Here is a 55,344-nt window from a genome sequence, read left to right on the forward strand (position 1 = left end):
AAAAATCGATTAAAACTTAGGAGAAAAAAACTATCACACCGCTTGAATCCAGATTCGGCTCTGATATGCATGGCCCTGTTCTTTTCTCCAACAAAAGTTAGATTAACTTTTGGATACTCGTGTCACGCTTTTCAAACCGTTAAACGGTGTGTTTCGTACGAAAACTTTCTATATGAAAGTTGTTATAAAATATCAAATTAATCTATTTTTTAAGTTTGTAATAATTAAAACTCAATTAATTACATGTTATTACAACCTCGTTTTGCATTAAAACACTTAATTTTCATCTTCATCTTCAGAAGATTCAAACACCAATAATAATAGTTTTTCCTTATTGTACAAGCTGACCACGAACTCCAACTCGAACCGGACAGTTTTTCCTTTTTTAAAAAAAGCTCGAACCTGACCACATCTTGGACCAAACTCAAACCCGACCCCGGCCCCGACGAGTCGGAACTCGAAGCATCTCGCCTCGCCGCCGCCGCCGCTCGCCGCCGCCGCGCGCCCGACGGAAGCGAGCGCCTCTCTCTCTCTCTCTCACCGGCGACGGGATCGACGGCGGCGGGGGCGGGGATGGTGGGCTGGCTGAAGGCGCTGTGCTACGGCGCGGGGGGCATGGCGGTGGTGGGGCTCGCGGCGCTCGTGGCGCTGCAGGAGCGCCTCGTCTACGTGCCCGTGCTCCCGGGGATCGCGCGGGCGTACCCCATCACCCCCGACCGCCTCCGCCTCATCTACGAGGACGTCTGGCTCCGCGCCGCCGACGGCGTCCGCCTCCACTCCTGGTTCATCCGCCACTCCCCCACCTGCCGAGGCAAGCACCTCCACATACCTCCTCTCGACCTCTCCTAGATTTTGTGCAGTTCGTGGTTTGCTCCCTGGTGTGTTAGTACTTAGGTTAGCCTTTGTTTTTGGGTCTCGGTTGGTGGATCTCTGTCTGCGAGGCTTGGTTGGGAAGGCCCGCGTTTTGATCCGATTCGCGTGCGTGGCTTCATCTCTTAGCTTCCTCGATCGCGATTGGATTGGCGGATCTCGGTAGGAAATTAGGAATTGGGGTTTCACTAGAAAAAAAAGGGGGCTTAATGGTGATGAAATTTGTAGCGGGATGATTTAGTTATCTCCCATGCTCGCGAAGATTCTTTTGTCAATTTCTAGGGTTTCTGTGTAATTTGGTTACATAGGTCTGTCTTGTCTGGAGTATGAACTGATTGACTGATGTTATGATGTAGTTTAGTGGGAATTGAGTTAACAAGTTCCCTTTTTTTGGGGGTGATTTTGTAGTTGATACTCTTTGTTGTATGCGATGCGATGTGTTGGTGCTTAGTATTAGGATTTCTCTATTGTTCTATCGTTTATATGCCCTGTAGTGCAAGCCCCATAAATGTTCAATGTACGATAGGTTTAAACTTTTATATTGTGATGAAGAATTGATCGTGCTTCATTGCTTCCTTCCCATTCACTTGTTCTACAGTCATTAGCCAATCACATTGCACCATATGGTTTAGTTTATGAACTTAGTTTTGGAAGACATGCAGTTTAGAAAGTACTATACTGCTTTCCGACGATAGATAACAGCATGCGTGGCTACCAAAATAGTTCATGTGAGCAGAGTTGATTGAAGCAGGCGGAGGTTGGAAATTATACTGGCGGTAATTTGTCGATGAGAAAAATGTGGAAAATGCTACATATACATCCAAAATACACATCAGCATCCTTGGCTCTTGGTCCCAAGAAACGTGCCACACAACTGAAGCTATCTTCTGATTAGCTGACCTCAGTTGTTGACTCCTTAGGCCCACACCACAACCAAAACAGCTAGCTTTAAAATTAATGTTTACACATATGCATGCTATAATTATTCAAGGCATCAATGCTAGTTGTTAGTGTCATTGCTATAATCTAGCTAGTGATATACTAGATTATACTGCTAAATGTATACCATGAACCAGCTATTGTTGTCTATGCATAAGTTCGCGTTCTTCTATTTTGTTGGTTGAACGCATCATGTGCTGGTGTTTTGAGTTGTCATGCTAGGTTAGAAGAGATTTGATTATGTTCTTTGTTTCTAATTAGATTTCATAATGCTTAATTGTATGAGATTGCAATAATTTTAACCTTTAGGAGAGCATTTGAATAATTGTTTTGATTTTTATCCTCTTGCGCAACTGTCCTCCCAATCCAGCATTCCTATGATGACATGAACCTTATACTGTGTATAACTGTATATTCTTACACATTATTCTGCTCATTCTTCAGTACTCCACAAATTTTACATCATCTTTTTATGGCTTGCTTATGTGTTTTCCTTATGCAGGTCCAACTATTCTGTTCTTCCAAGAAAATGCTGGCAGTATCCTGAAATTTTCTATATAGACACTGAAAGTTATACCACATTTTACAGGCTTATAGACGATGGGATTATATTCTTTTGAATTCCTTTACTCTTAATAGATATTGCACATCGTTTGGACTTTGTTCGACTAATGATGCAACGACTACAGTGCAATGTATTTATGCTTTCTTACAGAGGGTATGGTTCTCAACAGTATAAACTAGTTCTGTTATCTTTGTTGCACCCTTTTTGCTCAAAGCTCTCCATATGTTGTGGGTCCAAACATGCTTCTTCCTCCATTCACTAGTGCATCTAAACCTTGAATTATATTTGTAGGTATGGTGAGAGTGATGGTTATCCTTCTCAGAAGGGCATCATAAATGATGCACAGGTTTGCTGATTCGTTCAATCGGTTTTATGTTAAGTTTTCTGTTTCTGTCTATTCTCTTACTGCTCTCTTTTTAATAGGCTGCACTTGATCATCTAGTTCAGAGGAAGGATATTGACACATCCAGGATAGTTGTTTTTGGGAGATCGTTAGGAGGTGCTGTTGGAGCAGTGCTTGCGAAAAACAATCCTGGCAAGGTACTCATGATAGGAAATCTTGTGTACTCTCATGTTTCTGCATAAAAGTTAGGGAGGCCCCTCTGTTCTCTCTGCTATTGGATGGATGACGCTAGTATCCTCCATTGCACCTATATTTCATGCCTAAGTACTGTGGGTCAACATGCACATGTACATGAATTAGGGATCGATCAGCTTTTCCAATTTTGTTCTGATACAGATCTAGTCAAAAAAATCTAGTTTACTATGTAATGACATTATATCACGGTCATTACTCCACCAGCAAATTTCAAATTCACGGATATATTGAAATAACTACTCCTTTGTAGAAATTTGAAGAACTTAGTTTTCTTTGGAAGTGTGGATTTCAGGATTCCTTCTCCAAACATAGTTTCACCAAAGAAAACCGAAGTTTTATGTGCAATCTGCTATTTTTTAAGTTAAATCATATCACTTTTTAATGTCAATATTAAGGATTGAAGGGAAAAGGTGAACTGATCTATGTGATGAAGAGTAATGTCAGCAGCAACTGTGTGTAACACAGTGATCCCAAGATAGACTGATAGAGAGATTATAGTATCTTTAATATTGAGAAGTTCCCACTGGCAATGAACTGCTTTCTACTTGCTATACATTCTTTTTGTAGCCACACTGAAAAATGCCCCTTCTTTTCAAGTGCTAGCAACCAACTGTAGTGTCTGAAAGCAATGCACAATCTTGATTACATTGTACTAACATGATATGATGGCAGTGGCACGCATGTTTAACAAAGGAATGTGTTATAAGGCGGCTGGGACAGAATCTCATATTTATTGGAAAAAGAGTATCTCCTAGATCTATTTTCCCCCTTAAAATAGACTGGCTGCAACTGGCTAACTAATATACGTCAAAACAACTCCTAATTCTCTCATCCATTAAGGGTGTTTGGATGAGATAATCTTCTTGAAGTAAATCTGAATATCTTGAAGGTATGTTAAATTCTGATTTTCGAAGTCGAGTAAAATTCATTGTATGTGTTGCCATATGTTGCAGGTGTCAGCTCTAATACTGGAAAACACCTTTACATCTATATTGGATATGGCTGGTATCATGCTACCCTTCTTACGATGGTTCATAGGTGGCAGTTCTTCAAAAGGTCCAAAACTTCTGAACTGTGTTGTTCGCTCCCCATGGAGTACACTTGATATCATTGCAGAGGTGAGTGACTATATCAACATCCAAGATCTATTGTTTTCACGCTTTGATTACCGCTCTCATTTTCTTCTTTTCTATTTTGGAAAATTAGATTGTAGGTTGCATATCTTTAGAGAATACATATCAATTTCTTATTTGATTCAAATATTCTAATTTGCTTTTTTGGCATGCATATTTGAAATTTAAGCTAAGATTTTTTTTACTACATTATTTCAGCTACTGTATATATATATTGACAAGAGTTAGAACTTAGAATTATTAAAATCTATAAGGCCTCAGATCTTTGTAAATACTCTTTCCACTTTTTGGTTACTATTTTACCGAGACCTGATGCTGTGCGTTATCTATTGCCTAGTTGATATGTCCCTTTCTTATGCTCGCTTAACCTTTTCCTCGCAGGTCAAACAACCCATTATTTTCCTTTCTGGATTACAAGATGAATTAGTTCCCCCTTCACACATGAGGTTACTATATGAAAAAGCTTTTGAGCATAATAAGAATTGTAGATTTGTTGATTTTCCCAATGGCATGCATATGGATACCTGGAATTCTGGAGGAGACCGTTACTGGAGGACAATCCAACTGTTTCTGGACCAATATGCTCCAGAAGTACAGAGTTGTAATACCAGCTGCAAAAGTGAAATTGCTAATGATGGTAATTTTCTATCTTGTCTATTAAAAAGTTTCTCAAGACAGTTCTGTTATCAAGTTTTCCATTTGCTTTGTTGACAGGGTCAATTTATTCTGAAGTTCTGTATTGTGTTTACTGCATTAGACTTTTCATATGCCGACAAATATTTTTTTTAATAAATTAAATGCACTTCTTTTGGATACTACCCATAGTTCATTTATGTTGTTTGCTTGCCATTTGCTGCCTGGCTTTACCCCTTGTATTGGGTGACTAGATTTAAATCCATTTGGATTGGGGGGGATCAGAACCCATTCATTGGATGGACAATTTTCTCTGCCCATCTGAAGGGATTTAGTATTTGTTTGCTTGAACAAATCATTATGTGATGATCGGTGATTCTGTCTATCTGTGTACACTATGCAGTTTTAGCAGTGTTGATGTCTGACTGCTGGCAAATATTTTACCCATCTCCTTCAAATTTTAGAACCACGTACTATTTTTGCTGTTGACTGGAGAAGTTTGTTTTGACGAATTCAATCTTTTTCTAGATGAAGCTGAAGAGTGACCAGAACATCTGGAGCGGCCTTCTTTTTTTTTTTCTTCCAGGCTCCAGTTTTCTGGTGTGATGCAATTTAAATCCTGATGAACTGAAGCTCACTGCAAACAATTAATTCAGGCAATTATTCTCCATTCAACCTGAAGAAGGCAAAGTTGTGAATACCTTGAGGTTGCTCTCCATCCTAGCACTACATTTGTCTCTGGAGCTATATATAGATTTCTGAGAAGACCTAGCCTTTGAACTGATGATTCCCCCTCCCCCCCTTGATTTAATCTGTGATGTTGCTTTGTTGAAGTTCTTTACAATATACTGTAGCGCATTACCATGTCAGAATCTGGCCTCGGTGTATAACAGTGTAATGCATAGGTTTTTAGGCTCTGGTTCAGCAATTTGGTTTTGTGTTTTTTATTATTGGTGTTATAGATCTGGTTGCCTGCTTCTTAAGCCTGTTATACCAAAACTGTTGCAATATCAATAGGCCATGTCTTCACCGGCAGTAATTTTTTAGCATTACACGACCTTATTGACTCGTTGCTTAATCCAGTTTGATAGTTGTAGGATTGTCACGTTTGAAGAGTGAACCTGATGCATTTTTCTTAACACTGGCATCTACTATGAAATGAAGCAGCATGAAGGAACTGACTTTGTTAATTGAGTCAGCTCGAATTTAGGCGCGTATCTCTTTTCCTAATCAAATATGCACCTAAATTCACAATTTTTTTTGGTTTCCTGTAAAATCAAACGATTGTCGACACGGTTTGGAATGGAGTGCGAAGATGGTTTGCATTATATTAAGAAACCATTCAGTTCAATTCACGCGAATTCTTTTAATTTTATTTGGTAAGGTATCAGACTTAACGGTACCCATATATCTTTACTAAATTTTAGGGTCTAGTTGGTAGTGCTTAAACTCCTAAATTTAACTTCAAGGATGAAGCTATGGAGCTATCTAAATCAAACTTCATCTCAATAGTTTATTTTTTGAGAGTATTCTAACCATCTTTACTCCTTTTTGGATGGAGCTAAAACCGTAAACCGTTTAGTTGAGCTACAGTTCTAGAAGAGATGAAGTTATGCCAAACGAGACGTTGGCATTACCAAACTTTACCAAATTTGGATGCTCGAATTTAGTAGTAGCGTTAATTTTGGCAACCGAACAAACTACACAAGCCGCCGATATCAGTCTGTCGGGCTGACCGGTGGGCCCCACGCGCCAGTAAAATCTGGAAAAGGAAACAAAAACGCGCCCGCCCCGCCCGCCCTAGGCTTAGCCTAACTAAGCTGGGAAGGGGGTGGGGAAATTTCGTCGTCGCGATGGGCCGGGGCCCACCAAGTGGAGGCGCGGGGGGGGCGCGCGGACACGCCCCCGTTCTCTCCAATCCAACCACTTAAGTCGCCTTCCCTCCCCCTCGCGTCCGCTTCCCCCTCCTCTCTTCTCTCTTTTAAACCCCTCCCCCTCCAAAAGATACCCAAAAAAAAAAACAAATAATGTCAGAATAAAACGCGGCGCAGCACACACCCCATCTCCTCCTCCGGCGACGAGAAAAAAAAAATGGACGCGCAGTACAACCCGCGAACGGTGGAGGAGGTCTTCCGCGACTTCAAGGGCCGCCGCGCCGGCCTCGTCCGCGCGCTCACCGCAGGTACGCGCCGCCGCCGCAGCCGGAGGTTTTTCTAGATGCGAACCGTTTCGAGATTTTTTTTTTATGCTGTTATGTTAGTGGGGAGTTTTTTTTTTGGTTTTTTTTTCTGGGGTTGTAGGATGGTTCGCTGATTGGTTTGGTGTGGTTTTTTCTCGCTGCAGATGTGGAGGATTTCTTCCGGCAATGCGACCCGGGTGAGTGGAATTTCTTTTTCCCGCTTCTGTTTTTTATTTTTTTTCCTGCCTTTCGCTTTCGATGCGCGTTGGAATTTGTACAGGGAACGCATTTGTTTCGTCCACGAATGCGCTTAGCTCGCTGCGGATTTATGCGCTGCAGTAGAATTCCGCGCAAATCTCCGGTTTATTTTTTGAATCCGACGGTTTGAATCTGTGTCTCGTTTTGAATACACGAGTACTACTAGTAGTTAAGCAGAATACGCGTCAGTACGTGAAGCTCTCGGAAGTCAGAATTCGAATCAAATGCCCTAATTCGTGGGGGTTTAGTGGGTAATGGACGGTTGAGATTAACCTAAACCGACACTTCCAGTGAGAATGTGAGAGTGAGACCTTCAACTTCACACTCATGAGGCCATGAAAGCTATAGCAGGTAGCAGTAGACTAGTAGCTTGGCAGTGAAATGGACCAAGGGAAGAAGCAGTAGCACTTGGCCTGGAAGGCGCCACAATCTGTGGAGGCTGCTGCTACATTTGAGCTTGGGATTTTTGGTTGTTGGGTTCAGCAGCATTAGTGGGGTCCTGTTTGGTAGGTGGGGTTTGATTCTTGTGGCCTAAATAATGGGGGGTTGATGTGGTTTCTGGGATTCTTGGGAGCACATGTCACAGGCCTACAATGGTAGGAGGAGGTCAACCTTGCTGGCTTTGCTGCAAGCAATGCTGCTTGTGGTGTGTAGTAGGAGTACAGAAGTAAGCCGGTGGCTGGGCAGTTGGTGTTGTGACCAGCGGGTTGCGATCCCAATGGTTCTTGGCTAAACATGGGATACAGAACAGCTCCACTGTTGCATACAGCCAAGAGCGGTGCTGTGGCCCGTGGGGATCCACTGGATGGTGGTGGTGGTGTGTGATTGATTTTGATCCCACAACAAAGACCCAGCATTTGATCCTATAACCGGCAGCATTCACCCATCCTATCCTCAATTTAGCCTCTGTTGAAACATCGTGTTGCTGACATCATGCTGCCTCGTGTCATTATCTCTGCTTTCTTCTTCTTTACATTAGACCATCACAACACCACTCTCTGCACACTGTACTGCTTGGTCCATTGAAGCCTGTAAGACTAATAAATGCTCTGAACACCTTACTGTGGAACGTGGAGGAGGTCAGGGGAGGGCATTGTGCAGTGAAGATCCTCAGTTGTTCCCAAATAATGAAAGTTGTCCTTGTGTGGATTGGGCCTTTGTTTGGTGAATTACATCAACTACTTGTCATTTAATGTCCAATATCCATGAACTGGCTAGTGGAAACACTGCTTGAAGCATTTGGTTAGGAAATAGGGTCTTATATTGAAGAGTCTATTCTCATGGCAATGGAGCAGCAAAATGATAATTTTGGTGAGCTTGAGTCATGCTTATTTTGAGTTCATATATATGCCGTGAAGGTATGGAAGAAGAAATTCATTGACAAGTGGTTTCACCTGCGGCTATTTGATTTCAACCACTAAATTTCTTAATAAGTTGGGTTCCACCTGTTTTTATAAATGTGCAACATGTTTCTTCCTAAGCCATAGCACTTTGTAACAGATTGATCTACATGTTTTCGGATAGTAAATTGTAGCAAATACCCTAAACTTGGATACTTTTCTCATATCTTTTGAGCCTTAGTTGAATTATTGTTTTGCAAGCCCACCCGTTTCTCCTATGTTACAACCGTCGTTAGGAAAACCACCGTTGGCTCTAAAGGTTTGTTTGATTATACTTCAAAGGTGACCTTATTTGAACAAGATGAGATGCATATTTCAGCTTACTTTAGCTAAGTCATACTCAAATTCTGACCAGTGGGCACCATTTTCTCCTAGTACACCTATGCTGAACTGATATTTGAGCACTCAAGCGTTTAACTAATATATTTGTCCAGCCATACATAACCATGCGTTTCTCTTTCTGCAGAAAAGGAAAACTTGTGCCTTTATGGGTTTCCCAATGAGCATTGGGAAGTAAATTTGCCCGCAGAAGAGGTGCCACCTGAGCTCCCAGAGCCAGCATTGGGCATTAACTTTGCACGAGATGGGATGCAGGAAAAAGATTGGCTGTCCATGGTTGCAGTGCACAGTGATGCATGGTTACTTTCTGTTGCATTTTACTTTGGTGCTCGGTTCGGATTTGATAAAAATGACAGGTATCTCATCCTTCCTATATCTATACTTCTCTTACCTAGTTATGGTGCTTCATGTGCCTTTTTTTTTTTAGATCCTACTTTGCTCATGCATTCACCACACATGCAGTATTTAAGCCTTAATCAGATAGACTCAGTTTTAGTATCGTAGCATCAAGGAAAAAAAAGAAGGGGTAAATATTGTTGTATACTACTAGTAGTAATGGTGCTTAAATAAAATCCAGAATGGGTAGGTGTCCATCCTCTGGGAATCTTTTGCCTCACTAATAGAGTGACTCAGCATGAGCGTGGAGTAAAATTTTCTATTACAGACTGAAGAATAGTCTTGCTAACATTTTAACATGCTATAATGGTACTTGTATGTATGGATTGCTTAATTTCATTCTGTAATTCTACGGTTTGTTTCACAAGATCTAGAGTTACCTAAAAGAGCCAGCTCTCAGCTGTTCTGCTTGGTACATATTCATGTTTGAAGTTTAATATATGTTTTCTAGTTGGTAATCTTCTGGTTTTATCTGTGATGTTAGTGTCTTGGGAGTGTTTCGGTATTAATGGAAATGATGCACATGGTTAAGTGGTTCATGTTTATCGCATGCCTTAATGACTTTAATTGAGAAATAATGTTCTTGAGCCTTAATGACTTTAATTGAGAAATAATGTTCTTGAATATTTGCCGCTTTGTACCTATGTTTGACCTGTCATGTGTTACTGACACTCTGCTGTTGTTGTGCAGGAAGCGCCTGTTTGGTATGATTAATGATCTTCCCACGATTTTTGAAGTTGTTAGTGGGAAGAGTAAAGCCAAGCCACTGAGTGCTAATAACCACAGCAATAGTAAATCAAAATCCAGCAATAAAACGGTACGGCCCATTCTCCTGAATTGTACTCATACCATGCATGACTCTTGCTTGTGTGACCAATCTCAGACACCAATACACCATGCAAATCCTTCATAATGCTCAGCGCTTTGTCATTTCCTTATTGTTGATCTGTTCAGTGTGTTTCGTTGTTTTTCTTTCACCAAATCAATCCTTTTAACATTTTTTTAAAAATCTTAATCATATGCCGTTCTGAAAGCAGAAGTCTTCTGAGCCTCGGGCGAAGCAGCCAAAGCCGCAGCCCCAGCCCCCAGTGAAGAACGAAGGCCGCGAGGAGGAAGGCGGCCCGGACGACGAGGAAGGCGGCGGTGGCGGCGGAGGAGGCGGTAGGGAGGAGGAGCACGGGGAGACGCTGTGCGGCGCGTGCGGGGAGAGCTACGGCGCCGACGAGTTCTGGATCTGCTGCGACATCTGCGAGAAGTGGTTCCACGGCAAGTGCGTCAAGATCACCCCGGCCAAGGCGGAGCACATCAAGCAGTACAAGTGCCCCTCCTGCAGCGGCGGCAACGGCGGCGGCGGCGGCGGCGGCAGCGGCAACGGCAAGCGTGCGCGCCCGTCCTAAGGTGTGGCACGGCGAGCCCATCCAGGGGTAAGATTTGGGCTCGCCGTGTGGTAGGAGCAGTCTGCATAGTGCAGTGCAGCGGCTATTCTTATTTGCAATGGCTGTAACTCGGTGAGGATGATTTTAACTTTGTTAAGTTATTGTATGGCAGTGGCTGTAACTTGTAAGGGTGTTTTTAACTTGTTAGGCATGCAATTGTGCTGCCCCTTAGGGGGCTAAGACTGCTTATCCATTGTACTCCTAACCTAATCTTAATTTGTTTTTTTTAATTAAGTAGATGGCTGTATTTAGCTGGTCTACCAGCTTACTGCGTCCCGTGTTGGTACCATTGCCGTTTGCAGTGCAGCGATGTCGAACGTGTTCTCTGTATCGAAAGATTCAGAACATAGCTATACAACCGGCAATGCCGTATAGCTTCTGGTTTTCTTTTGTTTTTTATCTTCGTTTTCAGATCACTAAGAATAGAAGGGCAATGGTTTTACATTAGATTTTGTTATTAACTTAAATTTTCTAGTGTTCTGATCTTCGTTTTTGGATCACTAAGAATACAAGGGTAATGGTTTTACGTTCATCAATTTTTATTGTTTAGATTACGTACCTACGTACTCACTCCATACTAATCGTTTAAGATAATATTTAATCCCTCCATACTAATAAAAGAAGTCGTTTAAGACAATGTTTAAGTCAAACCTTAGAAATATAAATCATAAATAACTCTCAACAACTTGAGATTGAAAATATAAAAATTATATGAATAGATTTGTCTTAAAAATACTTTTATAAAAGTATACATATCACTTTTTCAATAAATATTTTTATAAAAAAAAGAAGTTAAAATTGTGTTTTGTAGACCGTGTCACTGTCCTAAACAACTTTCTTTACGAGCACAGAGCACAGAGGGAGTATAATAACAGAAGCCAGTAGCTACGAATTGGCAATCGCTGCTATTCGAGTTCGACCAAGGACACGTCCCCTACATGCTGATGCTAATACTCGTATACAACAATCAATATCAAACTCAAGTGCGAAATCAGGCGTGCTAGCCAGGTTATTATAATTGCAAAGGCTCACTTCCATACTTCAATCCATCTTTACATTGGATATTGAAAATGAAACGACACAGGGTACCAATCACTAATCTGCAACGCCGGAACTAAAAAAATTAAACGAGAAGCCATTATAAGCCAATACCTCGTCAGAGATTTGACTTAGAGTAGCAAAAACACAACCACGCAAGCCCGGAGTCCACTGATAAGTGATAACCCGTATGAAGTGATTAGTGATATTCGCATCATGTTAGCTTCACACTAGCTACTGTACACTACTAATTCACGGAAGACGACTTTGATGCAAAACCTAATGGCAAGTACAACCAAGGCGGAGCAAACGTGGTGTGGGGTATAAACAAAGAATTGAACAGCTTACAATCCAGAATTAAACTTAACTTATATGCAGAGGATGTAATTTGCATACCACGATAAAAAGTGGAGCAAGAGCGATAACAATCCTCCATAAGATAAATTTTGCAGGACCGCTCGGTAGCAAAGCACATATTGAAGCATGCTGCCGATACAAAAAATCCTGCTGTTTAGAAGATACAAACTAGGAATAGAAAAACAAGCAAGACTCAACATCAACATTGATAACATGTGGGAAAAATGATTGTTGAGGAAACCATAGATAAATTGGCCTAACTCAACTGCCCATTTTTCCCAAAAATGGTTTAGCAGGAAAGTTTAAGAAGCCTGTACGATGAAATTGTATGTGCAGCTCCATTTATACTAGTCCTGCATGCAATGAGTTCTAGACAACCAAAGTTGATAAAAGTTTCATGACAGTGGCATACAAACAACAAACAAATCTGTTTCAGGTCTAATGTGAGGAAAATGATTGTTGGAGAAAACAGAATAAGCTTAACCCAACTGCCCACTTTCCTCTAATTGATATAGCAGGAAACACTTTCGGCAAAAAAATGCATAGCATAAGGCATTAGGCCGATACACACTATCCTGCAGGGTAACATGACAACGGAAAAAACAAATGTAAAATCCATGAAAAAGTAAAACATTTCTTGGTACTGCTATCTAGAGAGAAAACTAAAAGCTACAGAAGCACAATAAGGAATAAATAAAGCAAGAATGCAATTTACAGATCACCAAAACAGACATAATGGCATAATATAAAAATATGTAGAGATAAATGAGAGGAAAATGATTGTTGAAAAAAGCACAAAAGCTTAACCCAACTGCCCACTTTCCCCAGATCAATATAGCAGGAAACACTTTCGGCACAAGACGCACAAAAAAGCGTTAAGCCGATACACACTATCCTGCAGGATGAAGCATATACACTGGGCAGAATGATTACCTACTATACTAATCTCATGTAAAAAAATGAGAAATATATCAGGAACTAGAAAGTGAGACACACCATAAATGTTACTGAGCACCAGGAAGAAATTAATAGTGACGAAACTTGGATTAGTTGCTGATGTTTGCAACTTAAAAACTAGAACTCTTTACTAGTAATAATGTTAATAATGAACATTACATAACTGAAAAAAAACATGAAGCGCATGCATCAGATCACCTAAACTTGTTCTATTTAAGCAGCAACTGGGATCTCAGCTGTAAGAGGCTTTGAAAACTCATCCTCATCCTTAGGGGCATGGATGGTAACAAGATCCGGTAAAGGAGTCATTGGTCCTTGCTTGCCCTTCGGATCCCAATCAAGCATAATCTTGACCTTAATACCCAGCACACCCTGAAAACAAGAAGCAGCTTCTAAGAAAAAAAAAATCAAGCTATCACAAGGAGACAACAACATTTTATTCAAACGGATGGATTTTATGTACAAACCTGTCTCAGAAGAACATGTCTAACAGCAGAGTCAATATACAAGTTAACAGGATAACCAGAAGAAATCATGTATCCGTCCTTGAACTTCATGGATTTAGCACGCTGAGCCCTAAGCTTCCCACTCACAATAACCTGTAAACCAAAGAACAGCAAATCAATACATAAATAGAGCAGGAATCCAAGCAAAACCATACAGCTATCGTTTTGCATGAGAGAGTACCTCACAGCCCTTAGCACCACTCTCCATAACAAACCTGAGCACACCATAGCACGCCCTGGCAAAAGAAACAACAGATTTAGTCAGACAAAACTCAAAATACATAAAGAGAAACAAAGCATGCTTGTAGAGAACATCCTAAACAGTACAAGATATTTTACATTGGAAGTAAAAGAGATTAAAATTAAATGTGGCCAACAGGATCACACGTTAGAAGCCAATTAACAAAGCTTCTCAGCAGAGACTACCTAGTTGGCTCAAGTAATCTAGTCATCTTCCGACACAAAGTTGGTACATAATTGACCTATTTGCTTTATAGATGACATAGAACAAAAGCAAACAACCTTTACTCATACAGAAACACAGTTATAATAAATTAGCATATTCCTCTAAAGCAGTAAGCTGCAGACGCTATTTTTAATTTGAAGAAACAGATACTAAAATTAAACAAATGTGGCCAACAGGATCACGCATTAGAAGCCAATTAGTACGTTTCTCGGCAGAGACTACCTAATTGGCTCAAAAAAATCTAGTCATCTTCCGACACAAAATTGGTACAACGGTAACCTATTTGCTTTATAGATGACATAGAACAAATGCAAACACAATAAACAATCAAATATCCCTCTAAAGCAGCAAACTGTGGAAGAGAAGCAGACTCAACCACAGCGTACGAAAATGCAATAGAGGAGCGGTAATTGATCTCAGTCATCATCGAACACAATTCTGGCACGAACAAGCAGCCGGTTGCTGTGAAGATGACATGATGCTATACCAATATCTAAGGAACGCGAGTTTCAGTGTGTGTAGGGTGGAGCACAACCTTCTGACGGCGAGGCCACCGAGGAGCTTGTAGCGGAGCGACTCGGCCTGGGCGATGGCGCAGAGGCCGCGGTTGTTCACCTTCTCGGCGTAGAGCTCGACGCCGTTCTCCGGGAAGTTGAACCGCTTCTGCACCACGGACGTCAGCTCGCGGATCCTCCTCCCCTTCTCACCTGAAACCGCATTCATCCAAAGCATCAGATCGTGCACCCGGGATAAATCGCACGGAATCGCCTCGCTGCCCAGATCAGAAATGCCACGAACTCACGAACTCACCGAGGACGTTCTGGGTGCGGGTGGCGCGGATGATGATCTCGGTGCGCATGGGGGTGACGCGGACCTCGACGCCGGAGTAGCCGTCCTCCGCGAGCTCGCGCGTCAGCATCTCGTTCAGCTCCGCGAAGAACACCCCATCCGCTACGAACTGCGAGCCAAAAAAAAGGGCGCATCAAATCTCGAAATCCATGGGTGACGAGATCGAGACTGCTCTGGAATGGATAGGTCTCGATCGGAGCCTTACCTTGCGCTTCTTGCTGATCTGCGTGTGAGCCGCCATTGGAGTGGAGAGTGGAGGTGGGGGAGGAGGGAGGCGGCGGCGGAGGAGGAGGAGGATGAAACCCTAGACTTGGATGTGAGCTGTGAGGTGGGGGAGCGAGTGGAATATATAGATGGGAGCCGGATCGGACGGTAGGGGTTCGTCGGGACCGTTTTCATTTCAGTCCCTACTTTCCTTCTAATTTTTGACAAAGTATAGAGTCGAGCGGTCAAGCCGTCAAGGTAATAACGTAGGGTTAATTGAATCCATGTCATTATAAATGTATCGGATTTAAAAATTGTCATTAGTATTCATGAAACCAGGTGGATTCCATTGTACTTTTCAAAAATTAGAAACATGTCACTCCGTCACGACTTCTATCAACACATCTTCTTCCTCCTCGTCCTCGAATCTTCTTGTGGACGCAAGGAGTTGGATGAGATTGCACGAAGCTATAGGGGGTTGAGCTTGAGGGCGGATGGCTGTAGAGCAATACATTGGTGGCAATCTTGACATCTACAGATGGCTTGTCAGAGATCGCATGCATGCGAAGCAACCAAGCAAATCTTAGCAAAGAGTCAAAACTCTTTCTAATATCCAACTTTCGGCTCAATATGTGCCTAAGCAAACAAGCACTATAAAAAAGACCTCAAAATTTCTAAAAAAAGTCTAGCACAGATGCGAGCGAGTCTGATCTACAAAATCCCACTTGACCTCCCCGAGGACACAGGCTCAGAGAACCACCATCGCCAGATGCGCAAATCGCATTGTGACGCCCTCAGCTCCATGACCAGTGAGCTTGAGCCACGTTGTGCACCACCTCCACAAGGCAAGCGTGATTTGAGGGCCAAGATTGACTGCAACAAGGAAAGGAGGAATCTTGTGCACCATCTTGTCCATCTTGCTCGTCGCTATCCTGCTTACCACAAGCCACCACCAATACCCCATTGTTGCCGCCACTGCCTGACCCTACTGATTCGAGTAGAACATGCGAGCAGGATGTGGGTGGGGGGAGAAGATGACCAGTCAGCCAATGTTCATGGCCCGTTGGATCTGACGGAGGTATTGACAGAACGAAGTGACATGGCTATAATTTCAGAATAATGTAATGGCATCCACCCCGATTTCGTTAATAGTAATGACATTTTATTCAAATCAATAAAATTGTAATGGCATGAATCCAATTAACTCAATAACATAAAGTTGCTCAAGGTATTTTCTCCAATAATCTGTGCGCCTTTTTTTAAGAATAAACTCGAGGTCACCACTCAACAAAGAGTAGCTTAGGTAATTTCTCCAGTAAAATAGTTCGAATTATATCATCGATTCCTCACCATCTCACGACCAATCGAAATACACCGAATACAAAACCTGAAATTTCAGAGTGTTACATTATGAGAATACAGTACTACAGTTTTCAGCTAGGTCCGTTTATGTATCCGGTGCTAAAGCTTTTCTCCTAGTTCTGTCAATGTGTACTACGGAGTAATATATAATTAAGGGAAATCAGCCTCTAGGAAATTTCTAGGTCCGTCAATGTGCAGGAACAATTGCTCAAAACTAATCCCTCCGTCCCAAAATAAGCGTCCTAAAGTTTTGCACTATTCGCGTTCAACATTTAACCGTTCGTCTTATTTGAAATTTTTTTATGATCAATATTTTTATTGCTATTAGATAATAAAATATAAATAGTACATTATGTGTGACTAAATATTTTTAAATGTTTTATAAATTTTTTAAATAAGATGGACGGTCAAACGTTAGACACGGATATCCACAGCAAACAAGACGGAGGTAGTACCTAATTCAAGTTCCCTTTACCGTTTTGATGAGGCTTACCGCTATCAGTTACCACAGTAACTGCACGGTCACCACGAAAACTGTGATGCTACGAAATTCACAATCCGTGACCTCAAAATGCTCCGGAAAATCATCACAGCAATATAGTAACGTTCAGGCTAGAGCGCATAAATCGTAACGCTGGCTAGACTATACAAAGGTGCTCGAGCTTGCATATAAACCAGGTCAGGATACAAAATGCCCGCGGGCATAAACATCTGGAATAACAATTAGGTTTGACATGGCACTACCAAATGTCCAAATCAAGTACCGAAGCAAACTAGGCGAGCTGAAAGTTCACTGCGGCTTGGGAACAGGTTCGAGGGCTTCAATCATCACAACACTGTTTCCCCTGATAACCTGCAGAAGTTACTGCATTATCAGTACTTGAGTATATATTCCTAATCGAACATATGTGAGATCTTCTCTAGACAGAATTGAACTACGGGCCTGTTTAGCACAGCTCCAGCTCCACTCTTCCTGGAGCTAGAGCTCAGCCAAACAGTTTTAGCTCCACCAAAACTGGGAGTGGAGTTGGTGGAGCTCTCTCACAAAATGTACTAGAGTTGAGCTGGGTTTAGGCAGCTCCACAACTCCACTCCAGACTCAACTCTTGGAGTTATATTTAGGAGTTGGAGCTGTACCAAACAGGCCATCCCTATGAAACAGGAATCCCAAGAAAGATCTCATTCCAAAGAGTTTACTTACCACCATCCCTATGTCATTCTTCTCGTTTCCATTGACCTCCACTGTGTTGTCCACGACCAAATTCATGAACTGATCGAATCCTCGAAGAGTGCCAATGACAACACGGTTCGCATTCAGCTTGACTGGCAAAATTGAAAAGAGAGTGAATGAGTACACCATCAAAGCTGAGTAAGAACACAAGGATTAGAAGTTCAGCATCACTCAAGACTATTATTAGCGAAGACTATCAAGCAGTAACGAGATAAAATTGGATCAAATTGCAATATTTTTATAATGTATAATCTTGGTGCTTCTAGCCAATCTTAATCCACGTGCAGACCAAATGTGAGCGTCACCAAACTATTTAATTAGCTTAGCCCAAACGACTATACACAGTCACAACTCACACAAATATATCAGGTAATGGTACTGATAGCAACCATAGTTCCACTATAATGCAATATTCAAATCAAAGGGATCAACCAGCAGCAACTGAAACATCAAGGATATGATTTGATCCTTGATGAAGGGACGGTAGAGTTGTTTTCCTCCCTGAGTTGAGGGTGAGCCAAATATTAAAGGGCAACTAGCCAACTATTACAACATCAAGGTAGCCTATCAGTGTAACTATGACAAAAGGCTTCACTTGGAAAAGAATCCATAGCTTTCCAAAGAATGTCATCATTTAGGCAGCCTACTGATGTTGATTAATGAGAACCATGAAAGAAGTGTCAAGAAAACAGGTTCTACTGAACAGAACAAAGACAACAATTGGAATTATATATTCTTTTTAGAGAACAATAGGAAGTATGAAAGAAAAAAAAATAAGTTCCAACTAGTACAAAAGACTGGACATGGCATGGTGTGCACAAGGATCTCAACACGCCACTGATAAAATTATATAAGGAAATGAAGAGTTTAAATGCCCTATCAGAGTAACTATGACAAAGAAGCTTCATTTGGACAATAAATCCATAGCTTTCCTAAGATATCATCATTTAGGGCATTCACAAATCACAAGCACTGGCGCAAAAATCTGCAAGCTATTACAGAACATATATCTGCAAACACCAACATAGTTGTGCTCAAAGATAAGCAAACCTGCTGTATTCACATATCAGATCTGGTTCAAACGAACTTCCAGGTTTCTAACCAGGCTTAAGATTTACTAACAGGTTGAGCTGAATTCTTCAGCCAAAATATTTTTGATATACCAACTCTACTACGACAGGAATAAACAACATGAAAAGCATCAAAGATCAATACGACAAAAACAATAACTCGATATATCTCCAGATGACCATACCAAATCAATTACCAATACCTAGTCAAATGCTTCATAACACCCCTATCTCGCAAGTTGCAACATAGAGCTCTTACAACTTGCACCACAAATCTCAGCTAGGGCATGTATTAAGATGACGAAGCGAATTGGCGATACCGGACCATACATAATCAGTTAATCACAGAATCTACACAGCGTTATCTTAGAATTAACGAGGCAGCTAAAAACTTTGGGTTGGATGAGTGCGCTTACTTTGGAGCTTCTTGTCCATGTACCTGCAACCCACCAGAACAAAAACTCGCATCAAAAATCCAAATCCAAGTAGAACAAACCAAGCCCACAAATCGAACTCAAGATGAAGAAAAAAAGCACTAAGAAACTACTTCTTCAGATCCGGAGGCTGCCCCGATCGGCTCATGGCGACTCCCCGACGGAAGATCTAGACCTTCTCCGCTCAACCAAAGCCAAATCTTCGGAGTAGGCGAGAGAAAATAGCCGCCGCCGCCGCCGCAGAGAGGAGAACCCTGAACCCTAAAATAGCCCGAGACGGGATTGCTATCTCCACACTATAAATAGTCGCTGACATGTGGGCCCGCGTCTCCGCTCCATCGCGAACACAAGAAGACGAATAGATACAGAAATATTATTAAACTCAGGGGTGTATCTGCAAATATACCACCAGCCCAGCCTGGAGCACGACGAAGCGCGGACGAGGCGAGAACTCCTTGGAGCTCTGAACTCTCTATCGCGTGAGGAGGTCGACGGCGAGAGAGATGCGCGGCGGCGGCGGCGGGGATGCGGGCACCAGCTCGAGGGGCGGCGGTTCCGGCGGGGCCCCCGCGCGTCCGCGGCGGTTCCCTGAGGCGGCGCAGCCGGAGATCATGCGGGCGGCGGAGAAGGACGACGGCTACGCCGCGCACGTCACCGAGGCCTGCCGCGACGCCTTCCGCCACCTCTTCGGTGTGTTGCTTTTTCTCCCCCCGTCTCGTAGCTTAAGATTAGCTCCGCGTCGCGCGATTTGATGGTGGTTTGGGTTTTGGTGATGATGCAGGTACCAGGGTCGCCGTTGCTTATCAGAACGAGGTGAGAGCTTAAATTGGCTGTGTTGGCTTGTGGCTCTACTCGGGTTATGTGATATTTGTCGAATTCTGCCGGAAATTTAACTTATCTTATACACTGTTTGCTACATAGACTGGTGATATGAGAGTGAATGCCTGAAATCAGATGAATTGTTTCGGTGTTTGGGTAAAGTAGTTGAAAATTTTCAACTATTGTATATTGTCGTATGACTTTGGTATGATTGGCAATGAGCATTTAGTGTATTAGCTTTTTACAACTTCAAATTTGATTGCACACCTATAATATTACATGCTTTCAAGTTTCAAGGCTTACAAGTTGGGTATGCATTACTGTACTGGGGATTAAACTTCAACTATCAAGGGACTTTTAGGGCTGTTTGATTTGTTCGGCGTTTTAACTCATGTAGCTACTTTGCATTTGAATTCAAATAGCTAATTTGTTCTAGTCAGTATGAACTGACAGGTTATGTTATTATATATATCTGATTTCCATGCTTGGTGGTGAAATTAGTTTATTTATATAAAAAAATGAAGATGGATTGCATTGTGTTGCATCTCAGTCATCAGATTCTCAGTAGCATAGAATGTGTTGTGCTGTGTGGCAGAAGCACAACCTTTTAAAATATGAACTACATCAAATTGTTCTCTAGATCTGTAACATAGAGAAATAGTATAAATTTTGTTCTCTGCATTTATTTCGGTGCTAATATTCTTATTGATTGTCCAAAATTACATTTCTCATGAACATTTGCAGATAAAATTGCTTGGTCAGTCTCTTTATTACTTGCTAACAACTGGTTCAGGCCAGCAAACACTTGGAGAAGAATACTGTGATATATCTCAGGTCATACTGCTTTTTTGTCTTTAATGCACAGTTTCTACCCGCAGCTATTTGATCTGGTACTTGGTAGTATACCATTAGCTTGTTGCTCATCTGTTGCCCTATACTTTGAGGGGCACACGTTGTAAATTTGTCTCTGTAACTGTAGGTAGTATATACTGGACATGTGCTGTTATTTCAGTTTTATGTAGGAGACACAAGAAACCTTTGATTGAGTAAATATGGCCTTTTTGTTTAATTGAGGGGTCTGTTTGCATCTGAAGTGAAACACAAAACTGTTTATTTTTTCTTAAACATGAAATTATTAGGAGTCAAATAACTGGTAGATCCTATTAGGAAAATGTAAAGGGAACACAAAATGTGTTGGTTTCAGTTATTGAGATAGTCAATTTTTTTATTCTTGTCGACAAGACACAAAAAATTGTTATTAGCAGAAGAGTCTTCAATGAATAATATTAATCTTAATAAGGTACAGCCAAATTGTAGGCTTGAAGCTGCCATTCACAGAAAACATAGGAGTCAAAATTCACTCTATCATGCTGATGTTGTCCATGTTGTAAACAGGTTGCAACCTCGCACGGACTTCCGCCTACACCTGCTAGACGGATTCTATTCATTTTGTACCAAACTACCGTTCCCTATCTTGCTGAACGCATCAGGTTTGACAATAATAGTTTTGGTCATTCATTCCTATTTTGATCGGCTATCTTGCCCAATGAAACTGATTGCATAATTTCTGCTCCCTGTGATTTTAACAGCTCTAGAATTGTTGCACGTGGTATTGCCCTCGATGACTCTCAGCTTGATGACCATTCTGAAAGTGATAGTTCTAGTATAGGCACTGCAGCACAACCATCCCCAATTAGGAACAGTCCTTCAAGAAGCTTGAGTTTTTCTCATTTGTCAAGGTTGAGAGGCAGAGTCCATACCTTGTGGGAATGGGTTCTTCGGAAATGGCCTTCGGTATGAAATTATTCTAATTTGTGTGTGGCATCCTTTTCTTATAGCAGAAAACTCTCTCTTGATTTAGTAATAGGGAAATGTTTCTGTAGAATTAAGGTTGTAGCAACACTATGAAAATGCATTTCTTGCCTAACACCTATATGTTGTTGCCTGACTCTAATATGCATGCAGATGCTACCATTTGCTCAAGATTTTATACAGTTAACTATCCGGACAAACCTTATGTTCTTCTATTTTGAAGGTATCTTATGTTCGATACAGCATGTCAAATTTTGAAATGAGTTTGAGGACCAATAAATTTTTATAGGGTGACAAGTAGCAAATGAAGAGTTCTGTTTCTTAGTACTGCTCAGTGGCTGCCTTAAAGTCATGGAACCTGAACTTATTATGACGCAATTAGAAAAATTAAATTACCAGAATACAACTTATTGGTAAATAACAACCCAGTTTATCATAACATCTAACAGAACATTTCCAGTGAATTGTGCAATTCACTGTCATGCTCTGCTGCATATGAGAACTCTATCATATTCTACTTAACTGAAATTGCTACATCTATTTCAATTTTTTATTTTATTTATGGTAGGATGCAACACCATGATTCTAACAAGCCTTAATTAATGTAATGGCTTAGTTAGAGTTGACTTATGTTCTTTTTTTTATCACCTCAATTGAATCTGTAGCAACTGTTTGATATTTGATTAGCATTTCCAATTTCTTGTAGGATTGTATTATCATTTACCAAAGCGAGCAGCTGGCATTCGTTATGTATTCATTGGGAAGCCATTGAATCAGAGGCCCAGGTACTCTCTGTTTCTCTGCTCATCTACTGTTTATACTACATGAAACAAATCATACAAACAATGGGCCATGAAACACCAGTAATAAATGAGTTTGAGAATGCTGATAATAAGTCTTTTCATGATCTGTAGTTTTTTTGGACATCTTCACATGTATTACCTCCATTTGAGAGCTTAAAATTCTCCAGCAGGTCACATTTAACTCATTGGATTTTGCAGGTATCAAATCTTGGGTATTTTTCTGTTAATTCAGTTATGTATTCTTGGTGCTGAAAGACTTCGAAGAAGTAATTTATCAACAATAGCTAGTTCGATTAACCAAATCTCATCTGGAGGCTATCCTTCATCAAGAGGTGGTACACTCTTTTTCTCAATTTATGAAACCAGTTTTGGTTCTATGTTAATGCTTTGTGTTTACTTGTTTCATGGATATAAATAAATGTTCCAATATTACCTTTGTGAATGGCAAAACAGGTCGAGGTGTCCCTGTTCTAAATGAAGATGGAAATATAATCAGCGACATCCGCCATGGGAAAACTGCAGATTTGGCTACTAGTTCAGAGGTATTTTTTTTCTAGATAAATTCATTGAGATGACTACTATTGTGTAGCACAAAATGTTTAGCTTTGTGTTGGACGCCAACAGCTTTTAAGATTATCGGTATCAAGCACTTCATGTTATGCAACAGAATTCTATTTAAAAAAGAAAGCAACAAAGTAAAAAAAATGTTACAATTTAAGATTATGATTGAACTGAAAATGCTTTTTTACCACTATTCTTATATTATGTGTATGTTATTTGATGTATTTTGTGTATGAATATAATTCTTCTTTCATATTGTATGTCTAATGTTCAGGCATCCAGTGGTAAGAGCAAATGCACCCTTTGTCTCAGTACCCGTCAGAATCCCACTGCCACAACCTGTGGCCATGTCTTCTGCTGGTAAGACTCGTTTTTTGGCCTTTACGGATGCAGCCTGAATTTTTTCTCTCATGCACTCACTTGAATGGTATGGTAATTCATGACATAACATATGCAGGAGTTGCATTATGGAGTGGTGTAATGAGAAGCCTGAATGCCCCCTATGCAGAACTCCTATTACACATTCGAGTTTGATTTGTATATATCATTCAGATTTCTAGCAAATGATTACTAGCAAGGGGTCATATCATTCTCCAGTGGATTCATTAAAATGATACTGAATCCCCACATTTTGGCGAGAACTCTTCTTCTGAAGTGTTTTAGTGTACCAAAAGAGGAGAGTAGAAACCATCCAAGAGGCTGAAGATCAATGCTGCCATTCAACTGTATTGTAGAGCTCAAATAACAAAACAATCAAACACAACAAAAATTTTTCATTGTAGCTCAAACGGATACCCATGTATATGTACATTGTGGACACAACTTGATTTTGTAGGGTAGAACAGTGGCTGACTGGAATCATTAGAGCAAAATGTATCGACCTGAAATTCTGCCGGGAAATTTAACTATTTGCCACTATTAGATTCGACAATTATTCAAATGCCCCTCTTAGATTTGGACTTAATTTTTTGCCCCTCTTAAGAGATGCCTTCTTAACTATTTGCCACTTTTGTCCACGTGGCATGCCAACGTGGCAACACAAGGTAGAAATCGGTGTGAGACCCACTAGTCAGCCTCTTCTCTATCCTTCTTCTTTCCCTCCGGTCCAGCGAGGAGCGTGCTCTGCCACGAGCCGGTGCTGCTCCGGCCTCTATCCCTGTGCGCGGCCACTCTAATCCACCGCCGCGAGGAGCCAATCCGCCGCCGCTCTGCCTCCTCCGTCAGCGCCACCGCTTCATCTCCTTCGACAGCGCCGCTGCTTCGCCTCCTCCACCACCGCGAGGAGCCCGTCCGCTGCCGCTGAACATCCTCCTTCGCTAGCGCCGCCGCTCCGCCTCCTCCACCTCCACGAGGAGCCCGTCAGCGTCGCTACGCCGGCGCCGCCGTTTCGCCTCTTCCACCACCACGAGTAGCCCATTCGCCGCCACTACACATCCTCCTCTGCCGGCGTCGCTGCTCCGCCTCCTCCACCTCCACGAGGAGCCCGTCCGCGTCGCTACGCCAGCGCCGCCGCTTCGCCTCTTCCACCACCACGAGTAGCCCGTCCGCTGCCGCTACACATCCTCCTTCGCTGGCGCCGCCGCTCCGTCTCGTCCACCTCCGCAAGGAGCCCATCCACTGTCGCTACGCCTCCTCTACCGGCGCTGCCGCTCCACCGCCTCCACCACCACGAGGATGTCCGCCGTCGCTACATCTCCTCCACCGCCACTACTCCTTTCCCCAACCGTGCCGTCATCGCACGCCGGACCGGAGGGAAAGAAGGAGGAGAGAGAGGAGAGGCTGACTTGTGAGTCCCACACCAAATTCTACCCTATGTTGCCACGTTAGCATGTAACGTGGGCAAAAGTAGCAAATAGTTAAGAAGACATCTCTTAAGAGGGGAAAAAAAATAAGTGCAAATCTAATAGGGGTATTTGAATAAGTGTTGAATCTAACAGTGGTATAGTTAAATTTGCTTATCCCCGTATCCCTCTGTATCACGTTCTTTGATTGCGTTGCGTGACTGGCATACGAGACATTTGCTTATCTCATACTGTGAGTTCTGCCCACACGCAGTCTGCAATTCTGGCATCTCTGCAGAAACGCAATGCCTCTCTTATCTCCTCGTCACTTTGAGCTCAGTAGAGTTGGAGTGTGGCAAAGCAAAAGAGCGAAGCCGTTTGTCACAAGTGGCACCAACCCTCTCGTCCGGCGGCTGCCCAACAGAATCCACCATGGTTTCTCCATCCTTTTTCCATTTTCAATGCAATCCACCTCAAATTTCTCTCTCCGTAACGCCATCCATACCCCGGCATTGCTCTGCCCGTACACAAACCACCACACTACTCGCAAGTTAAAACCACTACAAAATCCATTCCAACTTGCCTCATCTCTCCCACCTCCATCACCAAACCAGCACAGGTCGCTGTCTCTCTCCGAAATATCATTTCGTTTTTTAATCATCTTTTCCTCCTCTTCGCTAATCACCATGATTTGCCTCCGAGCCGCCTTCCCCTTGACCTCCTCCTTCTCCTCCTCCCCTCTCCGCCGCCTCGCCCTCAAGCCCTCGTCCTCCCGCGCCGCCGCCGCCCCCGCCGCCATGTCGTCCGCCATCGCCGCGCCGGTCGAGCACATCGTGCTCATCAAGGTCCGCCCCGAGGCGGCGGCGTCGGGCGCCGCCGCGGCGATGGTGTCCTCGCTGCAGGCGCTGTCCAGCGTGGTGCCCGGGCTGTCGTACATCCACGTCGGCCCCGTGCTCCGCCTCCGGTCGCCGGCGGCGGAGGCGCTGGGGCCGACCCACGTCCTCCACTCCCGCTACGCCACCAAGCCCGACCTGGCGGTATACGCGGCGCACCCGGCGCACGTCGCTGCCGTGCAGGGGCACGTCCTCCCCAACGCGCTCGACACCACCGCCGTCGACTGGGTCAACGCCGCGCTCGCGCCGTCCCCGGTCACCCCGGGCTCCGCCGTGCGGCTCACGCTGGCGAAGGTGAAGGAAGGTGTGGAGGTGCCCCAGCTCGTGGAGAAGGTCGCCGCGGCGACGGCGGCGGCGGGCGAGGCGAAGGGCGCCAGGGTGAGCTTCGGGGAGAACTTCTCCCCCGCGCGGGCTAAGGGGTACCAGTTCGGGATGGTGGCGGTGTTCGACAGCGTGGAGGAGCTCGACGCGGTGGAGGGGGACGGGAAGGTGCAGGAGGCCAAGGCGGCGGTGAGGCCACTGCTCGACGAGGTGCTCGTGCTGGACTTCGTCGTCGGACCTGCCGCCGTGGAGGCTCCGGCGCCGGCCAACCTCTGAGAGGTTTGCCTTCGGTTTGGAAACTCTTAGTTGCCTTGTTCGATCGATTGAGAATAATGCAATCCTTGTGATTGGGTGTGCTGCTGCTGCTGTGGCGTGTGATTGGCAATGGCAATTGATTTTGGAATGAATAAGAATTCGGAATTGTACCTGACTACCTGAACTAGGAATTAGGATGGCCGCTCTTGCTTGGATCGTCGTGTACCAAGCAAGAGCTTGCTGCCTTCAGTGTTCATCTTTCTCTTGTCGCGCTGCCTACAAATGTGCATGTCAGATAGTCTTGTTAACCACAACTCGGTGCTATGCCTCTCATGCCTCCCCATTAAGCATGAAGGAACCACTGACATGCCACTGGACAATCTTTTAGTGTCATGCACCCGTAGAAGTATTTTAGTCTTGCTCCAATTCTGCCTTGTGAAATCCTCATAGGCATGATTTATGGAACATGTGCCTTTGTGATTGTAGAGTATTACACGCAATAATCGCTGTTGTCGGAATCGGATGTCCGGGTTACTACATTTTGAGCAGATTTGATGACTTTGGCTATGTTAAAGTTGAGGAGGTCAGTCCATTTAATAGTACCGATGACCTTTTTTTAGCGGTAATAGTGATCTTGCTGAACACATCAGGTTTGACAGTAATAGTTTTGGTCATTCATTCCTATTGAGATCAACTATCTTGCTGAATGAAACTGATTACATAATTTCTGTTCATTGTGATTTTAACAGCTCTAGAATTGTTGCACGTGGTATTGCCCTCGATGACTCTCAGCTTGATGACCATTCTGAAAGTGATAGTTCTAGTATAGGCACTCTAGCACAACCATCCCCAATTAGGAACAGTCCTTCAAGAAGCTTGAGTTTTTCTCATTTGTCAAGGTTGAGAGGCAGAGTTCATACCTTGTGGGAATGGGTTATTCGGAAATGGCCTTCGGTATGAAATTATTCTAATTTGTGTTTGCCATCCTTTTCTTATAGCAGAAAAACTCTCTTGATTTAGTCATAGGGAAATGTTTCTGTAGAGTTAAGGTTGTAGTAACACTATGAAAATGCATTTCTTGCCTAACATCTATATAATCTTATGTTTGACACATCATGTAAATTTTGGAATGAGTTTGAGGACCAATAAGTTTTGATAGATAGGGTGACGAGTAACAAATAAAGAGTTCTGTTTCTTAGTACTGCTCAGTGGCTAAAGTCATGAAACCTGAACTTATTGTGAGGCAATTAGAAAAATTAAATTACCATAATACAACTTATTGGTAAATACCAACCCAGTTTATCATAACATCTAACAGAACATCTCCAGTGAATTGTGCAATTCACTGTCATATTCTGCTGCATATGAGAACTCTATCATACTCTACTCAATTGAAATTGCTACGTCCATTTCAATCATTTATTTCATTTATGGTAGGATGCAACACCATGATACTATCAAGCCTTAATTAATTGATGGCTTAGTTAGAGTTGGTCTTATATTCTTTTTTTTATCACCTCAATTGAATCTGTAGTAACTGTTTGATATTTGATTACACTTGGACGTTTCCAATTTGTTGCAGGATTGTATTATCATTTACCAAAGCGAGCAGCCGGCATTCGTTATGTATTCATTGGGAAGCCAATGATTCAGAGGCCCAGGTACTCTCCTTTATTTTGCTCATCTAGGAGTACCTTTTATACTACGGCCGAGTTTAGTTCCAAACTTTTTCTTCAAACTTCCAACTTCTTCATCACATCAAAACTTTTCTACACACACAAACTTCTAACTTTTCCGTCACATTGTTCCAATTTCAACCAAACTTCCAATTTTGGCGTGAACATGAAACAGATCATACAAACATTAGAGTATGAAACACCTGCAATAAATGAGTTTGAGAATGCAGATGATGAGTCTTTTCATGATCTACAGTTTTTTTTTTGGACATCTTGACATGTTTTACTTCCCTTTGGGAGCTTAAATTTCTCCAGCAGATCATATCTAACTCATCGGATTTTGCAGGTATCAAATCTTGGGTATTTTTTTGTTAATTCAGTTATGTATTCTCGGTGCTGAAAGGCTTCGAAGAAGTAATTTATCAACAATTTCTAGTTCGATTAATCAAATCTCATCTGGAAGCTATCTTTCATCGAGAGAGGTGGCACTTTCTTTTTCTGAATTTATGAAACCGGTTTTGGTTTTATGCCAATGTTTTTTGTTTACTTGTTACATGGGTATAAAATGTTCCAATATTACCTATGTGAATGGGAAACAGGTCGAGGTGTCACATCGAATATTTGGACACATGCATGGAGTATTACATATATATAAAAAAATTAATTACACAGAATACATGTAAATTGTGAGACAAATCTTTTAAGTCTAATTGCTCCATGATTTAACAATATGGTGCTATAGTAAACATTTGCTAATAACAGATTAATTATGCTTAATAAATTCGTCTCGTAGTTTATAGGCAGAATCTGTAATTTGTTTTGTTATTAGTCTACATCTAATACTTCAAATGTATGTCCGCATATTCGATGTGACACGCTAAAACTTTTCACCACTAAACTACACAGGGCCTTTAGGCTGTGTTCGCGGGAGGATGTTCCCAACCAGCCATTAGCGCACGGAAATCGGAACGGTCTATTAGCGCGTGATTAATTAAGTATTAGCTATTTTTTTTTAAAAAAATGGATCAATATGATTTTTTTAAGCAACTCTCGTATAAAAACTTTTTGCAAAAAACATACCGTTTAGCAGTTTAAAAAGCGTGCGCGCGGAAAACGAGGAAGATGACATGGAAAACTTGAGGTAAGAACACACCCTTAATTAATCATGCGTTAATAGATCGCTTCGTTTTTCATGCTAACTATTCCGGTTGGGAGCTAGAAATAGCGAACAGCCTTTAGCCTTTAGTAGAGTTGGAGTGTGGCAAAGAAAAAGACCGAACCTGTTTGTCACAGGTGCCACCAACCCTCTCATCCGGCGGCTGCCCAACAGAATCCACAATGGTTTCTCCATCCTTTTCCCATTTTGAATGCAATCCACCTCAAATTTCTCTCTCCCGTAACGCCATCCATGACGCCGGCTTTGCTCTACCCGTACACAAACAAACTACCAGCAAGTTACTACAGGAGTAGTACTTGCAAACCACTACAAATCCATTCCAACTTGCTTCATCTTTCCGGACTGAGATTCGGTGACATTTCCCGTAACATTCTCGGTAACATTAAGTCACTGATATGTGGGTCCAGACACATGTGGATCCCTGGATCCCACATATTAATGACTCAGTGTCACCGAGAATATCACGGGAGAATGTCACCGAATCCCATATTTCCCACCTCCATCACCTCACCAGCAGCACCAGCGCAGGTCGCGGTCTCCGAAATATCATTTCGTTTTTAATTATCTTTTCCTCCCCTTCGCTAATCACCATGATTTGCCTCCGAGCCGCCTTCCCCTTGACCTCCTCCTTCTCCTCCTCCCCTCTCCGCCGCCTCGCCCTCAAGCCCTCCTCCTCTCGCGCCGCCGTCCTCCGCGTCGCCGCCATGTCGTCCGCCATCGCCGCGCCGGTCGAGCACATCGTGCTCATCAAGGTCCGCCCCGAGGCGGCGGCGTCGGGCGCCGCCGCGGCGATGGTGTCCTCGCTGCAGGCGCTGTCCAGCGTGGTGCCCGGGCTGTCGTACATCCACGTCGGCCCCGTGCTCCGCCTCCGGTCGCCGGCGGCGGAGGCGCTGGGGCCGACCCACGTCCTCCACTCCCGCTACGCCACCAAGCCCGACCTGGCGGCGTACGCGGCGCACCCGGCGCACGTCGCCGCCGTGCAGGGGCACGTCCTCCCCAACGCGCTCGACACCACCGCCGTCGACTGGGTCAACGCCGCCCTGGTGCCGTCCCCGGTCAACCCGGGCTCCGCCGTGCGGCTCTCCCTGGCGAAGTTGAAGGAGGGTGTGGAGGCGCACCAGCTCGCGGAGAAGCTCGCCGCGGCGACGGCGGCGGCCGGGGAGGCGAAGGGCGCCAAGGTGAGCTTCGGGGAGAACTTCTCCCCCGCGCGGGCCAAGGGGTACCAGTTCGGGATGGTGGCGGTGTTCGACAGCGTGGAGGGGCTCGACGCGGTGGACGGGGACGGGAAGGTGGAGGCGGCCAAGGCGATAGTCAGGCCGCTGCTCGACGACGTGCTCGAGCTGGAATTCGTCGTCGGACCCGCCGCCGCGGAGGCTCCGGCGCCGGCCAACCTCTGAGAGGTTTGCCTTTGGTTCGAAAACTCTAGTTGCCTTGTTTGATCGGTTGAGAATAATACAATCCTTGTGATTGGGTGTGCTGTGGCCTGTGGTTAGCAATGGCAATTGATTTTGAAATGAATAAGAATTGTACCTGACTACCTGAACTAGGAATTAGGATGGCCGCTCTTGCTTGGACGTCTACCGAACAAGAGCTTGCTGTCTTCAGTGTTCATCTTTTCTTCTCGCTCTGCAACTGCAAATTTGTATGTCTCGCAACTCGGTGCTATGCCTCTCATGCCTCCCTTCCCCCATTAAGCATGGAGGAACCACTGACATGCCACTGCACAATCTTTTAGGATTTGATATTCATTTGACTTAGTATTATGCACCCATAGAAGTATTTTAGTCTTGCTCCAATTCTGTATTTCTGTCTCGCAGAATCCTCGTAGGCATGATCTATGGACTATGGAACATGTGCCTTTGTGATTGTAGAGTATTATATGCAGTAATCGCTGTTGTCGGATGTCTGGGTTACTACATTTTGAGCAGTTTTGATGACTTTGGCCATGTTAAAGTTGAGGAGGTCAGTCCATTTAATAGTAGCGGGGACCTTTTTTTAGCGGTAATAGTGATCTGGACTACAGCTCTTTCAGAAAAAGGATGTATGGTCTTATACTCTTATGGCAACCATCTACTTACTGGTTGTTGGCCTTGTTAACAATGGTGGTGAAAGGAACAGGACTGGAGTAACTTTCGAAAATGAGCGATACTGCAGCAAATTCTGATGAATTTGGCAATTTGCTGATGCTGTGGGTTTGAAAGAGCCAATCATCTAAAGCTCAACCACATTGTTTTCTCTCAGGCAGCAGTAGCAATCCAAACAAGCAAGGTCTCGGGTTGCCTTACCAGGCAAAGTTCATGAACATCTCCAATGTTTCTCAGGCATACAAATTTGTCAGGCATGGTGCTCTGGCCTCTGGGCACCAACCAAACAGGGCCATAGTTTTGGTCGCTTCAAACTGTAGTTTGGTCTTCCTTCTATTGCCCTTCAACCGATAACTCTGCAACTAACATTAACATGGACCTTTTGTTTTTTCTGTTGCTTCCTTCAATATATTCAGAGTGAATTTGTAAATATGCTATTTTTCTCATTAAGAAACTTAGCATATAACAAAAGACCGGTCACATCCTTTTAAGGGTTCGTGACAGCCTGCTCAACATAGAAGGTCAGACACTTAAATAAATTATTTGCCTTCCCTGCGCTTTAATAAATTCATTGTCAAGTTTTGTGCTTGACAAAGTATTGGTAGCGTGTGCAGGACTGAGGCATGCACCACTTCCTCTAGGTTGAATTGATTTTATTGCATAATGCTCTGTTCTTTGTTGCAAGTAATATTTTGACAAAGGGAAATTACCATGACATATATACTCAGATACTTAAAAAGAAAAAAAAGATTGGTTTTACCATTATTTTTTTCTATTTTTCTACATGGTTATATTTTATGAAACAACAAGACTGAGTATAAATTGATAAAGTGGACATAACTTAAGTTTAGGAAGGGATACGGTTTAGGATAAATGGCTCTCCATAAAGGGAAGGGATGATTTGGTTGCCTAAGATACAATTATTTGAATTTCTCAACAACCAAACCCTACATTATATAAATTTATAGGCAGGCAGATACAGCTAGGATGTTTGCATCCAAGCAAGACACTATCAGAGTTTTGAGGAGTGGAATATGTATTCAAAGCAAGGAACTAACTGAATTTGCAATATACTTAATTCGTTGAGAAGTTACAACTTACAGGAACATTATTAAAACATGTAAACATTTGTTCTAATAATGCCAATCATGGATTTGAATATTGAGAACTGAGAAGCATAAAACCATTTCCTTACTAAGAGTGAGTCTACTCCTCTAAGGGCACCTATTTTTATATGCAGGAAATAAAAACATTTGACTAACTAGGCGGATCAAACCATCAAATTACATCCTGGATTACCATATTATACCATTTCTTGCCTCAATAGTTTGGCACTTATATCCATATCCAGCTAATGCACATGCTAACCAAGTCTTGCAGCATCTATACTTGCACATCTTAAGGCCTCCCTTGTGGGAGACCTGACATTTCAGATTTCAGAGGCAAGGACATTGGCACAGAAGCAATTCTCCCATTCTCCAAGATGTACTACAACTACCGGACTCACTGCTCCCACCCGCAGCACGTCCTGGTGAGGTGCCAGTACAGCAGCAGCTCCGGCCATGTCTGCGACCTCTGCGCCGCCGGCTTCCGCGGCCTCGTCGGGCTCCGGTGCAAGGCCTGCGACTTCGACATCCACGAGGCCTGCGCCGATTACTTCCAGCCGGCGATCTCCTCCTTCGCCGCGCACCCGTGGCACGGCCTCGCCCTCGGCCGCGTCGCCGACGACGACCGCGTCTGCGACCTGTGCGCCGCGGCGTGCCCCCTGGGGGGCTTCGTCTACCGCTGCGTGCCGTGCGGCTTCGACGTGCACCCGCTCTGCACCATGTTCCCGGCGAAGGTGCGGAGCCCGCTGCACCCGGAGCACGAGCTCGCCATGGTGCCGGCGGCCGCGGCCGCGGCGGCGACGCTGGGGCGGCAGTGCCGCACCTGCTCCGGCTGCGGCGAGGTCTGTGGCGGCTGGTTCTACCGGTGCGACGCTTGCGGAGTGTGCCTCCACGCCGAGTGCCTCAATGGCGCCCGCGCCAAGCAGAGTGCCGGGGTGGGAAGCCAGGGCACCGGCGTCGGTGGCGCAGGCAGCAGCCAGAGCGGCGGCGGCGGCGGCGGCCAGAGCACCGGCGTGAAGCGGAGCCGGAGTTCCCTTGTTGGGAAGTTGCTTCTCAAGGCTGCGGTTCGCGTCGCCGTCGATGCGGCGACGAACGGACTGGCATCGGCGGTGCTCGATAGCGGCAGCGCCGACGACACGTCTTCCTTCGATCAATAATGTGGTTGTGCGTCCTATTGATCAATCGATGGCAGTACATTATGTATGAGTATCACCTATCTCCCTTGTTTTCTCAAGTTCATCAGAGGTCCCTTACTTGTCAACGTATCCGATTTTCGTCCTTCAACTGGAAAACCAGATACAACAGGTCCTTCAACTATCAAAACCGGTGCAGATGAGGTCTCTCGGCGGTTTTGGCTGATGTGGCGCATATGTGGCTAGTTTGATTCGGTATTCATCTGACGTGCCATTGATGTGGTGCTTACGTGGCAATTCGATCTGAAAAAATAATAAAACCCGTGAGACCCACATGTCAGTTTCACACACACAGTAATAAAAATGGTGGGAATTGTGGGAATTTGTTGCTATATTTACTTTCTCCTTATTTCAATATCTCATGCTTAGAATGATGATGTTAAGTTTCTATGCATTTTGCGATAATTTCATTCATATCTTGTATACACATGCTTATAAAGTGTCTTGCTGGGGTAAATAAGTACTCACTCCTTCATAATTTAACATATACAAGAATCGTGTTATCAAGAAGCCCCAGAAGGTAGTGAGGTCTACAACAGCGACGAGTTTTTCTAGTCTAGTCTAGACTTGAGCTTTTGCCTGTGTCATTTAGTAGATTGGTTTTCTCCTTGAATTTCAAATAAGGATATTTTAGTTTGGATCTTTTAATCTTTAAGAGTTGTAATAGCTAGTCTTTTGTAAAACATGTTTGCAATAATCGAAAGCTGTTATGTATATCAATCTGCGCGTGATCGAAATCCTGGACGATCATGAGTGGATATTTGGGACACCAAGAATCAATTGGGTGTTATCATAATTGCCAATAACATGAAAAATTATATGAGAATTGTCAGGGTTACGGGTTAGGTATACCCTTTACCCTTCGATATACGCCGCATATCGGTATGGCATACCCACACGCATACGGATATTCTCTGCATATATTAAGGAAATCCTTCATGGAATTTACGGATGGAAAGAGTTCTACTCGGACAAAACTGGGTCGTCAATGTATCGTGTAAGGTCTGATGTCTCCGAGTTCTACTTGGAAACCGCTTGACCTGCGATATAAAAGGGACCCCCCGGGGAGGACCTGAGGCATCGAATCTCAGAGCCAACACAACCCTCACAGCCTACGAAGTCGGAGCCTGCAGGAGCCAAATCGCCGGGGATCTAGTCGAACCAACTCGACTACGATCTCGCCGGATCCATTGATTTCCATTGTTCCCTTTGTAACCTGTGTTTTCCATCATATAATCCCACATCAACTGGATTAGGGCTATTACCTATCAAGGGGTATGAACCAGTATAATCTTCGTCTTTTGTCTGCTTGATGTCGTATTACGTAGATCCTTGTACCAACGTACCCCAATACCCTCTATATCCGGTCTACGGGTATCACCCGTCGACAATGGTGCGCCAGGTAGGGGGGCTTGGTGCTCAAGGTTCTACTACTATGTCATCCAGCTTCGTCGACAACAACATCAACACTAACCTCAACCAAGTATTCCCTGCTTCAACAATGCTGGTGTGGACTCAAGTCGGCAAAATCGTCTTCCCAGTTTACACCACAGTGCCGATCTCAGCCGGTCCATCAATGAGCGGAAACGAGAACGCAGTGGCTACAAACCAAGACGACTCCATGTCAAAAGATCCTCCCGCCGAGGCGGAGAACGAAACATTAACGACATCCGAGCTCGAGAAGGATTCTAATGCGGCCAAACCTTGTCGTTCCGACAAGAACCGCGAGCCTACGAAGATGACTTCCGAAGCGACAAGGTCATGGTGTCCTATCCACAAAACTAGGAAACACACCTTGCAAGCCTGCTGGGTTTTCCTCAACGTCCGCACTGAAATTCGCGCCTGCAAAGAGCGTGGAATTCAGCGTATTTCTCCAACTCGTGATGTCTATTGTCCTATTCACAAGACAAAGAATCACGATCTCTCAAGCCGCAAGGTCTTTCTCAGCGCCATGAAAGCGCCATCTCCTAAGGTTCAACTGTCACACATCCCCATCAGGGATAAAGACAAGGAACAAGGAGCGACGCCAACTTCAGATCGATTTGTTGGGGTAATCGATATCGATCCTCACGAACCATCAGTCTTGCACCTTCTCGAAGACTATGGATCATCGACAACGAGCGCGCCGCGGGAGGTATTGGCTATCGATGATGTCGGCATGTCAACGCGCACCAATGCAGGAGCGGAGAATCAATTGGCCACTCCGGCCCAGCACATCAGAGCCGTCAACGCTATATTGAGGGAAACCCCCTACGATCCTATTCTGAACGACGATCTCGCGCGTTGGACAGAACGACTACGGGAATCAGTGACCAACCTCAGCAACGCGTTCGAAGAGGCCGCTGCCGCAGCGCACCCGGAGCAGCCACCAACTGGCGATGCCAATGGTGAAGACCCTGAACGGAGGGAATCGCCTCACCGAGCCACCCCTCCACCTCGCGGCACTGGCGATCTCCGAGATCACCTCAACGGCCGCCGGGAGGCACGACGCACACGAGACAATGAGAATCGTTATAAGGGCTATGGCCGATTCAATTCCAACCCCGACCACAACCCCTGCACAATTTATCGAATAATTATTTTATATGTACTTTTCAGCAATGTTTTCTACTTTACCCTAGTCTCATCCATCTTTGTTGATTTGCATCATAAGTTGTTCATCTTCGCTGCAAGAGTGTGATATCCTTCGTAGGTTGTCCCATAAACCTTCCGATTCGCCCACGAGACGGGTGGTTATCTATAAATAGATCTAAATCAACCTAAAGGCTGGTGTAATATCTAAATTGGCTGCGCTAGCCGGTTTAATCTTTTCTAAACCCATATTAGTTTGGATTTTTCTAGATCAAGGTGTTTGGTGACTCTGTTAACACCACAAATCATTAGGTGAGTCCGTGTTGACCAAAAAAGGCGTCAACAAAGTCGGTTTGACTTTTTCTAAGTCAAACTTGGTTAGCTTTGACCGAGTTTATAGAAAAATATAGCTATATTTTAAACATAAAACAAATAAACTATGAAAATATATTCAATGTTAGATTTAATAAAACTAATTTGGTGCTATTAATGTTACTATATTTTTTTTAAACTTGGTCAAACTTTCAAGAAATTTAACTTAAAAAGGCCAAAACAACTTATAATATGAAACAAAGGGAGTATATATGAATCTCGCGTGTGGCACCGCGGTGAGACCCGGGCAATGCTATTCCTATAAAATCAAGGGCGTTGCTCTAGCGAGGTGGCGACGCTATTCCAGTGAGTTAGTGAGCACTAGGGGTGGAAAGAGAGTGAATAGTTTCCATCCGCTTGAGAGGAAAATTGAATACGAATAAAGTTCGGAATGGATAATCCGGATATGGATACTAATATAGATATTTTCTTTGGATATGAATATAAAAATGGTACTATAGTTTTCGACGAATATGGAATTCCGGTGAATAGTGTTATTCGGATATCCACTAAAAGCATGAAAATTTCTTCTTATCTATAGACCTGCAACCTACCTCTTTAGACTTTAATGGTAGCCCATCTCAACTTTTAAATATTTCACAAACTATAGTACAATATTATGTTATAATTTCAATTATACATGCATTTTTATATAAAATGAGCTAATTATGTGTGATGGTATTTGTTTCTATTAGAAATTGAAGTGGTTATCTTGTTTCGAGAAATAAATATTTGTGTTCGTATTCGTGTCAGATCATATTCGGATAAATTGTATTTATTTTCATATCGTCCGAGCTATTCGTATTCGTATCTGGCTGAAAATACGATAATGATTAGAGTCTTTTACCCCTATGCCATTAAGAAAGTTGGAGGTTACGTGTGTGTCACAAAAAAGTTTTGAGTTACCTGTATGCCATGAAGACAAACTTTCTTTTACATGTGCGCCACTTTGGATGGAATTAGTACTAACGGAGACAAACGGAGGTTTGAAAGATCTATTTTGCCCTTGCTAATGGAAGGAATCAGCGGCGGAGGTGGCGTGCCGGCGATGGCGACGACTGGTGGCGGCGGCGGCGGCTAGAGGCGTGCCGCCGGATAGATGAGGCGAGGCGACGGCGGCAGATAGACGAGGTGCGCCGCCGGATAGACGAGGCGAGGCGGCGGGGGCGGCGTGCCGGCGACGGCGACGACCGGCAGCGGCAACGACCGGCGGCGGCGGCTAGACTAGGGCACGGGAGAGTAGTAGTAGAGATGAAAATGCTTCAGGGGCAATTTAGTCATTTTCATACATGGTTCCCACATGTCAGAGCTCATTCTCTAACATAAGGTGGATGGAATGGCACACGGGTAAACGGAAGTTTGTGTCATGGCATACAGGTGACTCAAAATTTTTTCGTGGCACACACGTAACCTCCAACTTTCTTAATGGCATAGGGGTAAAAGACTCTAATGATTATTGTATGAGCACTATTGCCTGTATCCGCTCGGTTTTCATCCCTAACTAGCGCAAGAGCTCAACCCACCATGTGTCCATGTTGTTGCCGTCACCAGATTCATGCGTTGAGAATCGAGAGTTCCCTTTGAGGCTATGAAAGGGACGGGCTAGAACAGCTTATTGGTTTTAACCCATTTCTCACCCAAACCGTATAAAATTCCATGGGCTGTGATCGAACCGTGAAGTCCTAGATGTAATATGTATAAGCAGTTACACGAAATAAGATTATTACATTAATCCACTTCAATGCAAGTGTAAATTATAGCATATAACATTGTTTTCTTCCTAAAGTCTACCTCCGTTTCTTTGTTTGACGATGGTTAGTAACCGACGTCAAATATTAATGGATGAAGGGAGTACATTCTAACCAATTTGTTCGAAAGATAAAAGGATATTTGCTCACACATGCTGTTTAAGAAGTGGCATATTCACTCATCCTCAAAGTGCTGTTTATCACTGTCCTTATTGGGATCAAATGCCACCTCCTCCTATTCGTCGTCGTCGTCGTCTTCTTCTTCTTCTTCTTCACTGTCGTCGTCGTCTTCACATTCCTCTTCTTCCTCTTCCTCTTCCTCTTCCTCGTATTCCTCTTCTTCCTCCTCTTCATCATATTCCTCCTCCGTTAGTTTTTCTTTGTTGTCCTTCCCATGGATTGTTCCTGGCCCTCCTGTAACCGTCGATCCTAACTTCAATTTTTGCAGTATTGATGACTTCCTGCTTCCTGCTTTCTGTCCTGCTCCTCTTATAACTGCTGTTGTTGCGCCAAGCAATTTATGCGAAATTGTAGCAAATTGATTTGCAGCTGCTGTTTTTGATATTCTAGTCTTTTTTGTTGGAACTGCAACTGCCTCTGTTCCTTGTATTCCAACCCCTTCTGAAGCTGCAAGTTCAACATTAGTTCCTCCTTGAAATTGTTGGGGTACTCCCATTTCCACATTGCTCGTGTTGCCTTGCTCCCATTTGTGGCTATTGTAAATTTCTACATGTGCTTCTTCATGTAATCTTGGATTATCTTCTCCCGTTACTTGAGAACAACTCTCGTGGATGCTGAAGTTGCAGAGCTTGCAACGGTAACAAATGAGAGAACCTGACTGACGACATATGTCGCAAATGAATGGACGTCTGAGCTTGGTCTTTGTTAATGGGTGAGCTTGGTGTGACGGGTCTATAATCGGCATCCTAGTTTGGACACGCAAAAGATGTAAAACTTGGGAATTCTCTCCATCGAGAAATATACAATATCCATAAATTCTGATATTCAAAATCTGAACTTTGGTCAACAATTCATTGAACAATGTATATGGTTAGTGCAATTCATATATATAAGTGGTGCCATTTGATTTATATGCTAAGAGTACTTCTGGCGTTGATTAATTTCGTGGTTAGAAAATTTACTCTAATAGAAATTCTGTCATAATTCAGTGTTTGAGATCCTGGGAAATCAAACCACACCTTATAATTTAAAATTTATAGGAACAATAGTTCTTTATCACAAAACGTAAAATATTTTTTTTTAAAAAAGAGTAAAACAAGACAGATCTATATGTTCAGATAAAAAAGGGGAAAGATTTATACGCACGGAGAGAAAGTTAAGAATTTTATAGTGGAGTATACATTCTACGGTTTTGCTTTGGAGGACATGTCCTGTACACACAAACTTTTCATATACACCATGTGCACCAACTAACAAATTTTATAAGAAGTTCTATAAAAGATTGTACATATACTTTAAATAGTATTACATTTATATGTAAAAATCTCAATCTCAAATTCATTATATTTTAGTCGTAACAAAAAAACTTAAAAATATGTCAGAATTTTGTCTTTCTTTTTCTCCATATATATAATAATTTGAAGATCGGACTTTGAGGACGTATCTGATGAAAACGAGCTAAGTGTTGAAAACTCGTGAAAATCATACCTAAAGTTTTGTAAATTCATGAAAATTTATTAGAGCTAGATGTAGATATAAAATACATTCTCACTAAATCTCAAATCAAAATTCAACTTCGTTAGAAACAAAAAAGACAAATTTCGGGTGAACAGTATCTTGTTACTATTTACCAAAAATTTGTATTTTTTTTGTTACTTCTAAATGAAATTGAGTTTGAACTTGAGATTTGTTGATAATATATTTCATATGTATACATATCTCTAGTATTTTTTTTCATGAATTTAAGGTACGATTTTTACGAGTTTCCAACACTTAGCTCGTTTTGACTGGATATGTCCCTAACATAAATATAATACTACTAATAGTACATATATATATATTAAGAATTTTTTATGATATTTTTTAGTTGATGTGTACACGAGAGGTCTTGTATGCATATAAGTTCACGTTCCAGGTATCTGTGTACACATAACTAAAAGGCTAGTTAAAGAGGAGGACGATGTGGACGGTTTTATTATACGGTTTTAAATAATGATATGGTTACTTTAATTCGGTAGTACGTTTATACTCTCTCCATTTAAAACTATATGGTATATTAGGTTTCTACTCAGTCTCCGACTTACACTTTAACCACTAAGTTTCTAAATAGAGTATTAACATCTACAAATTTAATATCATATGAAAATATTTTCAAATATAAATCTGGTGATACTACATATAACACACTAAACACATACTCCCTCGGTTTCATAATTCTTAACATTTTGAATAATGACACGGTCTTCAGATATATGTTTGACTATATTTTTATATTATAATATATAATAAATATTTTTTATTTTATTATAGTACTTTGTAAGATAAATCTATATGTTGTTCTAGTGCCTTTGAACTAAATATTTTTATAGTCAGTGACAGTTAAAGCTAAAAAAATAACCTAATTTTATATAAACGTCATGAATTATAGGCCCAGAGGAGTCTAATTTTTGTTTGTTGGTTATAAAAAAATTAATATAAACTTTGCGGAAGAAAAAGACACCTCATATATTCAAATGGAGTTAGGATCCTCTCCTGTAATACATGTGTAGTAAGTATGTGCAGTAAGTGCCACTGATATGAGGGTCTGGAATAGGTGGGACCCACATATCAGTGACACGTACTGCAGTGCAGTACAGCAGTGGATTTGAATGGAGCAGTGGATTTGCATCCATTCAAATGGAGTGGGTGCCAGCTAGGAGGATTAATTAGACAGCCGAACGGAATTAAGTGAAAGTTGTAGTTTTGTCATTGGTCTCCATATCTCACTGCACGTGCGTAGGTGTCTTGAATATAATAAAAGAGACCGTTCAAAAAAAGAATATAATAAAAGAAGGTAAAATCTAAATCAAGAAATAAAAGAAATAGCACCCTGATGAATGCTTCTGTGAGCAGCCGTTAGAGTAGTTTATAGTATTTTCTTAAATAAATGAAATGGACCATATTTGCAAATTAAACATAGAAAATGTTTACCTTTCCTTCCCAAATTAAGACGAATCCGACCAAGATCCTCTCCGGACTCTAGTTCAATCTCGGAACTGAAGAGCACACGATGCGTCGATGTGTACGGTGTACCTCGCTATGAGGAGCCTTTTATAGATGTAGCGTTTCGCGAAAAGAAAATTTTTAAGTGTCACATCGGATGTTTGACGGTATGTCAAAAGAGGTTTTCGGACACGAATGAAAAAACTAATTTCATAACTCGTTTGGAAACCGCGAGATGAATCTTTTGAACCTAATTAATCCGTTATTAGCAAATACGGGTTACTCTAGCACTTATGGCTAATCATGGACTAATTAGGCTCAAAAGATTCGTCTCACGATTTCCCCCCTAACTGTGCAATTAGTTTTTTAATTTATCTATATTTAATACTACATGTATGTGTCCAAAAATTTGATGTGATGTTTTTGGGAAAAAGTTTTGGGGAACTAAACAGAGCCGTATATGTGTATTCCGTTGAGCAAGTCTGATTTTATATTCAGTTGAACAAGTCTGATTTTTTTTTCTTTCTTGCGTTGGATAAGTCTGGGATGTACAGTCAAGAAAACAATTGGAGAAACCCATCGCACTCCAATATGCAAATAGCTAAAGAAGTTTGAAAATAAAATAAAATCTATCACTACCATAGAAACGTACTCCAGCTTGCTTCAGATATACTATACGGAACAACTCATCATAGATATGTAAGTTAATTGAGGTTATATGTGATGGATCGTAACTATTATCATCACAATTACCATCACCGATGGCCTCACATTCAGTAGTATTGTATGAACCATGGCAAGGGTCCCATTTTCACCTGTTATGGAGGTGTGATCATCCGATTTGGTTCCTGTGCTGTGCAGTCCCTAGTGTGACTGCAACAACTAGGGCTGTCTGTCATTGGCCTGGGCCTCGAGATTGGGCGGCTCGTTGTGTTTGGCCGGACTGTATCCGATGTCGGACTCACCGCATCCGTCCACCATGTTACTGTAATTTTCCTCTTCGTATTGATCTCAAATGTTACTGTAATATTCCTCTTCGTATTGATCTCAAATGTTACTGTAATGAGATAATCGTGCCATATCAATTTCGGAAATTTCCCAAAAAAACATTTTCAGAAGTTTCTGAAAATCATTTTTGGAAAAATCTGAAAATCACAGTACTTTCAAATCCAAGAATGAGAAACACTTCAAAAAAAGATTTTGAGCACTAAACTCATCCCTAAATATTAAGGCAACATCCCCTGAATAGTATGACTTTACTACCAACTCAAGAGCAAATAGAAAAGCTATACCAATACAAATACCTTTACGCCATCTTCTCTCTTTGCCTTGATCAATACTAATATGGATTTTGGCTTGACCCTCATCAACGAATCACATCCCCTTGAACTTTAACATTTCATCTTGTGCTTCTTCTTCATCAAGGGTTGATCCTCACACTACTACAAAAACGATTTTCCTGTACGAGACCCTTGTGAGGTTACAGACGGATCATAACTGACCGCATATGCAAAAATCGACCTCCATTTTCGCATACGGCTCCTTAAAAGACCCGCACACAAAAATCAATTTTCGCAGGCGGGCCACTTAAAAGGTCCGCACAAAAAAATAATCTATTTTCTCAGGCGAGCCACTTAAGAGACCCGTCTGCAAGTCTAATCCCTCTCAACCTATTCAAAACTTATTTCTTCTTCTCCTCCCCCTCTCTCTCCCTTATCTTCTCCTCACTTCATCTCCTCCTCTCATTTTCCCTTATCTGTTCTCTTCTCCTCACAGCAACGCGATGGCGGGCGCGACGGCGACGCGCTCGGGGAGCGGTGGCGGCGGCGTTGGCGAGCTCGGGAGCGGTGGCGGTGGGTTCGGGAGAAGCAATGGGCGGCGGGTGACGCGGTCTACTGTGAAGGCCGTGGCTCCCTCGCCCTCCCCCACGAAGCTCCGGCGGTGGCCTCGAGGGACGACGACGACAAGGAGGCGGCCGGGAGTGGCGCCGCCGGCCCCACGCGCACACCGACTGGATCCGCACCGCCCCGGCCGACAATGACGACGAGGGCCAGGAGCGGTGCCGTCGGCCCTGCGTGCACACGCGCTAGTCGGATCCACGCTGCCCCGCTGACGACGACAAGGAGGCAACGACGGCCGCTGTCTCCGCGCGCACGCGCCGCCACCGCCGGATTCTAGGGTTTCCTTTTTTGAATTTTTATTTTTTTTGGAATATTATTTTTCTGTGTGGGCGACATAATCCGACCGCACGTGAAAATCTGATTATCCCGTGCGGTCCACTTAACCCGACCACACGGGAAGATAGATTTTTCTGTGCGGTTGGGCCGCCCGCAGTGAAAATATTTATTTTCACAGACACCTCGGTACAGACAGGCAAGACCTCCGCATGGAAAAATCCTTTCGTAGTAGTGTCAACAACTTGTGACATCATATGGCCTTGATTGATTCGTCGGTATTCAACAAAGCACTTGCTCCTTCACCACTGCATCATGTCCTTCGGCGCCAAGCCTCCACTTGCCCTTCTCCCATGCATGGTCCATCGTGTATCCAAGTGTTGCCAACCCTTCATTGCATCTTGCCATCTTCCGTCATTTGTAGCTTTGCATCACAATGAAACCACAATGTATTACATCTTTTTCTTCATCATCTTCATTGGACTAATCCCTTGCTTATACACTCAATACAAGCATTAGACCCTTAATCATTTGCCATCAATTAACCAAAACTCACTAAGGGCATAGATGCTCATTAAATCTCCCACTTTTTGGTAATTGATGACAACACGATTAAAGCTTACAAAAGATTGATAATAATGCTTTTGAACTGAAAGTTAGTTTGAGCTCCCCCAAAATGTGTGCATATAAATATATGGAGTGAATTTCTGTGACGAGTGATACCGAAAGGAAAACAAGACACACAACTCAAATTCTTGCCACCGATTCAAAATGTATCAAATGAAATTCTTAATGCCAATTGCAAAAACTTGATTTTATGCCAATTGATTCTGGTACCGATTGAGAAATCATGAGTAACCAAATTTTTGAATCAAATTCAAATACCAATAAATAATATCAATTGCATCTGGCCTAGCAATCAAATAATAAGCATGAAATCTATCACACCATGCACACTCCAATTGACAAACATTTTCAAATATACTCTCCCCCTTTCTCATTTACTCTTTGGCATGTCCAAAGCATGTCTTTCAATAATTTCTCACAATTATCTCACCCTTTGATCAATCTTTTCTTCACCCCCTTCCTTCAGTATACTCCCCCCCCCTTGAAATCTAAGCAACAAAAAGGGCATACGCAGAGAAAGAAAAGCAGAGGGATCCTCGTCGAGTACCTTTCTCTCAATTTTATATTTCATCACTTGTGATTACGAATTAAACACTAATTTGACACAAGTGAATCAATAAGCATTGAGATACAAATTTTGCACATAAAAAGCTCACATTCGAAGGGTTTAAAGCATAAACCAAAAAGTATCCCTTTGAATGTCAAAGACATTCTTCTTTTCTTCTAATTTAATGTATCCCTCCCCCTTAGTCCTCTCTCACTTTGTCATTTAAGCATGGCAAGGAGAGGGCATGATATATAATGAAGGGGATCATTGAGATTTGAACATGCCAAACCACTTCTTCACAAACTAGAGTGAGAATTAAGAGTTAAAAATAAAAACAACCGTCCCAAAATTTTTCACAAAGCATTTCATAAATGAGTTTAGAATATATGAATTCCATAGTTTGTACTAAGGCAAAAAAAATCCATATAGAATGAAGTCTTTGAGCACTTTGATTCACTTAGAATACTAACTTTATGACTACTACTCACGTATTGAGTAAACAAGCATTTTTTTTCATAACATTATGCAAACTAGGCTAATTAGCAAGGAGTGAAAGTTGGCCTAGATGCACAAAGACTAGGCAAGTGATCCAATCATTCCAATTGAAATAGCAAGCTATGGATCATCCGGTTACCTTCCTTGTCAATTTTTGACACGCCCATCGAAAGAAATACATTACAAATGTTCTTCTTGGTGTTTGTGACCTTGTCAAAAGATTGACTTAGCACTAAAAGCAAATATCCACAGGGATAAACCAGAGACCAAATAGGGTGAAAAAGTGAAGAGAAGAAATTTTGGTAAGCACTTATGGTTATTTAATGGGCTTGAGATGCAGTCAACATGGAGTTTTATTTTAGAAGAAAAATAACACGGAGAATACGGGTGCGAATAGCACAATAAGGGGCAGCCGCCAACTGGAGTTTGGCATTAACTTTCACCTCTTCATCAATTTCATGACATTAAAAGTATGGGAGTGAACTCTTGCCAAGAAATACAGGCCATCGCTTAATATGTGATGGAAGAAATTGAAGAACTTGTGAAATTTTTTTTTAAAAATATAAATAAAGATGTATTTTGGTTAGAGTCTTAATTTCATATCTTTTTTATAAATGTTACGTCATAAATATATAGCTACTTGTTTAAATTAATATTGTGATATCTCGTCAAGGAACAAAAGAATATCAAGTGTCCCTGCTACTGGGAGCAACTTTTCGAGGTTTGTTATTAGACTCTAAAATTTATGGGAGGAAAAACAAAGTAATTGAAATACTACACTATTCATGCATTTAATTCGTAGGAATAAGAAAAGGAAAAAATGTAGGAAACTTTTCTATTCCTACGATTATAGAGGAAAAACGTAGAAAATTTAACATCCACTATAACCTCTTGGAAAACTTCTCTTTTCTATCTCTTTCATCTGTTTCCTGCGTTTTTCCTGCAGTACAATCAAACGGTTATTTCTGTGTTTTTCTTCTGTTTTGCAATTCTCTATTTTGCACTTGTTGCAGTCCAATCAAACGGTTATTCCTGTGTTTTTTTGTGTTTTGCAATTCTCTATTTTGTACTTGTATTCCTATCAAAATCCTGTATTTTTCATATTCCTCTATTTTTTTCAATCCTACTATTTAAAGAGGCCCTAAATGTGTTCCTCTTGTTCCTATCTATTACCTTTGCCTTTCTAGTGTCAATTCCTTTGACCTTGGCAGGTCTCGTTCGTACTGGCTCTCATGTGGAAAGATATATTTCGAAGTTGGAACCACTCCGCACAATTGTCGCAATTCACCAGTAAACAGATTGAATTAAGGGCCGGGTATATGAATGCAGAATGCGATTTCACGTAAGCAGCTATAGACTCGTTGCCCAGTCTGAGTCGTCTGCAATATTTTATAGGCAAATTGGCAACATGTTCCAGGAGTCCTTCCACTGTCTCCAAACCTGCTGACTTGTTTCACTTATATCGTCGTATTATTGCAATTCTTCGTACTACTCTTTAAGGGACGTATATCTAATCCCATCTTCGATCTAAGATAAAAAGTTATTTTAGGATTTGTGTCTATCAAGATCCTTTTTGTCTTTGATGTAACAGTGATCTCAGTCTACAAAGACTTACTACAGTATATTTTTAAGTTTTAGAATTAGTGTAGAGTTAATTTTCTACTCATCTTATCCTCTCAGTATTAGTACTATCTTATAGAGCTTTTCTTTGTGTCGTCATGTCGATACTGCACGTCTTTGTTTATATTTAATCTCACCCTCGATGTAAGGTAAGGTAGAGAATTATTATTTGCATCTGTCAAAAATTTTGGAGATTCAGACCGTTAAGTATTACTCTCGTACTAAAATATAAATTAGTTACTTAGACAAAATCCATATATATTAGGACATGCGTTGCATGGGTTATTATATTCTCCCTCCATTCAAATTTGATTGTCATATTTCAGTTTCTGAAATATTCAGTTTTGATCGCGCTCCCTCCAATTTTGTCTCGGGTGTGATGCCTGGTTGATCGTTTTCCATGCATCATTAGTGCATCCATGCAAGGGATTGGTTCAGGTTGTGACCCGTTCATTTTCCATGCATCATTACTGCACCCACGCAAGGATTGGTTGGCTTTTCAAATGCAAAGCAACAGCTTTGAATAAGTATTATTGTTGTCATAGATATTAGAATTTCAATTATATATATTCAAACATTAGTTATTATTTTTTTTCAAACTTATATGTTCAAAAGACAGAATAAGTTTATTTATGATAAAAAAAACTAATTCCAGATTATATACAAATCAATCCTAATATTTTTGTATATTAGTTCCGATTTTCTTAATTCAAATTTTCAAATTTTTAATTACAGTTGTACACATATTGGAGTCTCAATTTAATAATCTCTGTAATTTAATTTGGAAATTTATTAATAAGTACTGAATTATACTCGATTTGAAGATACAAATTTCCATGATTTAATAATTCTGAAAATCGAGATTAATAGACTCTGAGACGTACTCGGTTTGAGGTCAGAATTAGAAATTATTTTATTAGCATATGTTTAGCTTTACTTGGTTTCAAGTTTGAATTATATTCATTTCGAAGAAAAGTTTGAATTATATCATAGATTTTCCATATCATTCCAAAATTTAGAATTAATCACTGCCTATTTGTTCTCGTGTTGAAATATTAATGTCCAGATTCATTATCTTAGGAGGGGACACATCCCATCCTAGGTTGAGTTTTTTTAGACGGAGGAAGTACGTGGCTTAGAGCAGGTACAATAGCAAACTATTAGCCATCTATAAATATATTTTAATGAAATAAAAGATGAGAGAGAAAAGCAGCGAGCTATAGATCTGTAGCCAGCTACATCACGGACTCCAAAACACAATGTGTGTATGATAGGTGGGACTATATATTAATAGCATAGTAAATAACTATTGTATGAATTGGCTATTACATACGCTGTAGATGAATTGGAGCTAGTAGTGGACTATTATCTTAGCGATGAAGAGAGTTGAGGGACATAAAGCGGACTAGAAGTTCACATGGTGGTCTGCTGCCGGCCTAAAGAAAAGCCCATGTTACCACCAGCCCAGCGTATCCGGCTACTGCTTTGCTCCCCGTCCCCCCCGTCTCTTCCTCGTGAGTTCGCCCGCCGCCTCCATCCCGCGCAGCAGCGCCGCCGCCGCCGCCGGCGACCTGCTTCTTCAGACGCATCCTCGCCGGTGAGCGCAGCACCACCCTCCTTCTCGTCTTTCCATTACCCACGACTTCTCTCCTTGCATCAACCTTAGGCTTGCTTATTCTAGATCTGGAAGCTTTTTAATTTCTCTTTGCAACTAACAGCGATTTGTTTCCGAAAATAATTTGGGATTCAGCTGAAATCCTCACCATGTCCCACGTGAGGTCGGCCCCTGCGGGCAAGTCCGGCGGGGGCGGCGGCTCCACGCCGGCGAAGCGCGGCCGCCCCTTCGGGAGCACCACCGGCAGCGGGGCGGCGGCCGCGGCCGCGGCGGCTGCGATCGGCGATGCGGCGGCGCCGGCCGCGCTGGTTGGGCCGTCCCTCCAAGTCCTCACGGCACTCTCCGGTGAGTGAGCCTCTTTCTTCGCCTGCAAGTCCGCAACGAGCTTGTGATGATGTCTAGGGCACAGCTTTGGAGACGACTTTGTTGCGGGAAGGGGGATTAGGGTTTTTGGTCTGCTGATTATGTGCCTTGGTGTTGAAATTGAAATTGGGATGCTGAATATACCATGCATCGAGGATTTGCTTTATTGGACTGCTGACCTAACAGGGAAATAGAGGAACAATGTTTTTAGTTTTGAATAAGGCATTGCTTCGATTTTTGTCTTATGAGGAGCTAGATGGGACTGGTCGTCAAATTGGCCGTCAAGAACGGCGTGATTTATGGGTAGTACACTGGTAATCCTATGATGAACATTGGAAACAATGGGGACAAACAATCGTGCTGTAGTTGTCTTCATAATTTCAGATGCAGAAGGGATGGCTTGTATAGTTTCTTTACCTATATTTTTTCCCTGTTCATATTGGTTCATTCAATAGAGATGCTACCTCACATATGTGTCATGAGCTTGAAATGCTCAGGCACTCCTTTTTTCTGCACACTTAACATGTACTGACGACATGGTTACTAAGAAGGAGAGTTTATGTTTCTTTGTGGACTTTTCAGATCAGAACAATAAAAGAATTGTTCTTGCATTGCAAAGTGGGTTGAAGAGTGAGATACTATGGGCATTGAACGCCCTTACAGTACTCTCATTTAAGGAGAAGGATGATCTCCGGCGGGATACAACACCTCTTGCTAAAGTTCCTGGGCTCTTGGACGCTCTCCTTCAAGTTGTAGGTTCTTAATGTTAACCTCCCCCCTTCCAATTTGATCTATATGTTATGGAATGATGCATCTCTTCTGAAGCCAAAAATCATGTTTCCCAATTCCTCTAGCATGCATTAATTGATCAATTTGAATCAGAGTTCATTTTAGAAAATGATTAGTCAATCAATCATCACCCTATTCATTTTTTATGGTGGACCTCCAGTACTGTTGATGCCACCAGTGGCCGCAGCCACCTGTTCCAAACCAGGAGGATCAGGAAATGGATTGTGAGACTGATTTATCTTTACTTTTTGTTCGCAAATTATTCTTTCGTTTAATCTGCAGAAGTTGTTAGGCAATCCTCCTACTTAAGGATGGGACTATCGCTACTTGAAGGCAAACTAGAATAGGTACCCTACCCCCTGCTTCTCTGCGAACTTCCGTGTACCTCCTGTCTTCCTCCTGCACAATGGTGCCCAAGCGCCATGGTCCGGGTCTCCAGGATCTTGGCTTCCTGCCTCTCACTCCTATTCCCTTGCCACCAGAATCTTGCCCACAATATCCAGACACTGATGAAAATGTGATGATCTCATGCAATATCCAGGACTGGCATTGTTGTCCACTGTAGCCATAGAAACGTAAATAAAGGTTCCGATATTTGCACTTACACTTAATTGGTTGGTGGCCAAAGTATCGCTTTATTTAATTGGACTACCGTGCTTCTTTGATATGACTAAATTTGCTAAATAACTAAATTTTTTAAACAATGCACTGATCAATTTTCATCCAGAAAAGAAATGATATGGTGATCATGTACGGATACGCTTATTAGGACTTTATTTCTGCATTCTGGTTGATGCATTTCCATTTTGTACAGATAGATGACTGGCGAGATATTGCAATGCCTAAGGATCATACAAAACCGCCAAGAGTAAGAACATTGGGTGTCAATACAACACTCTCCGGCTTTGGTCATGAGAATGTTGAAAAAGTCTACTCAGACACCATCATGTATGTTGTTATTAGTCTCATCAACATCTTCACCTCATTTTTAATGAGTTAAGCAGCAATACTTGTATTTTTCTGAAATACGGTATCTCAGTCCTTCAGATGACCAAACAAAGACAGCTGACTCCACTGTCACGAAGAAGCGATCTGCAGGATTTTTGTTTGATGAAGAGGGCCTATTTAATGTTGATGACGAAGGACGAACAGAAAAGCAGCAGTGTGCTGTTGCAGCCTCCAATATAATTCGCAATTTCACTTTCATGCCAGAAAATGAGACTGTTATGGTTCAACATAGACACTGCTTGGAGACTGTATTTCAGTGCTTAGAAGACCAAAACACTGGTAAAGTTCCAAATTCAATTATATTCTATTTTAAAAACCATAAATTAATATGGAAATGACCGACTACCTCTTTTGGTTGTGTTGTGCCATAATTTTTGCTTTTGACAGGAGATGGTAGGGGATAATCCAGCTGTAATGTATTAAAATAAGTTAAAAGAGAATTTTACATAGATCTAAAGGATATAAAAAAATTACCAACAAGGAAAACTTTATAGATAGCAAGAAGTGTGTTGCAAATTATTCTATCCAATTGTCTAGGGCAATTCAATTTCAAGTTGATGTTAATTGTGTGCTAAATCAAATAAGTTATTTATCCTAGGACCAAGTTATGATAACATGTAAACTAACCTTCTATTCATTTTTATCATGTACCGGAAGATTATGAGCTCATAACAAACTAACTTTTTATGCATTTTTATCATGTAACAGAAGATGATGAGCTCATAACAAACATGCTTGAGACCCTTGTTAATCTAGCACCTGTCCTGGACCTGAGAATCTTCAGCTCATCAAAGCCATCATTTATTAAAATAACGTGAGATCAAACTTATGACAAGTTCTTTTCATTTTGTTTTCATAGTGATGCCTGATGCTTTACTCTGCTTTTTCACCAATAATACAGTGAGAAACGTGCAGTTCAAGCCATAATGGGCATGCTTGCATCATCGATTAGGGTGTGGCATTGTGCTGCTGCTGAATTAATTGGGCGGCTGATAATCAATCCAGACAATGAACCATTTCTTCTTCCAGCCATTCCACAGGTAAATCATTTTTAACTTCTAGCATATTGTTTCAATTTTGTTGATATGCTATGGAGATGGACCGAATAAAGCTATTCGGTTGTGGATGATAAAATTCTGTACTTTACATTGCTAAATTTTCATACAGATATACAAGAGACTAGTTGACCTCTTGAGTGTGCCAGCAGTCGATGCACAGGCAGCTTCTATTAGTGCGCTGTACAATGTAGCAGAAGTGAATATGGACTTCCGGCTGAAGCTTGCTAGCGAGCGATGGTAATATCTCCTTCATTCTATTAGATATAGCACACTGACATGAGAACTTAAATTCAAACTCTTTAAATTTCGTATTATTTGAACCAGGGCTGTCGATAGACTCCTTAAGGTCGTGAAGACGCCACATCCCGTGCCTGAAGTTTGTAGGAAAGCATCAATGATAGTGGAGAGCCTAGTCTCTGAGCCTCAAAACAGGATGCATCTCCTTGTCCATGAGAATACTTTTGCTGAGATACTCACGTCGGAAGGGAAATACTCCGACACATTTGCAAGGATTCTATATGAGCTGACTGCAAGGCCGAGCAACAAAGTGACATCAGGGCAAGCTATCTGGGGGAACATAAACTGATGCATCATTGTATTGTTAAAATCTACTAGATAAGATGTACTTTAGTAGCTTAGGTACCTGTTATGTTGAAAATGCCTTGGGTTTCTGACTGTATGTAACAAGCTTTTAGCTGTATTTAGTTGCAGCCTTGCAAGCTTACATTTTAACGCCTTGATCTTCCTTTTCTGAAGTACTACACTTGCTTCCAGAGTTTCAGAGTACTATCTATGATATTTTTTGTTAGGCTTGGAATGGCTGGTATATATTGTAGCATGTTGGTGTTATGAATGCTGCTGGAATTTTCTGCCAAATCGTTTTGCTGTGCCTAGAATGAGCAATAGTCTGGTGTTTCAGTGAGGTTGTTTTGCTCGGCTTTCTCTGCAGCCCAGCCCGTGGACAACGTCTCTGGCAACAAGAAGAGGCCGTTCCGGTACAATGGATGTTGCCATGTTGGTATGGATGCCTTCATTTTATTTTATACCAGTACTACTAGCTGTGAAGTGTTTGAAGAGGTCATGTGTACTCGTACTCTCGAGTGCCAAGTTGAAATTTTTTCTTTTCTGCCGCCAAGGCCAAAGGGGCGCAACTTGCAAGGAATCTGGGATCGTTGGTTGACATCTTAATTTAAATATGTTACTCATGAACTTGGGAATCTGGGATTAAGATAAGATAAGCATACACGCTCCACTAACCAATTCAACACGCTCACTCATTAGCCGCTTATATTGTTTGGGTCAAGCTAACAGATACATCTCCTACGGAATTTCACATCCGTGAAACAGTAGATATCTCAACCTGGTAAAAAAAAAAACTCTATCTCAGCGATGCATTCATAATCACTACAACTAATCACATAAAATTGAAAAAAATAGGTAAAACCAGAGTTTTGTATAGGGCCTGTTTGGCTGCCTGTGCTACGGCTGTGTCGCAGCCAGCACCAACAGTGTCGCACACGAACGACGCAGCCTCAGCTTTAGCAACCGCAGCCAGCTTGCCGACCAGGCCCATAATTTGCTCTGTTTGGCTTACCTTGCTTTTTCTTAGAACCCAAGGTGATTTTGAATTTTAGCTTTCAAGAATGATTTTGGCTGAGTTTTTTTACTCATCTTTTAGCACCTGTAAAAGGGTGATCTGGACAAAGTAGGTGGTGAAGAAAACACCCTAAAATTAATATAAAATCAAAACTTAAAATTTAAAATCAACTGTGTTGCAGCTCTCCCATGATCAACCATCAACATTGTCAATACTAGGATACCCATAGCGCGCCGACTAGCCCCTATGCTCTTGAGACATTAGGAAACAGCCTGGATTAAAATGGTAGTCTGAATAATCATAAAAATAAATCCTCAGCGCTTGTTCCAACCTCAGCACAAGTTGAGCCTAAATTAAACTGCTGGTTTTGTTGAACGTGAAATTTATTATCCAATAATTAGCAAGTGCTCCGGAGTGTGACTGATCCCACGTATACCAAGTCATGCTCATGCTTGCTGCCGGTACATACATTTTTTTTTTCTTTTGGCACACACTGTACCAAGCCGGGTTATTGTCTTGTCAGGCTAGAAAAGAAAAATTAATCAACTAAGACCGACGACTCGAAACATCTATATATACACATCCAGTACAAGCATCGTCAACACCGCATGCACAACTACTACAACCAAACAAATTAAACCAAGCCATATCGATCGAATTATCGGTCAAGAGATGGCAGCTTCTGTCACCTGCAAGCTACACCCAGGGCACTCGCTAACGAGGCACCACTACGGCGGCGAGGAGGGCCATGCCTGTGTCTGTGCACTGTGCGAGCGCATCATCGCCGGCGCCGGCTACAGGTGCGGCGAGTGCGGTGGCTTCGACGCCCACGAGGCCTGCCTCTCGCTGCCGATGCGCGTCGCGTTCGTCGGGCACCCCGCGCACGAGCTCACGCTCTCCCTCCTCACGGCCAGCCGGTGGTGCGACGCCTGCAGGGTGGCCTCCCACGCCGGGTGCTGCGTGTACCGCTGCGTGGCGTGCGACTTCGACGTGCACGCGCGGTGCACGTCGCTGCTCGACGGCAAGCAGCAGCATGGTAGGAAGCGTGGGGTGGCGAGGCGCGTCGGCATGGCGGCTCTCAGGATGGGGTTGTTCGGGCTGCGCGTGGCGGACGCGGTCACCGGCGGGTTCGGGTCGCCGGTGATCGAAGTCATTGAGACGGCGCTTAATCTCTAGACGATCGAAACAGTGCACGCATGTGTGCAACTGAATTTTTTTTTCTTCTTCTTTGCGTTAACTCTGCAAACTTCCACCTATCACAATGTGCTCACGATTCGATCACAAGTCGATTTTCTTTTTTTTAAAAAAAATGTACCCGCTGGAAGATTTGTGCATGCAACTATGCTGTCCTCCCTTCATCCGACAGGTCTTCGGTGCTGTGTGTCACACTCTCACTCCAGCAGCTAGCAGTCGCGTTGTCGAGGTGATTGTTACGGTCTTTCGTGTTAGCCTTTCTAAGCCCGGTAGCCCCGTGCGGCCCAAAAAAAGGCCCAACCACCTCGTACCCTAAAGGCCTAAACATAGCCAGTCGGACGCCGCGTCGCCTCCCCCATCGCCGGCTGATGCCGTCCTTTCCCTCGCGCGCCGCTGGTCCTTTCTCCAGCCGCGACCCGCGACCCCTTCCGGCAACGTTGCCTGCCGCGGGGAGTTTTACCACCTCGACGTATTTTCCTTCTTCTCCGAACGGTGTCCCGATGCCAGGGAATTCAGGCTATTCCATAATTCGTCTGTGATTTAATTTAGGTCATATTTGAATGGACTTGAAGCGAAAAACGTCCGAGTGTCTTTCAGCTAGCTCAACAAAGTGGTGGCACTACTAGAAAAATCTTTTTTTTTCATGCGGCCAAAAATCATTTTTCCAGGCGGGGAAAGGTCCACCTGTATATAAACGCCTGTA

General features: G+C 42.5%; 9 protein-coding genes and 3 non-coding genes across 20 annotated transcripts; 7 read left to right on the forward strand and 5 right to left on the reverse strand.

The window, feature by feature from the left end:
- The first annotated feature begins 415 nt into the window (after nucleotides 1–415).
- LOC127779935 (alpha/beta hydrolase domain-containing protein WAV2) lies at nucleotides 416–5,773 on the forward strand. Its single transcript, XM_052306869.1, has 8 exons — nucleotides 416–811; nucleotides 2,312–2,347; nucleotides 2,449–2,527; nucleotides 2,666–2,720; nucleotides 2,798–2,914; nucleotides 3,926–4,090; nucleotides 4,487–4,742; nucleotides 5,267–5,773. The coding sequence occupies exons 1-8, from the start codon at nucleotides 574–576 to the stop codon at nucleotides 5,281–5,283; spliced, it is 963 nt and encodes a 320-aa protein (XP_052162829.1). The 5' UTR covers nucleotides 416–573; the 3' UTR covers nucleotides 5,284–5,773.
- Nucleotides 5,774–6,705: 932 nt separating this feature from the next.
- LOC127778758 (PHD finger protein ALFIN-LIKE 9) lies at nucleotides 6,706–11,015 on the forward strand. Its single transcript, XM_052305379.1, has 5 exons — nucleotides 6,706–6,920; nucleotides 7,082–7,114; nucleotides 9,042–9,270; nucleotides 10,001–10,127; nucleotides 10,348–11,015. The coding sequence occupies exons 1-5, from the start codon at nucleotides 6,830–6,832 to the stop codon at nucleotides 10,705–10,707; spliced, it is 840 nt and encodes a 279-aa protein (XP_052161339.1). The 5' UTR covers nucleotides 6,706–6,829; the 3' UTR covers nucleotides 10,708–11,015.
- A 1,337-nt stretch (nucleotides 11,016–12,352) lies between these two features.
- On the reverse strand, nucleotides 12,353–12,501 carry LOC127780966 (small nucleolar RNA snoR135). The gene has a single exon (XR_008018860.1). It is a non-coding gene; the product is annotated as a small nucleolar RNA snoR135 (small nucleolar RNA).
- A 79-nt stretch (nucleotides 12,502–12,580) lies between these two features.
- Nucleotides 12,581–12,723, reverse strand: LOC127780964 (small nucleolar RNA snoR135). The gene has a single exon (XR_008018858.1). It is a non-coding gene; the product is annotated as a small nucleolar RNA snoR135 (small nucleolar RNA).
- A 181-nt stretch (nucleotides 12,724–12,904) lies between these two features.
- LOC127780965 (small nucleolar RNA snoR135) lies at nucleotides 12,905–13,043 on the reverse strand. Its single transcript, XR_008018859.1, has one exon. It is a non-coding gene; the product is annotated as a small nucleolar RNA snoR135 (small nucleolar RNA).
- Nucleotides 13,044–13,145: 102 nt separating this feature from the next.
- Nucleotides 13,146–15,235, reverse strand: LOC127778759 (40S ribosomal protein S3-1-like). The gene is made up of 6 exons (XM_052305380.1): nucleotides 15,125–15,235; nucleotides 14,881–15,028; nucleotides 14,606–14,777; nucleotides 13,786–13,840; nucleotides 13,566–13,697; nucleotides 13,146–13,470 (listed from the first exon to the last, which is right to left on the reverse strand). Exons 1-6 carry the CDS (start codon nucleotides 15,158–15,160, stop codon nucleotides 13,312–13,314), a joined length of 702 nt encoding a protein of 233 aa, XP_052161340.1. The 5' UTR covers nucleotides 15,161–15,235; the 3' UTR covers nucleotides 13,146–13,311.
- A 1,894-nt stretch (nucleotides 15,236–17,129) lies between these two features.
- On the reverse strand, nucleotides 17,130–19,501 carry LOC127778329 (probable small nuclear ribonucleoprotein G). Its single transcript, XM_052304915.1, has 4 exons — nucleotides 19,334–19,501; nucleotides 19,203–19,225; nucleotides 17,687–17,808; nucleotides 17,130–17,338 (listed from the first exon to the last, which is right to left on the reverse strand). Exons 1-4 carry the CDS (start codon nucleotides 19,366–19,368, stop codon nucleotides 17,276–17,278), a joined length of 243 nt encoding a protein of 80 aa, XP_052160875.1. The 5' UTR covers nucleotides 19,369–19,501; the 3' UTR covers nucleotides 17,130–17,275.
- A 122-nt stretch (nucleotides 19,502–19,623) lies between these two features.
- Nucleotides 19,624–28,938, forward strand: LOC127778494 (peroxisome biogenesis factor 10). Of its 8 annotated transcripts, XM_052305102.1 has the most exons (11): nucleotides 19,633–19,910; nucleotides 20,002–20,033; nucleotides 20,784–20,873; nucleotides 21,435–21,529; nucleotides 21,629–21,833; nucleotides 22,005–22,074; nucleotides 22,558–22,636; nucleotides 22,853–22,986; nucleotides 23,108–23,196; nucleotides 23,490–23,575; nucleotides 23,673–24,396. In XM_052305102.1, exons 1-11 carry the CDS (start codon nucleotides 19,724–19,726, stop codon nucleotides 23,773–23,775), a joined length of 1,170 nt encoding a protein of 389 aa, XP_052161062.1. In that variant the 5' UTR covers nucleotides 19,633–19,723; the 3' UTR covers nucleotides 23,776–24,396. The 8 variants fall into 8 exon arrangements, 6 of the variants coding, with proteins under 6 accessions (XP_052161067.1, XP_052161063.1, XP_052161064.1 ...); XM_052305103.1 differs by lacking the exons at nucleotides 22,558–22,636; nucleotides 22,853–22,986; nucleotides 23,108–23,196; nucleotides 23,490–23,575; nucleotides 23,673–24,396 and adding exons at nucleotides 28,048–28,126; nucleotides 28,488–28,938 and having other exon boundaries at nucleotides 19,626–19,910; XM_052305104.1 differs by lacking the exons at nucleotides 22,558–22,636; nucleotides 22,853–22,986; nucleotides 23,108–23,196; nucleotides 23,490–23,575; nucleotides 23,673–24,396 and adding an exon at nucleotides 28,048–28,620 and having other exon boundaries at nucleotides 19,626–19,910.
- A 654-nt stretch (nucleotides 28,939–29,592) lies between these two features.
- LOC127778495 (stress-response A/B barrel domain-containing protein UP3-like) lies at nucleotides 29,593–30,849 on the forward strand. Its single transcript, XM_052305109.1, has one exon. It carries the CDS (start codon nucleotides 29,714–29,716, stop codon nucleotides 30,713–30,715), a length of 1,002 nt encoding a protein of 333 aa, XP_052161069.1. The 5' UTR covers nucleotides 29,593–29,713; the 3' UTR covers nucleotides 30,716–30,849.
- A 517-nt stretch (nucleotides 30,850–31,366) lies between these two features.
- On the forward strand, nucleotides 31,367–34,137 carry LOC127778496 (uncharacterized). The gene has a single exon (XM_052305110.1). The coding sequence runs from the start codon at nucleotides 32,886–32,888 to the stop codon at nucleotides 33,663–33,665; it is 780 nt and encodes a 259-aa protein (XP_052161070.1). The 5' UTR covers nucleotides 31,367–32,885; the 3' UTR covers nucleotides 33,666–34,137.
- A 14,345-nt stretch (nucleotides 34,138–48,482) lies between these two features.
- On the forward strand, nucleotides 48,483–52,658 carry LOC127780853 (armadillo repeat-containing protein LFR). 2 transcript variants are annotated; one of them, XM_052307826.1, is made up of 9 exons: nucleotides 48,483–48,614; nucleotides 48,768–48,977; nucleotides 49,578–49,747; nucleotides 50,599–50,732; nucleotides 50,824–51,071; nucleotides 51,501–51,606; nucleotides 51,694–51,832; nucleotides 51,960–52,087; nucleotides 52,175–52,658. In XM_052307826.1, the coding sequence occupies exons 2-9, from the start codon at nucleotides 48,782–48,784 to the stop codon at nucleotides 52,434–52,436; spliced, it is 1,383 nt and encodes a 460-aa protein (XP_052163786.1). In that variant the 5' UTR covers nucleotides 48,483–48,614; nucleotides 48,768–48,781; the 3' UTR covers nucleotides 52,437–52,658. The 2 variants fall into 2 exon arrangements, with proteins under 2 accessions (XP_052163786.1, XP_052163788.1); XM_052307828.1 differs by lacking the exon at nucleotides 48,483–48,614 and having other exon boundaries at nucleotides 48,747–48,977.
- Nucleotides 52,659–54,092: 1,434 nt separating this feature from the next.
- LOC127780903 (uncharacterized) lies at nucleotides 54,093–54,756 on the forward strand. The gene has a single exon (XM_052307891.1). The coding sequence runs from the start codon at nucleotides 54,120–54,122 to the stop codon at nucleotides 54,621–54,623; it is 504 nt and encodes a 167-aa protein (XP_052163851.1). The 5' UTR covers nucleotides 54,093–54,119; the 3' UTR covers nucleotides 54,624–54,756.
- Nucleotides 54,757–55,344: the final 588 nt, after the last annotated feature.

Source organism: Oryza glaberrima, chromosome 7 (assembly GCF_000147395.1).
Source record: "Oryza glaberrima chromosome 7, OglaRS2, whole genome shotgun sequence".
NCBI classification, from domain to species: Eukaryota; Viridiplantae; Streptophyta; class Magnoliopsida; order Poales; family Poaceae; genus Oryza; species Oryza glaberrima.

What these genes read in the sequence shown, in the direction of transcription:
- LOC127779935 (XM_052306869.1), top strand. Translation starts at nt 574, where the DNA reads ATGGTGGGCTGGCTGAAGGCGCTGTGCTACGGCGCGGGGGGCATGGCG. An exon ending in CGAAAAACAATCCTGGCAAG is followed by an intron (nt 2,915 to 3,925) that starts GTACTCATGATA and finishes CATATGTTGCAG; the next exon opens with GTGTCAGCTCTAATACTGGA. An exon ending in CACTTGATATCATTGCAGAG is followed by an intron (nt 4,091 to 4,486) that starts GTGAGTGACTAT and finishes TTTTCCTCGCAG; the next exon opens with GTCAAACAACCCATTATTTT.
- LOC127778758 (XM_052305379.1), top strand. Translation starts at nt 6,830, where the DNA reads ATGGACGCGCAGTACAACCCGCGAACGGTGGAGGAGGTCTTCCGCGAC. An exon ending in CGTCCGCGCGCTCACCGCAG is followed by an intron (nt 6,921 to 7,081) that starts GTACGCGCCGCC and finishes TTCTCGCTGCAG; the next exon opens with ATGTGGAGGATTTCTTCCGG. An exon ending in CTTCCGGCAATGCGACCCGG is followed by an intron (nt 7,115 to 9,041) that starts GTGAGTGGAATT and finishes CTCTTTCTGCAG; the next exon opens with AAAAGGAAAACTTGTGCCTT.
- LOC127778759 (XM_052305380.1), bottom strand. Translation starts at nt 15,160, where the DNA reads ATGGCGGCTCACACGCAGATCAGCAAGAAGCGCAAG. An exon ending in AGATCAGCAAGAAGCGCAAG is followed by an intron (nt 15,029 to 15,124) that starts GTAAGGCTCCGA and finishes TTTGGCTCGCAG; the next exon opens with TTCGTAGCGGATGGGGTGTT. An exon ending in GGTGGCCTCGCCGTCAGAAG is followed by an intron (nt 13,841 to 14,605) that starts GTTGTGCTCCAC and finishes TTCTTTTGCCAG; the next exon opens with GGCGTGCTATGGTGTGCTCA.
- LOC127778494 (XM_052305102.1), top strand. Translation starts at nt 19,724, where the DNA reads ATGCGCGGCGGCGGCGGCGGGGATGCGGGCACCAGCTCGAGGGGCGGC. An exon ending in TATCTTGCTGAACGCATCAG is followed by an intron (nt 21,530 to 21,628) that starts GTTTGACAATAA and finishes TGATTTTAACAG; the next exon opens with CTCTAGAATTGTTGCACGTG. An exon ending in AGGCTATCCTTCATCAAGAG is followed by an intron (nt 22,987 to 23,107) that starts GTGGTACACTCT and finishes ATGGCAAAACAG; the next exon opens with GTCGAGGTGTCCCTGTTCTA.
- LOC127780853 (XM_052307826.1), top strand. Translation starts at nt 48,782, where the DNA reads ATGTCCCACGTGAGGTCGGCCCCTGCGGGCAAGTCCGGCGGGGGCGGC. An exon ending in CTTAGAAGACCAAAACACTG is followed by an intron (nt 51,072 to 51,500) that starts GTAAAGTTCCAA and finishes ATCATGTAACAG; the next exon opens with AAGATGATGAGCTCATAACA. An exon ending in CCATCATTTATTAAAATAAC is followed by an intron (nt 51,607 to 51,693) that starts GTGAGATCAAAC and finishes CCAATAATACAG; the next exon opens with TGAGAAACGTGCAGTTCAAG.
- LOC127778329 (XM_052304915.1), bottom strand. Translation starts at nt 19,368, where the DNA reads ATGAGCCGATCGGGGCAGCCTCCGGATCTGAAGAA. An exon ending in CATGGACAAGAAGCTCCAAA is followed by an intron (nt 17,809 to 19,202) that starts GTAAGCGCACTC and finishes CAATTTTGCCAG; the next exon opens with TCAAGCTGAATGCGAACCGT. An exon ending in AGAATGACATAGGGATGGTG is followed by an intron (nt 17,339 to 17,686) that starts GTAAGTAAACTC and finishes TAACTTCTGCAG; the next exon opens with GTTATCAGGGGAAACAGTGT.
- LOC127780903 (XM_052307891.1), top strand. Translation starts at nt 54,120, where the DNA reads ATGGCAGCTTCTGTCACCTGCAAGCTACACCCAGGGCACTCGCTAACG.
- LOC127778496 (XM_052305110.1), top strand. Translation starts at nt 32,886, where the DNA reads ATGTACTACAACTACCGGACTCACTGCTCCCACCCGCAGCACGTCCTG.
- LOC127778495 (XM_052305109.1), top strand. Translation starts at nt 29,714, where the DNA reads ATGTGGGTCCAGACACATGTGGATCCCTGGATCCCACATATTAATGAC.